The sequence below is a fragment of the Salvia splendens genome, chromosome 2, assembly GCF_004379255.2.
Source record: "Salvia splendens isolate huo1 chromosome 2, SspV2, whole genome shotgun sequence".
NCBI lineage: Eukaryota > Viridiplantae > Streptophyta > Magnoliopsida > Lamiales > Lamiaceae > Salvia > Salvia splendens.
The window spans coordinates 24,885,066-24,957,154 of NC_056033.1; the positions used below are offsets into that span (position 1 = coordinate 24,885,066).

A 72,089-nucleotide genomic window follows, 5' to 3' on the forward strand; every position below is an offset into this window, starting at 1 on the left:
TCCGGACTGCCGAATTGGACTGTCCTAAAAGGTTGTAATCCAAGAAGAGTTGAACCAGGCGTTGATTAGGATCGTTGAGATGCATAGATCGGGAGATAGTGGACTGAAATTGTCCTGCCCCGTGGTGAGTAAGTTCTTCCCAAGCTACCTGGGGCTCGAATTCCACATGCCTGCGGGGAATCCCCCGCTCCCTATCTCTCCACTCGGGCCCTATGGCCTCCTCCAAACTGCATATTCCTAGCCGAACAGTCCATTCAATCAAATTCATCCTAATCTCACCTCCAAATACTCTGTAACTGATACACTCTACATCCAAATCCGTTGTGACCTTGAATCGAAAGGTCGCGAAAAATTCTTTGGCCAAATCGACCGGAACATTCAAATTCTCATTTCTTAACAGCCATTCAAAACCCAACTCATGCACAAGGGCGAGAAATGATTCCCGAACCTTCAATTCATCTAAAGAGGGGAGATGAATTACCTTTCCACACTTAACCTTCTTGCCTTTTGCGTTCTTGGTGCGATAAATGGATTGGAGCTCCTTGGAGTCAAAAAATTTCATCCCCTCCACCACGTCATCTGTGAGCTCCACCGTCCAACGCTTATATCGGAGTGGTTCTGCAGGTGGATGCAATAATTCCCGATGATCGTTAGGGAGTTGCTGCTCCTTGTACTCCTCATCTTCCATGGTCGTATCGCTATCGGATTCAGATTCTTCACTGATCTCATATTCACTGTCACTCTGTGTTTGCCGGTTTGATGGGGTCCTCGGGTCAGCCTCCGTGATCACTATGCCTGTTTTCACGGTACGCGGTTTTTTGGTACTCGGCTTGTTCTTCACAACGGCTTTTCCTTTCCTTTTTCTTTCTATCTGGTACCTGGCTTCCTCCTCAGCTTAGAGTAAGGCCTCGTCCTTCTCAGATCCAGCAGACCTTCCTGACTCGGATGTGAGGTTCGGTTCCCCAGCCATTCCTTCCGTTGTCGTGCCCGGTTCGTTCTGTACTGGAGACACCCCTGTGTCTTCCTGATCAGTAGCTTGAACAGGTTCACCTTCAGACTTTTTCGGAGTGGCTCGCTCTTCCTCGCTTGCGATCTCTATGGGGTCCTCCGCCGTGTTCGGTTTTTCCCTGCTGGAGGCCCACTTACCCAAACAACGTTGCGACACCCTCTGCGGCTTGAGCGAGTCTGCCTTGGGGTCTGCTTTCACCACCAGTTTTCGCCTGACCGGAATCGGCTTTACAACCTGAGGTGCCACTGGGGTGGGTGCTTCTACTTCTGGCTCCGCTGTCTCTGTTCCTGTGTCCTTGACTTCCGTAGACGCAGTACCTTCCTCTCTTACTTGTATTCTATCATCCCCGGCTTTCACTTGGGGGTCTACTGGTTCTTTTTCTTTACTCGGTACTTCTCCGTCTCCTCCTACCAACTGGAAAGGTCGGCCTTCCGGTATGTTTCCTGATGTGGCTTTCTTCCTGTTTCCTACTGCCCCCAATGCGAGGTCTAGACCCTCAGCCATTGGTGCAGTGTCCTCTTCTCTCCGGTTGACCCTGTTCAGAATCGAGTCAAATTCTTCGTCTGTCATGAGGCCTTGTTTTCTGGCCGATTCATTCAAATCTATTTCCGGCCTTCTCACTTCTTGAAATACCGGTTCCGCTTCGGGCGTTTTCTCTGTTCCTTCGCTCTCCTCCGGAGTTGTCTTGCCTGGACTCGAATTTTTCTTACGCTCCTCAGAGTCGGAGTCGTAATGTGCGGCGATAGCGTCGAGTTCTGCCGAATCCGGTACTAAAACTGCTGCATGACTGACCGGTGCAGGCGGAGCTTCGCTGGATGTGGTTCCGACGCCCCCCGTTTGGCCAAAACTGGTCAGAGCCGTCGTCCAGTCCCTAGTTGGGTCCTGTTGGCGAAGAAATGCCATCATGGCATCCAAGGAAACCATGGGCGATGGCTGAGCGACGGGTGCTGGTGGGGTTAGCTGTGGTCGTGCCTCCGGGGTTTCTCGGCGGCTGGGTTTAGTTTTCTTGGTGAATGCTTTCTTACCCATGAGCGGAAATTACGATCTGGAAATTAGGGTTGGGAGTCGGCGGAGATGAAAGAGAAATTTTTCGAGAGAGAGTGTAATTGCAAAATGAGGGTTTGTGAGGGGAAAAGGTAAAGCGGTATGGTTATGTGGGAGAAAGAATGCAGTTCCAGGTGGTTGTAACCGGTTATCAGGGGTAGCCGGTCGCGACGTTTCAGACGGGAAGGGCGGTTGAGGTTTCTGGCCTCTGATTGGTCCGCGCGTCTTTTCCCTCTGCTCACGTGCCATTTTTCCTGCTGTCACCCTGCAAAAGCTGCACAAGTTTAATTCAAATTTTCGTCCTCTCCATAATTTCTCCTATACTTACCTAAAAAAGAAACTAATTCAAATGGGCACTTAAATAAAATTTTGAAATAGCACCAGATAATTAATCCCTTGGTCAATGTGCACTTCAAATTAAAATTAAGGCCCGAAAATATTTTTGGATTTTTAGGAATTATCTAGCGTGCAAAGATTAATTACGTATTTACAATATTTACAACTTCCTTAGGCAATTTGGAATTCAACTTGGCCAGTATATGCAAACTATTTTCAAAGGGAAACTGGCCGCGCGGAACTCCAAATTCCTATCTTACTGATCAGTATGAAACCGATGTAAGTGGCTGTAGTGGAATTTCATCCACCACACCCACCTCGCTATTATCCCTGAATATTTTCAACCTATGCCCATTTACTATGAAAGGTTCAGAGTTAGAGAAACTCCCTGAAATTTCTACTGCCCCATTAGATCGGAGCGCAGTTATGATGTAAGGTCCTGTCCACTTGGACTTGAGTTTCCCTGGCATAAGCTTCAATCTTGACTGGAAGAGTAGTACTTTCTGGCCAACATGGAGCTCCTTAGTTCTCAGATTTCTATCATGCCATAATTTAGTTCGTTCTTTGTACCACATGGCGGAGTCGAATGACTCCAATCTAAGTTCCTCAAGCTCCTGCAGTTGCAGCTTCCTTTCCTCTTCACAGGCTTTAGCGTCCATATTCACTTTCTGTACTACCCAGTATGCTCGATGCTCGATTCCAACTGGTAAATGGTACATCTTTCCAAAAACAATCCGGTAAGGGGACATGCCTATGGGGGTCTTGTAGGCTATTCGATATGCCCAGAGAGCATCCTCTAACCTTACACTCCAATCCTTCCTAGAAGTGTTCACCGTCTTCTCCAAAATTTTCTTTATCTCGCGGTTAGAGATTTCTGCTTGACCATTTGCTTGCGGATGGTAAGGGCTGGATAGTCTATGGTGCACACCGTATTTCTTCATCAAGGCTTCAATTGTGCGATTACAGAAGTGTGTACCTTGATCGGATATGATCGCCCTGGGTACACCGAATCGGCTGAAGATATGACACTTTAAGAACTTGGCCACTTCCTTGGCTTCACACGTGCCTATGGCCTTGGCTTCTACCCATTTGGAGACGTAGTCTACAGCAACTAGGATATACAGATTCCCATAGGATGAAGGAAAAGGCCCCATGAAATCCATTCCCCATATGTCGAATAGCTAGCAAACTATTACGGGTACCTGCGGCATTTCATCCCGGGCAGATATTCCACCGGTCCGTTGGCAACGCTCACAACTTCTGCAAAACTCGTACGCATCTTTGTTGAGGGTTGGCCAATAAAAGCCGCTATCCAAAATCTTCCTTGCCGTCTTCTTGGACCCGAAATGTCCTCCGCATGCTAATGAATGGCAGTGGGTTAAAACATCCCGCTGCTCTCAGTCAGGAATGCACCTCCTTATCACTTGATCGGATCCTACCCTCCACAAATAGGGGTCGTCCCAAAAGTAGTATTTCGCTTCACTCTTGATCTTCATTCTTTGGGCCTTGGTAACACTCGGCACTTCTGGAAGCTCTCCAGTCACTAGGTAGTTGGCCAGGTCCGCATACCATGGTTCCTGCCCTACCTTCTCTTTTCCTTTTGCTGTATCATTCTGACCAGTAAGCTTGAACACTTCTTCCCAATCAATTCTTCTGAGCGCAAAAATCACCTTACACAAATGTTCCTCTGGAAATTTATCGTGCACTTCGTCACCGTTTCCATCTTGCACTATTCTGCTCAAATGGTCTGCCACCTTGTTCTCGACTCCTCGCTTATCTTCTACCTCCCAGTCGAATTCTAGTAACAAGAGTACCCATCGGATCAAGCGTGGTTTGGATTCCTTCTTGGCAATCAGATACTTAATCGCCGCATGGTCAGTATACACTATGACTTTGGATCCCAACAAATATGGCATGAACTTCTCGAAAGAATACACCACTGCCAGCATCTCCTTTTCAGTGGTATCGTAATTCCGCTGGGCTTGATTTAAAGTCTTGGACGCATAAAAAATTACGTACCTCTTCTTGTCGATCTTCTGACCCAGCACGGCTCCTACCGCAAAATCGCTGGCGTCGCACATTACTTCGAAAGGATGGTTCCAGTCAGGAGCCCTTATGATAGGTGCGGATATCAACTTTTCCTTGAGAAGGTTGAAAGCAGCCTTCCATTGCTCATCAAAGATAAATTCCACGTCATTCTGAAGTAATCTAGTAAGGGGCTGGGCGATCTTGGAGAAATCCTTGATAAATCTTCGATAAAATCCGGCGTGCCCCAGAAAACCCCTTATTCCCTTCTGATTAGTAGGGTATGGTAATTTGGATATAACATCTACCTTGGATCGATCCACTTGGATACCTCTTTCTGAGACCACGTGTCCTAAAACTATCCCTTCGGTGACCATAAAATGGCACTTTTCAAAGTTCAAAACCAAACTCTTTGCTTGACATCTTTCCAAAACTATATCCAAATGGTGAAGGCAAGAGTCGAACGAGTCTCCGTAAACCGTGAAATCGTCCATGAATATCTCTATGCAATCCTCAATCAAATCGGAAAATATGCTCATCATACATCGTTGAAACGTACCTGGAGCGTTGCACAGGCCGAAAGGCATGCGACGGTATGCATAGGTTCCAAACGGGCAAGTGAAAGTGGTCTTGTCCTGGTCCTCAGGATCTACGTAAATTTGGAAATACCCGCTGTACCCATCTAGAAAGCAGAAAAACTTCTTCCCAGCTAATCTCTCCAACATTTGGTCGATGAACGGCAGGGGAAAATGGTCCTTCCTGGTCGCATTGTTCAGCTTACGGTAATCGATGCACATTCGCCAACCCGTGACTAGCCTCGTTGGGATCAGTTCATTCCTCTCATTCTGAACTACTTGGATGCCCGACTTCTTTAGGACCATGTGGATCGGGCTGACCCATTCACTATCCGGTACTGAATAGATAATCCCTAGCGATAACAACTTCAAGATCTCCTTCAATATCTCTTCTCGCATGTTAGGGTTTACCTTCCTTTGAGCATCTCGATGTGCCTTCACTCCTTCCTCCAACCTAATGTGGTGCATGCAGACATCGGGGCTAATTCCCACTAAATCTGTAAGACTCCAACCAATCGCCTTCTTGTTCTTGCTCAGCACGGTTAGTAGCCTAGCCTCTTGTTCCTTCGTAAGGCTGCTACTGATGATCACTGGATATGAGTTCTCCTCTCCGAGGAGGGCATACTTCAAATTTGGTGGTAACTTCTTCAGCTCAACTTAAGGTGAAAGTGTGTCTTCGGGTAGAGGTTTTTTCTCAATCTCTCCTTCTTTTTCTAAATCTCCCTCCGATAGTTCTTCTATACTGGCTGGTAGCTGAACCCCTGCGGCTCCAATGAACTCCGATTTCTGACAGAATTCCTTGATTGCTGCTTCTTTTTCCTCATCAGTTAACCCTTAGCTACTGATCAGATCGCACCATGCAGCAGCTTCGATGTCAGCCTGCTCATAAACATCTAACGCTTGGAGTTTCTCCTGCAATAGTTCGGTCTCAAGAAAATCTTGGACAAGGGGGTCAATCACATCAACATAACACAAATTTTCAGAATCAATCGGTTTCTTCATGGCTTCATTGATATCAAAAGTGAATTTCTCTCCATGAAAATCAATGCAAATTGTCCCCTCGGCCATGTCCACTATTGTCTTAGCCGTTTTAAAAAATGGCCTTCCTAACAACACTCCACTAGATTCCCTAGCTTCATGCTCACTTATTTTGATCACATAAAAATCAGCAGGATAGGTAAAATCATGCACTCTTACTAACACGTTTTCTAAAACTCCTTCAGGACTTATGCACGACCTATCAGCCAGTTGGATCAACACTCTAGTATTCGACAATCTAACTCCCTTCAATCGGTTATAGATAAACAATGGCATGACATTTATGGATGCCCCCAAATCACACATTGCATGTTTGACCTTCACATCTCCTATAGCTATAGGCAGAGTGAACATACCTGGATCGGCTCTCTTGGGTGGCAACTTCTCTTGCACTATTGCTGACGCTATCCCTTCCACCATAATCTTGCCATCCTTCTGGGCTCTCCCGGCTATGAAGTCCTTTATGAATTTTCCAAGAGGGGGTAGCTTCACGGCTTGGAGGAATGGTATGGTGACATCCAACTTCCCAAAAATCGAAAAGTAGTCAACCGGGTTCTCTTTCTTCCTCTTTGTAACAAATCGGAATGGGAATGGTTTCTCCCCTTTTTTCTCCTCTACTGGTTCCTCAGCAACCTTCTTGGAGTTTTTCTTGGGTAGTTCCTGGGTCTGAGCCTCCATTCTGGGCTCTACCTCTTGAGGAGGTTCCTTCCTGGTCAGTAGGGTGTCGGGTTCACCTCGTACACTTGGTGTATCATCCAAGAAGAATGGATCTTTCATCCGAGGCATAGTTCTCCCTAATTCTTCCGCTGAAATGGTATCACCTCCTATCTTCGTCCCATTGGATCCTCCACCAGGTTGTTTCGGTTGAGGCGCGTCATAAGTGGTTCCTGACCTCAACGTAACCTTACTCACATTTGCCTTTTCGGGCATTTGGACTGTAGATGGGAGTTTCCCTGCATTTCCCTTCAAATCACCCACCGAACTGGCCAGTTGAGCTAACTGCCTATTCATCATATCCATGTTCGCCTTATGTTCCTTCTGGGCGTTTTGCATCCCCTGCACGACCTCATTATGGGATTGCAATTCTCCTTTGATGCTCTGTTGTGACGCTAGCATTTCACCCATCATGTCCTCAACGGATCTCCTTGACCTGTTCGAGTTTTGGAAATGACTTGGCCCTTGGTGTTGATAGTTCTGGGAGTTTTGCTGGCCTTGATTAGGCGGGTATTGGTTATACTGGGCAGGAGGGGTGTACTGATCTTGAGGATATTTATTCTGGTGCTGGCCTTGGAATTGATTTTGGTTCTGATGGTTTTGGGGTCCTGGGTTTGGCTGATTTTGGAAGTTTTGGAAGTTTCTCTGGTGGGGTGGCACATAGACAGGGTTCTGGTTCTGGTTTTGTGGTTTTTGGTTTTGGGAATGTTGGTTTCTTCCTGACCAGTTGGGCTGGTAGTCTGGGTTTGCTGGTCCACGGTTAGGGTTTTGGTTCGGATGAGGGTTATACTGATTCTGACCTTGGTTCTGATTTTGGCTCCCGTCACCCCATCGAAAGTTTGGATGATCCCTCCATGGTGCATCCCGTTGCCTACCTTGAATCCAATGCCCACTAGAATTGAAGTACCCCGCAGCATTAACTTGCTCCATATTCCCGAAATCATTAGGCTGATCATAGTTCGGTCCTTGATTTCCCTGCTCTGCACCCTTGTAATTCCCAGCTGGGGGAGGTGGTGGAGTGCTCTTCTCGATCGCCCTCAGAAGTGACTTCTTCAGCTCATCCATTTTCAAATCCATTTTCTGCTCCAGTGTATTTTCCTGATCAGTAACCGAGGCAACGGCAGCCCGCTCTCGGTTGTATCCTTCCCTTGAATGGTCATACTCTTTCTTTGCATTCAATAGCTTCCTTAGGACTCTCTTTGCTTCGCTAACCCGTAATTGCATGAAGCTTCCTCCTGACGATGAATTTTCCAGGTCCTTGGTTACCGCGTTCATGCCTTCGTAGAAAGTATGATGTACTTCAATGTCCGCCATGCGATGGTTGGGACATGATTCCAAAAGACCCATGTATCTTGCCTAATAATCACTCAAGGGCTCATCATACCCTTGCTTCACATTAGTTATTTCCCTCTTCAGCGCGCTTGTCTTGGATGACGGAAAAAACTCGCCCAGAAATGTTGACTTGAAATCGGCCCAAGTCTCAATAGAGTTGGGGGTAGGCGCATGAACCAGGTGTTAGCTTCCCCCTTGAGCACAAATGGCAAAGCCTTCAGCCTATAATCATCCTCAGTTGCTCCTGCTGGTCTCCTCTGCGCCCTACAAATTTTGCAAAACTCATGAAGAAACTCATACGGCCCTTCGTAGCTCTTCCCGCAGTACGTAGGAAGGATCGCGATCACATGAGGCTTCACATCGCAGGCGGTTTGCCCTGGAGTAACGACTATGGCTTGCGGGGGTTCTCCTTCAGTATGCGCATTCAGTGTCCCGATCTCCGGGTCCTCATCTCCCTGGTTGGCCATTTCCCTTGGGTTGCCTTCCAACCGTGGTATCTCTTCTGGTATCGGTCCCTCTATGGTGCCCTTCTCTTCGTCACTACTCGTACCTAGGTCAGACAAGGTGGTCGACAGGCCAGAACGAGTGGTTACGAGTATAGATCCTCACTGAAGTATCTTCGGTCTCCCATGGTCAGGAGCCGAACTGCTTCTCATAAACTGAAATGAAAAGAAAAGAAAAAGAAGATTATGCACAATATATACGCCAAAGTATCACACACAAAAGTAACTAGTAACGCCATCCATCCCCGGCAACGGCGCCATTTGAAACGGTTAGGTGGCTCAGGGCGCTTAGGTGTCGTTCAAGTAAGGATACATCCTACTGGTCAGGATAGAGATCCTAATTAAACCTAGGGCCTGGTTTCAAAAATTCCTCAACCCACTCCTACTGATCAGTATAGTGGTGGTAAGGGTCGAATCCCACAGAGATGGTGCGTTAAAACTATTGTGGTGATATTCTGGATGGTTTGGTTAGCTACCACGCTCGGGTTGAGTCTCTACCTAGGCAAGAACTTAAAGGTAATTTCCTACTGACTAGAATGGGGAAAGTAGTGTAGAGGTGCAGCTGTGTACGTGGAAATGGGGAGACATTTTTGTAACAGAAAATATTTGGAAGGTACGGGATTCTATTTTGGGCTAGACAGAATATTCAGAGGGTAGTGGTAGTCATGGTGACTAGGCTGACAGATCTGCAGGTTATAACTAAAAGTAAAGGACAAAAAGCAAAAAGCATCTAAAAAGCAAAGTGGTCCCAAACATTAGACTTGGACATCATCTTCTTCAACAACACAAACTAAAATCAGAAAATAATTCCAGATTCAACACAGAAACACAGTTTATCAATTCGCGAACACAGATCCACAAATAAGAACACCAAATCTGAAATCAAAACACAGAAACTGCAACTCCGCGTACTGGTCAACAGGAAACGAAACGCACTCAAACTAAACTTCACATGCAGCGATTCACTCCCGATCGAACAGTTCCACGTTTAACTAAGGAAATTGCGACGGAAACAAGGAAAGAAAAGATTCAGCACTTAAAACACCAAGGAACCTTAGATCTAAGCTAACTAGGCGGAATAGGAAGGAAAAGAAATCAACACCATAACTGAACGGAAATCAACTTCTTAGCATTAACACGTTCAGATCTTCAACAAGTACTTCAAAAGCAGAAAATATCCAAAAGCAAGCAAAGAATCCAACGTAAGGAAAGCAACTAAATTAAACTACGAAAGCGAATAAAAGTGTTTTGCCACTCCGGGCGATGAAATCTCTAAGCTACGGTCTTGCTGGCTGGAACGGACGATGTGGAACTCTGGGAACATCTAGATCTTCAAGTGACCATGGCAGTGGCGAGGAACGAGATTCTGGACTGGGCTGAAAGACTAAACTCCGAGAGAACTCTCCTAAAAGTGATGATGATGAACGATCTTCTCTTTTCTCTCCAAGTGGCTTCCTTTTATAGGGAGGCTTACCCTTGATTTTTAGGGTAAGACCTTGCGGTGAAATGACTTCTTTGCCCTTAATTGTGATTGAGCAGTCCCAGCTATCCTCCTTCTCCATCTCGAGCCATTTTTGCATGTATACTGGTCAGTACGTAATCGTCCTGACGCCCTTTTCACTTGAAGTGTCTGAAACTCTGCCTACTGGCTAGAACGCTTACCCTGCATGCTTAAACAACTAGTTTTGCAGATATAATTCAATTATGCACATCATACTGACCCGTAACCTAGGCCTAGAATACGACTTATCACCCTCCCACTTCCTTTTGTCTCTAAAGTTCGATGGGGGTGCAGACGGTGCCGGATTCGTTGTCCTCTTATTCTTGCGTAGCGCTTCTTCCTCGTCTAGCACGCAACCCAACACCTCAGAATAAGGAATTCCCCTGCAGCTAGCCATAGCTACCCTTATCTTGGCCTAAGGCTGGAACGGAACTTTGCAGACATCTTCTCGTCTGTGTCCACCAATTCTGGCGCATAACGAGTCTTCTCACATAGGGCGCGGTCGTACTCCGTGACCGTCATGTTTCCTTGTTTTAAAGTGTGGAACTCCACTACCTTCGCCCGCCGATAACTCATGGGAACATATTTGTTGTAGACTTCTTCCTTGAACTCTTCCCAAGTAAGCACCTCGCGGCGAGCGGGGTCCATGGTTCTCTTCTTGGTTTCCCACCAAAAATCAGCGGGTCCTGTCAGTTGATAAGTCACGCAGGCCAGGCGTTCCCTATCCGTGCATTCCATAAAGTCAAAGATACGCTCAAGGTCGCGTACCCATGCCTCCGCCTTCGGGGGTTCTCCCAATCCATCAAACTTGGGTGGGTTCTCTTTCCGGAAGGCTTTGATGTACTCCCTTTCGTTTGGTTGGGTAGAGGTGGTGGTGGAGGCGGGGGTGGATTCCTGACACTTCCCTCTGTCTGTTCCCCCACATTGTTCTCCACTCTTGGTGGCATGGTGATCTAAAACACAGGTTAGCACCGTTGTGAATGTTCATTGTTATGAAAACACCACTGCTTTCATGCAGCGTACGATACGATAAAACACAAGAACGTAAAGTTATGCGAAAAGTGGAACTTCCATAGATAACGTGGAAAGGAAAAACATAGTACTCGCTTGGAAACAAAAAGGTACTACTGCCATCGTCATAACAACTTAAGAAAACAAAACGGCATCTAACTATCCATCGTTATACTCTTCCTCTTCCAGGTCCTCTTCCTCTTCCGGGTCATCTCCTTCTTCGGGGTCCTCTTCTACGTGATACTCGTCAACCATGCGGAGGGCCTCTTCGATATCCATGCTATCTTCCACATAATCATCCTCAAAACCCGGAACCATTCCTTCTTGTGGTACTACTTCTCTTTCTGCCGTGGGTTTAACCTCGATCACGTCTTTGTCTTCCCATACTGTTTCATCTTTCCCTTCTTCTGTCGACGGTGGTCGCTCGGAACGTGAGTCAATCAAAGCACATGTTAGGGCCTTCAGGAAACCTTTCATGTCGCCGGCCATCATCTGGTTTCTTGGTTCGTACCACGTGAATCGACTGGCTGTTGTTTCCATCCAAGATTCCCAATTTTCGGGCATCAACTTGATTAGTCTTCCTATGCCACTAGGCCGATACACGGTACCCGCAGACATCTCGCCATAGGGTTTCAAAATGAGCGACAACCTCTCTCAAGGCTTTTTCTTCTTCTATCTCATAGTGATCGTAATCGTATATTGCTTGTCGCATCCTGGCACTATATTGACTGCTCTTAAGCGCGGTTCGTTTAGTTCATGCCATCTATGCGAAAATGAAGGTTTCTTTTAAAACACACATGGCATTATCGTTTGTTTGAAACGGCTCTTAAGTTTGTCACGTGGTTTGATGTTTAATATTATTTTACGGCTTCATATCTTTTCATGCTAACGTCGTGGTATTCTCGCACATGGTGCACATCCAAAAACATTACTAAGTTCATGCTCCCACGTATTCGTACTATATCGATATCACGTTTGTACATACCATTCATGTCTTAATTATCATGTCAATCATACTCGCATTCCACGCAAACATGCTATTACAACATCATATTTACGCACTTAGTATGTACTTAAGCTGTCATAGCAATCATGCTCACACAGTCATCCCAGTACAACTCATCCTCATGCATATCGTTCATTCACATGTATAAACTTGTCAATCGTCATATCATATCGTCATCCATTTCATGCATCTATCTCACATGCCTTCAACAAATAATACATACCTCACTTTCATTGGTTGAGCGTGATGCTGTGGATGTTGAGCCTTCATGACACTTCTAGTCAATAAGGATTCACTAATCTAGACTTAAGACAAAAGAAGACTCTCGGACCAGAGCGAAACACTAAGCTCTGATACCACTCTGTCACGACCGTCCATACAAAGGGGTACCACAACCGCGGCGATCGTGACCGATATGCATGGATAACAGTTTAAAAGAAGACTTAATTAACTTAAGAAAGGAAAACAACCTAGTTTTAAGAAGTTTAAGGTTATAAAAAATTTTGAGAAGACTTAAGGTAAAATGCTTTTAAAAGAGCAACTGGAAAAATTAGACTTATGAAATAAAACAATTAATAACTAAGTTAAAACAAACATTTAACTTAAATCTCGGAGAACACCATTTTCAAAAGACAACGTAAAAACTTGTTTGAAACCTAACACCACCATAAATGTTCAAACACAAAATATAAAGAGAAGGTTAAAGTCTTGAGACATAGTTCAAATTATAGCAGCGGAAAAACAATAAGGTTAAAGGAGAGTCAAGGATAGCGCCTATGTATGAGAACACAACGCATCCGAGGTACTTAAGCCAGCTCAACATCCACCGCAACATCCCGCTCAACCTGCACATAAGAAAAATAATATGCAGGGCTGAGTACTTGTTGTACTCAATGGGCTCATGCCGAAAACATTTTAATAAGTTATGTCATCCATACCAGTGATCTCGAGTTTTATATAGTAAGAAATATCACGAGAAACACAAAAATATTCAAGTCTGGCCAGACAAATTTATCTCCTCATTTTCCACATCAATCCATCAATCACAACACAGTGCGACGAAAGTGTGGCCACACTATTCGCCCACGAGACCGGCCGACTAGCAAGGATGGCTCACGATCCCACCAGTGTACACAGCCTGATAGGGTTTGCGGCCCTACTCAGACCCGAATTCATTTCACAACACATCCATATAGCCTAACGGAGTAAACTCATACGAACTAGGCATCAGGCACACAATCTCATAATAAAAACAACATGGCATGACATAACAGTTAAACCACCCTTATAACGCAACATAGCATTTTCGAAAAAGTAAAGAGGTTTGAAAAGAAAGCCCACCTCGTTCGCCTAGCAATTCACAACTCAACTTATAGCAACTCTCGATCCTCGAGTTCACAAAAACACAACACCCTTGTCAACGACAACACAAGTCAGCCTTCCACAACAACATTTTACTATGCATGTCCTATCGCTTCTCTCTCATCGTTTTTCTCAAATTTCCCAACCCAACATACGTCACAAAGGTGTAAAGACACACGTAACACATTCCAACTTATCACAAGTGATTACACCATTTAGACACGTTCCTTGGACAGACATGCATCATACAATACTTTTAAACTTGAAACTAGGCGTCATTTTAACAAGGCAGAAAACTGGCAGAACAGAGCGACCGTTTTGTAAAAATCCCTATAAATTTACCCGACCTCAAAAGAAGCTAAATTTTGGTCACAATACAGAGGACACATTCAAGTCCATCCATGAAAATATTCACATCGAAATCACGTCATTTACTCAGTCATATCACATATTCAACTCTCTGGTCAGAACATACAATTTCTGACAGCACTGCGCAGTTCATTTGAAAAATTCACCATAAATTCATCCAATGCCCAAAAAGGCTGAAAATTTAACACGACTCAGACGACACTTCAAATTTTGCATATAGTTCAAGAATCACATCAATGGGAGGTCATTTGGTCAGTCAAACAGAAAACGAAATATTCTTGGCGAGAACACGAGTTTCTGGTAGATTTGCGCAGTCAACTTCAAAAATTTATTAAAAATTAATTTGTCGATAATAAGAGCTGAAATTCACACGAGACACAGGAAACACCTCTAAGTTTACTCAGTAAAAATTTCATATCAAAATTCGTTCGTTTGGTGGGTCAATTACAGATCATAAGTTACTGGTCGTGCACCACAGATTTCAGGTTCATAGTTCGAAAATAGGATTTTCATCTTCCATCAAACAAACACCTATTTTTCATGCTTGAAAACACATAATCATGCTTTAAGGTTTCTCATACACATATTTGCACATAAACTCACATCATTCACCAAATATTCCAATCCAACATCACATGATTTCAATCAAAAACACATAACCATCCAAGTTCTTACGACAACACACCTTCCCCCGCTAAATCTTGCGATCTATTAATCCTACACCCTCTACATGCATGTAGGACTCAAGAACATGGTTTAAACGAAAAGGATGAGGAAAAGTGAGCAAATATACCTTCTTGGACAAAAATAAATCTGTAGAAGCAAAGAACGATACGATCCGTCAGAGCCTCTTGAAAATCACTTCAACGGGTGCAAGAATAAAGCTTGAATGGAAGGTTTTTGGGGAGGAAGAGTGGGAGAGGAGGAGAAAAAGTGTGAGAGTGAGGGAGGATGGAGGGAGGCGTGTAGCATGACAATGGGGGCTAGGGTTAAGGTTTTTAATATTTATAGTCTAGGTTAAAATCCCACACTTAAATGAATTAATTAAATTGTGGGAGATATAAAAAAAATTCCCACAATTGAAATAAAAGTAGGCGTGTGGAATGGGGGTGAATTTCAAAAATTTTGCCAAATAAATTAGCAAGGAATTGACTTGGTATTTTCTTGGAGAGAAAAATACTCAAAATTTGGTAAAAGATATTGGGTATTTCATAAACAAGGAAATAAAATAATTTGAAGAATCTACAAGTAGCAAAATAAAAGGGAGGGGGCGTGTATTTTGAATAGGGGAGAAGAGGATTATTAATTCCAATAATTTTGAAGAGGCCGAAAATATCCCATTAAATTGGCTAGAATAAAATGCATGATCTCACTTAATTAATTTCCTCACATTGGAACATATAACAATTAGACAATACTTCATTCCACATCACTCAGAATAATTATTTCATATAATCAACTTAATCATATAGAAACAATTAATTTTATAAAAGGAAATTTTATTCGACACCCATATGAAAAATAAAGTCACAAAAATTTTGGGATGTTACAATAAGTTATCAAAGAGGGTCATAGGATGACGCCTATGTATGAAGACACAACGCATCCAAATTTTCTAAGCCGACTCAACATCCATCGCAACACCCCGCTCAACCTGCACGTAAAGAAAACATATGCAGGGCTGAGTATTTGATATACTCAGTGAACGCACGCCAAAATATTTGATAAAAGTTATGTCATCCATACCATAGTGAACTCGAGTTTTAACATTTTAGAAAAGAAATATCATTGAGTATCACAAAAACAGTTTCATAGCCTGGCCAGGCAAAACAATCTCCCCACTTTCTCAACAATCAATCATTCACATCCTCTTACCATAGTGCGACGAAAGTGTGGCCACACTATTCGCCCACGAGACCGGCCGACTAGGAAGGACGACTCAAGATCCCCTCTGTGTACTCAGACCCGAATTCGTTTATCATAGCCCTATAGCCTAATGGAGCGAACTCACAAACTAGGCATCAAGCACAATCTCAACATAGCCCTATAGCCTAACGGAGCAAGCTCAAACGAACTAGGCATCAGGCAACAATCTCAACATCAAAACAATCACAGCATGACATAACACTTTAAACCACCCTTATATCTCCAATATCATAATTTTCAAACGTAAAAGAGTTTTAGTAAAGAAAGCCCACCTCGATTGCTTCCAAACACGGTTCACACATTTATTGAAATCCTTGCTCTTTGTACCCACGTACGCACAACAACCCTTATCAACATCATAACCACATAATACAACACAATCAGTTTTCTATCAACACATTACTCATGCATGCCCTATCGTTCCTTTCATCGTTTTCTTAAATTACCCATCCTAAACGTTCACCAACATAAGGAAACAAACCATAGTATACCTCAACGTATAACACATAACCACGACATAAGATACGTTCCTTAATCACACATGCATCATGTAATTCATTCAAACTTGACAACATGTATTATTTTAACATGACAGAAATCTGGCAGAACTGCGCAGTTGTTTTGTAAAAATCATTAAAAGTCCATCTGACCTCCGTTGGGACTGAAATTTTACTACAACACAGTAGATACATCAAAGATCATCTAGTTAAAATTGCACATCAAAATCACATCTTTAGGTTGGTCAAATCAAAAATGAAACACACTGGACGAGAATACAAATTCTGACAGAACTGCGCAGTTAACTTCAAAAATTCATTAAATATTCATCATTCGCCAAAAGAGGCTGAAATTTATACAAAAGACATCTCAAATTTTACTCAGTTAAAAATTCGTGCCAAAATAAGATCGTTTGGTCGGTCAAACACACGTTGGAATCTACTGTCCGAACACCACAGTTTTCATGCTTCACAAATTCGAATTAGGGTTTATCTATCATTCATCCAAACACATATATTCATGCTTCCGGCACATAATCATGCTTAAAAAAGATCTCACAACCATGTTCTCATATATTCACATATCATTCACCAACGAATCATCCACAACCTCACACATACACATACATAAACGCACATACACATACTTTCTCATGCAAACATCCTTCCCAACAGATTAATTTTTAGATCTACGATTTCTACACTCGCTATATGCATGAGGGGATAAAGAAACATGGATTCAATGGTTAGAATAAGAAAGATGATTCAAGTATACCTTTATTGTTCAAAAACAATAGGTAGGAAAGATAATTGAAGCGATTCTTCGATGAATCTTGAATTTTCTACTCCAAATTGATGCAAGAACAAAAGATTTGGTGAAGGATTGGTGGAGAAGGAGAGGAAGAGAGGGAAAAACCTGTGGGAGAGAGGAGAGGGAGAGAGTGGCGTGAATAATGGGGCTAGGGTTAGGGTTCTTTTAATTTTTAGTCTAGGATAAATCCCACAATTAAATAAAACAAATTAAATTGCGGAAGAATAAAATAGAGGTCTCAAAGAAGGAAAGAGTCAAATCTTAATTAAAATAGGATATGGAGAGATTTGGCAAGATATGGTAAGATTTAATTGGATTTTAATTGAAGGAAGGAAATAAACAAAGTACCAATTAAATATACAAAATAATTCCTTATCCTAATTAATAGGAGAATTTCGAAAATCTCAAGGGATGGACAAGGGGTCGAAAATCATGTAGAATAAAATAGGGACAATTTGGTTTAGATTTAATTTGGATAAATATCCCAAAATAATTAATTAAATCCAAGAAAAAAAAATATTGTTTCCAATAAATAGGAGGGCCGAAAATTCCAATAAAATGGCTAGAATAATTATGCATGATCCCATTTAATTTAATTCACACATTGGAAATTTAATCACATTCTTTCACATAACTCACAACAATTAATTTCACATAATTAACTCAATCACATAGAGACTTAATTTTCACAAAAGAAATTCTCATTCAACATCCACATTAATTAAAATAAACTAAGCCATCAAATAAAAATAATAAAAAAAGTCACAATTTCCGGGGTGCTACATCCTTCCCCTCTTAACAGAAATTTCGTCCCAAAATTTGGTCGTCTCACAAAAACAAATCGGGTTACTTCTCTTTCATCTTATCTTCTGACTCCCATGTCATAATACTTTCACACATAACACACCTTTATGACATCACACAATTCATGCTCACGTTCTAACATAATCGTATCATCACATTAGCATATTCACACATAACTTCCATACACATGCATACTCTAGCGAATACACCCTTATCATATCATCATCAATTCCATATTCTTTCAATAACTTAAAACATACCTCACTTTCTTGTGGTTGAGCGTGATGCTTCGGATGTTGAGCCTTCGTGACACTTTTAGTCTAGGGGTACTAATCTAGACTTAATCTGAAAGAAGACTCTCAGACTAGAGCGAAAGAACGAAGCTCTGATACCACTTTGTCACGGCCGCCCTTACTAAGGATAGTGAAGACGGGGAAAACGTGACGAAGAGAGGGACTAAGGAGCGGGGAAGAAATGAGGGACAAAATAAAAGTTGACACTTAATGCAAAAATCTAATTAACTCCCAAAAGGGAAAATACTTTAGTCTACAAAAACATTTTAGTGTAACAAAATAAGCAACGGATTAAAGTCTCAAAGTATTTGACATAATAAAGTCATACGAAGTAAAGTAAACTATTGTGACATCAGTTTTCAAAAGTAGCAGCGGAAATAAGTTATCAAAGAGAGTCATAGGATGACGCCTATGTATGAAGACACAACGCATCCAAATTTCCTAAGCCGACTCAACATCCATCGCAACACCCCGCTCAACCTGCACATAAAGAAAACATATGCAGGGCTGAGTATTTGATATACTCAGTGAACACACGCCAAAATATTTGATAAAATTATGTCATCCATACCATAGTGAACTCGAGTTTTAACATTTTAGAAAAGAAATATCATCGAGTATCACAAAAACAGTTTCATAGCCTGGCCAGGCAAAACAATCTCCCCACTTTCTCAACAATCAATCATTCATATCCTCTTACCATAGTGCGATGAAAGTGTGACCACACTATTCGCCCACGAGACCGGCCGACTAGGAAGGACGGCTCAAGATCCCCTCTGTGTACACAGTCTGATAGGGTTTGCGGCACTACTCAGACGTAAATTCGTTTATCATAGCCCTATAGCCTAATGGAGCGAACTCACAAACTAGGCATCAAGCACAATCTCAACATAGCCCTATAGCCTAACGGAGCAAGCTCAAACGAACTAGGCATCAGGCAACAATCTCAACATCAAAACAATCACGGCATGACATAACACTTTAAACCACCCTTATATCTCCAATATCATAATTTTGAAACGTAAAAGAGTTTTAGTAAAGAAAGCCCACCTCGATTGCTTACAAACACGGTTCACAACTTTATTGAAATCCTTGCTCTTCGTACCCACGTACGCACAACAACCGTTATCAACATCATAACCACATAATACAACACAATCAGTTTTCTATCAACACATTACTCATGCATGCCCTATCGTTCCTTTTATCGTTTTCTTAAATTACCCATCCCAAACGTTCACCAACATAAGGAAAAAAACTATAGTATACCTCAACGTATAACACATAACCACGCCATAAGATACGATCCTTAATCACACATGCATCATGTAATTCATTCAAACTTGACAACAAGTATTATTTTAACATGAAAGAAATTTGGTAGAACTGCGCAGTTGTTTTGTAAAAATCATTAAAAATCCATCTGACCTTCGTTGGTACTGAAATTTTAGTACAACAAAGTAGACACATTAAAGATCATCCAGTTAAAATTGCACATCAAAATCACATCTTTAGGTCGGTCAAATAAAAAACGAAACTCACTGGATGAGAATACAAATTCTTACAGAACTGCGCAGTTTACTTCAAAAATTCGTTAAAAATTCATCTTTCATCAAAAGAGGCTGAAATTTATACAAAAGACATCTTAAATTTTACTCAGTTAAAAATTCGTGCCAAAATAAGATCGTTTGGTTGGTCAAACACACGTCGGAATCTACTGTCCGAACACCACAGTTTTCATGCTTCACAAATTCGAATTAGGGTTTATCCATCATTCATCCAAACACATATATTCATGCTTCCGACACATAATCATGCTTCAAAAAGATCTCACAACCATGTTCCCATATATTCACATATCATTCACCAACGAATCATCCACAACCTCACACATACACATACATAAACGCACATACACATACTTTCTCATGCAAACATCCTTCCCAACCGATTCAAGTATACCTTTATTGTTAAAAAACAATAGGTAGGAAAGATAATTGATGCTATTCTTCGATGAATCTTGAATTTCCTACTCCAAATTGATGCAAGAACAAAAGATTTGGTGAAGGATTGGTGGAGAAGGAGAGGAAGAGAGGGAAAAATTTGTGGGAGAGATGAGAGGGTGAGAGTGGCGTGAATAATGGGGCTAGGGTTAGGGTTCTTTTAATTTATAGTGTAGGATAAATCCCACAATTAAATAAAATAAATAAAATTGTGGAAGAATAAAATAGAGGTCTCAAAGAAGGAAAGAGTCAAATCTTAATTAAAATAGGATATGGAGAGATTTGGCAAGATATGGTAAGATTTAATTGGATTTTAATTGAAGGAAGGAAATAAATAAAGTACCAATTAAATCAACAAAATAATTCCTTCTCCTAATTAATAGGAGAATTTCGAAAATCTGAAGGGATGGACAAGGGGTCGAAAATCATGTATAATAAATAGGGACAATTTGGTTTGGATTTAATTTCGATAAATATCCCAAAACAATTAATTAAATCCAAGAAAGAAAATATTGTTTCCAATAAATAGGAGGGCCGAAAATTCCAATAAAATGGCTAGAATAATTATGCATGATCCCATTTAATTTAATTCACACATTAGAAATTTAATCACATTCTTTCACATAACTCACAACAACTAATTTCACATAATTAACTCAATCACATAGAGACTCAATTTTCACAAAAGAAATTCTCATTCAACATCCACATTAATTAAAATAAAATAAGCCATCAAATAAAAATAATAAAAAAAAAGTCACAATTTCCGGGGTGCTACAAGCTCGGACATGATAACTGCGTTCTAGGAAACCATACATTCCAAGATATGGTTTCTCCTGTTGTTGTAACTGCAGCTGGAGGTCATACTTTTATATTGCTCTCGATAACTTAGAACGCTGGAGGTCATACTTCATAGCATGCTATAAGTATTGTTTCTGGGTCACGTAGTCACTTTAGGCCTGTTACGCCAGATTAGATCACTTTACTAGATCGCGGGTACGATCTCTTTTAATGTAGGGATACATCTTCCGACCAGAATTGAAGGTATACTAGTTTCGTTATGACTTGGTCTTTATAAAGGCATTTGGGACTTATTGGTTCATCGTTACTATCTCATAATTCCTTAGAATTAGGGGTTCACCCCAACTGATGGGTGTTAGCTGATATCGTGGCCCTTGAAGGCGGTAATAAATTCTCGTTCTACTAGTACTTGGTCACATATGTCTCACCTAAGGTACTTTTCTAAAGCACTCTAGGTTCACATACATAGTCTCACATGACATCTATACATTTCTGTCAAGCTCTTTGAAAAAATCACAGATACATTAAGCATATCTTATGCAAAGTATCAACTATCACGTTGCATCATGCAAACATTTCAACAAACATTTTCATTCCCATATAGGACTGTGAACATCTTCTAGAGGGGGCGTCAACCCCTTTTCTGCTGCAGTTGATCGTGTCGAGCCGAGGTGTTGGGATCTTTGTACTTATCATCTTGCTCACTTCCTAGCCTAGTACTATTATTCTGGACTGACGCTTTAAGGAAGGTTCTTGGGTCAGAGCGAAAGAACGGTGCTCTGATACGACTAAACGTACTAAATGGTCTAAAACTCATCATAGATAATGCTTAATTCAAAGGGAATCTTGTCTGAATGTGAAAAATGATACAACCATAGAGAATTAGAGTAATCTCTGGGCATTTGTCTTCACTAAAACATATTTTATATTCTTGCAGCGGAAGAGTACCAAGACGATGTAATATGTATGAAGACATACTACATCAGCTACCTTACTTCTTAATTTATTTTCTTTCCCAACACCTCCTCCGCTTCGACAACAATCAACCTGGACATTAAGAAAAATAATATGCAGGGCTGAGTACTTGGTATACTCAGTGGGCTCATGCCGAAAACATTTCTCTTTTAGTTGTCAGCCAAACTTAACTGAACACGGGGTTTTTCTGAAACAATTCCCGGTCACTAAAACTGTTTATTTCTTTCTGAAAGTAGACTGCAGTCGTAAAGTTTCTCATGAAATACCATATCTGATCTGTGTGAACCGGGAATGTGGCCACATTCCACGACGGTCACTGGACCGGCCAACGCTTGCGCTAGCACACAGTCCCTATGTGTACACTAGTCCGAGTAGGATTTTCAGCCCTACTGGGACCCGAATTCGATTTAACTTGTTTGGCATAGCCAACAGATAGGCAATCATGAATAAAACAAGGCATGAAAACTCATCTCAAAATATGCACGTTTTCACGTAAAATCACGTTCTGAAAGAAAAGCCGACCTCGTTTGCTCAACTCTTTCAAACGGGCACTTCCTGACTTGAGGTTACTCGTCGTGCGGCGACGTTCCTTTATAAAAAATTATATACTTAAATTGGGCTTTAAGTAATTATTTATCTTGCATGTATGCATGCCTAAGCGTGTGCTTATTATTTCACTTTCTTCTTTCTAAAATCTTTAATTAAATCAACGATTTAATTTATTCGGAGTCTTGCCGAACTACTCAGGTATGCTATAAATTCTCAGATCGCTTTCCATAGGTATTTTGAAATACTTTCTGTGACTAATAAAATTCTCATCTATTTATTTACTGGGCACTATTTCAACACGGCTTAATAATTTCTTTTCTTCCCTGGCTTGGGGAATTTCTCTTCTGAAAATCCCGGATCCATTTAGAGCGGTGGCTCAAAATTTTAATTATTAAACACAAGGCCCGGTTTCACTGCAGTGGCCCAACTCTATATCTCCCTTCCTTATATGGCCCACTTTATTTTATTCTTCTGGCCCAATTACTTAATGGAGAAAAACTCTTTTATTTCTTGAACCTCCTGGCCCAAAGATCAGGGAGGCACAAATTCTAATCCTTTAAGAATCTACACCAAAGCCCAAAAGAAATGGCCCAATCTCGAGTTATACTCATCATCTGCCAGCTCTCTCCCTTCCTCTCTTATTTTTCCCCAAATTGAGGGAGTCAAATCCCTAATCAGAAATCTGCCGCTCCACTCGACTCGCCGGAACGTCGCCGACGGAACCTCTCGACGTCTCCTTATCGGCGTATCACTACTCCGGTCGGCGCTCCCTCCGCGCCGTCGAAGCTCGCCTCTTCTTGAATGATAGGGACCTCAATTGGGAAACCCTAGGCAGGTGGAGGACTGGTCGCCATCTAGTCAGCACCGCGCAGCTGTGGCCTCGGAGTCGTCCCGACACGGTGAAGCAGCCGCCTCGCCGGCTATCTGGTTGGGCACTGTAGTTTGCTACCACTGCCTCTCGCCCGCCGGGTCAGATCTGTCTAGCGGCGGCGCTGCTACGAGGCCTCGTCGTCGTCCACGCTCGACAGAACAGAACATCGCATCTCCGAGTTTTGGTTTCGGTCGAGAGCTCCATCACTCGCCGCCGTAGCTAAGTCTCCTATCTAAATTGCCACTTACTTTTTAAAGCTTGAGTCTTATGTTGAAGGGGTTATTGTTCTGTAAGTTTTAGGACGCTTCGTTTGTGCTAAGTTTCTGTTCAGGGAAATCCCTCGATTTGTTGATGATTTGATTTTCTTTTCGATCTATGCTCAGCCCTTGTACTAGTTAAACTTGGCATCGTATGATTGTGTCGGAAGTGTTGTGAATTCGTGGTTGTTTCTACTTATGTGAACTCGTTCTATTGCTATAGATGGTGTTCTGTGGTGAGCCTCGGCTCTCAGCTATCTAGTGCTTTATGCTACATGATGAGTTGATGGAATTAACATTGCTTGAGCCTGCCTGAGAGGGAACGAAATCTTACCTCTCTCCCTTAGCTCAACTTCAGTCCTTCTCACTGCCTCGGTTCCTCTCACTGCCTCGGTCCTTCCCTCTCTTCGCCTCACTATAGTGCGATTGCTTGCGATAATGAGGGAGGAAGAGGCTGAGGCCTATTTATACTTGTTGCCTAACTGAAAGCCTGAGAAAAGGCTGGTGTACTTGGCCTAAAAAGGAGCCTCAGGCTGTGCCAAAATGTCTGGCTTCTCTGCAGCTCCGCAGGGCATGTACCCTGGGTCCTTAGGCACATTTTCTAACTGATATTGGTGGCATATGGGGGTGTACTCGTGAGTTATGTGAGCTGCTGGGTTTCTATCATAATCTGTCGTACTTTAACCGTTTTTGGCTTCATGTGTGGGTCTAGTACTAGGTTCATTTATGAATTTTCCTGTGTGCACACAACAGGTGCACACAGGAGCAGGTATTGGGTGGCTGATTTCTGGACCATGGCAGGCTTATCTGGCAGAGGTACGAGCTGCTCACTAATGGAGTGAAAGGCTGGATGGAATTGCCTGTTCAGCTCAAGCAAATTCTCCATCTTTCAAAAGGTATTGTCTCCCTTTTCCCCTTTGGAGAGAGTTTACAACGCCCTTTCTCTTATGAACATGTTGTATAATTGAATTGCATCTTGGGCAGGACCCAGAGGCTGGCTACACATGGTTCATCACCCAACCTTCCAGCCCGTCGAGCCACTCCTGTTCTGGGCCGAGACGGCTCGCGCTGAAGGCCGAGGAAGTTCTCTAGGAACTCTCGGTTGTATTAGTTCAATCTGAACTCTCACTCATTCTTTCCTCTTCTCTTTTTCTTTGTTTCAACACATGTATTTTTTCTATAGTTGTCGGATTTCATTTCCTTTATTTTCACTGTATGTTCAACGTTTGTAATTTTAGACTTAGCTCGATACCAAACGTTGTGTTTTCGTTTACTCAAGAGATAATATATACTCTTTCATTCTCATTCTTTAAATATCTAGTGTTTATTTCATACACTCTCGAGAAATTAGATCTCGGCTATTACAAAGAAGTATCCAGAACTTTTACTAATTCAGTACCACTAATGATATTCATCAATTTATCTGACTAATCATAACATAAACTTAATCAATTCTACCTTGCAATCCCTCGTACAACCACGTCTCTATATGAGAGCTTGTGGTCCTTCATATTAGCTGGATTCTTTCAGCCTATGCATCCAAGTGATATAGATCTAGTACATCTGGTCTTGTGTGGATCTTGAGCACCAACGGAATGCACCGAGTCATTACTTTTAGTACTAGCTTTTTGTTCCTCCATCACTGCAACTTTAGCTTGAGGTTGTGCCTCTTCACGTCCTTCAACAGGCACCGCGCACCGGCCACGCTAGGGCTGACCACGAATGGAAGAAGAAGAGGTTGGAGACGGTGGATTTCCTCCGAAGAAGAAACGAAATAGAGAAGAGATGATAAGGTATTTAGCCTTATCAGAGATCAACATCAAGGAAGTGCTTGTCGGTGATCTATTCTCTCCTTCATCGCGGTTTGTTCCCCGTCGATCAAGAGGATCAGAATTGGAAGTTGGTGGAGTTTCTGAAATTAAAGAAGAATGTGATAGATAAAAGGATTCTTATTATGACTTAATGGAATTAATATAACAAGATTTCTATTTATAATAACTAAAGACCCTAGGGTGGGTTGGACTCTCTTTTGCATATCGGGAAAGAACCAACAAAGGAATCCCGACATGGAGCTTATAAGTACGCTCGACTCTCTAATCCTATTAAATTAGATAACTGCTGAATAACTGAATAAATAACTAACGACTGACATGGATGTGGAGGCGTGTTGGAGGACATCTTGTGCGCTTTGGCCTGATTGTGTTTTGCATCTCTTGAATGACGATATCTTGCAATTGATCATGCAGATCATCCACCTGGATGATGGACCAACTACATAGTGCGTATCAACTCCCCCCGGTTACAGTCTCCTTGTCCTCAAGGAGAAGTGAAGGAAAATGGTTTGCTAGGGAGGTGATTGGTTTCCAGGTAGGGAATGACTGATAGTGGTTGGACCACTGAACTAAGCCTTATTCGATGGCCTTCTGGTATAGTATCACAACCCGCTGGCTAAGAAACTTCTCAGGTTTGCTAGTTGGGCGTGACATGAAGAATTCTTCAGTACAACAGGTTCTGAAACATAATCTTCGGCGACAAATGGACGAGGTTGGCTAACATGAAAGATATAATGAACTCGGCAGCCCGATGGTAATTCAAAGCGATATGCCACTGGACCAATCTTATCAATCACAAATGCCTGTAGTAACGGTGAGAAAGCTTGGTGAACAAAGCACATGCCACCGAATGTTGCTGATATTGCTGCAACTTCAGGAGAACCATATCGCCCGTTTCAATATGAACATCACGGCTGTGCCGGTTGCCCACATTACGCATGCCCTGTTGCGCACACTCCAAATTTGAACGCAATTTGACAAGCAATTCACCTCGTTGACGAATATAATTTGCCACTGCCGGAGGAGTTGACAACGAAGGTGGGGCTACGACTTGTGAAGGTGCCTCACGGCCATGCAAGGCATGAAATGGAGACGTTCCTAAACCAAAGTGATGAAAACAATTGAGCACCAACTCTGCCCAAGGGAGAAAGTTTGTCCACTTAGAGGGCTTGTCCGCCGTGAAGGCGCGCATATGATGCTCTAGGTCCATGTTCCTTACCTCGGTTTGGCCACCAGATTGAAGATGGTAAGCTGTGGTGAAGTATAGTCTCGTGTTACTCAAATGAAGCATGTGCTACCAAGCTGTAATAAGAAAAATCAGATCACGATTGGAGACAAGAGTTTTTGAAAACCCATGATGTTGTGTCGATGAACAATTTGGCTACTCCGGAAGCATCAAACTTGGCTGGTAACGGCACATAATGCGCGTATTTTGACAATCTATCGACCACGACCATAATAACGGTGTACCCACGAGAAAGAGGAAGACCCGCAATGAAGTCTATGGAGACATCCTCCCACACTTATGATGGAATAGGTAAAGGTTGAAGGACCCCAGCCAGTCCCTGAGTAGAATATTTGGTAGTCTGACATTCAACACACGAGGCAACATGTTTCTTTACCTCCAGTCGCATCCTCAGCCAAAAGAAGGCGGCATCAAGACTTTTGAAGGTTCAGTCCACACCCGGGTGACCTACTGCTGGAGTGTTTGATGTTCAAATAACAACCGCGCTCTCGCTAGAGAGGTTGGATCAACATAAATGAGTCTGTTAAAATAGACCAAACCATCATAATATGTCAAATGAGAAGTAGCTGACCCGTTTTGTATTGACTGTTTCGGTTGAGGCAGTTTCATGCCTAAATTCGGCCAGTAGGTCAGGCAGCGAATGGGCGATAGTCATGAAGAGTTTGGCTACACTCTTGGCATCTGGGTCACGACGTGAATGAGCATCCGCCACTTTACTGGAAGCACTTATTTTGTACTCTATACGAAACTTATAACTCATATGTTTGCGAACATAGAGTTGTTAATCAGATGTTTGGATTACTTGTTGAAGCAAGTCCTTACGACTTTTCTAATCAGATCGAATAGAGAATTCTCTTCCCAACAAATATTCCGTAGCTTCCCAAAAATTTCTGCGACTTTTGTTTTAATATCGATGTCGAGTGGAAATTTTTTTTTTATGGAATTTATTTGTTCTTATGTGATTGAGTTGATTATGTGAAATAAATTATCGTGAGTGATGTGGAATGAAGTGTCATATTTTTTTTCCAAAGTGGGGAAATAATTAAATGAGATCATGCATATTGTCCTAGCTATTTTAGTGGTAATTTTCGGCCCCTTCAATTATTGGAAATTATATTCTCTTTCATGGATTTAATTAGTTGTTTTGGGATATTTATCCAAATTAGATCCAAATCAAATTATCCCTAATTTGTGCTACATGGAATTCGAACCCTAATACTATTCTTGAGAGATTTTGAAAAATCCCCTATTTAATTAGGAGGATGAAATATTTTTGATTGAATTGGTGCCTTGTTGATTCCTTTCATTTAATTTAAATCCAATTAAATCTTGCCACGTTTTGTTTCCTCACCCTAATTAAATTAAGATTGGAATTATTTCCTTGTGGGAAAATAACCCAAATTTTCGGCCCTCCCTTGTTGTAGAGGAATTTATATTTGTTTCCTATTTTGTGGAATCCCTTCTATTCAAATAAATACCAAATTAATTCCTATGCCAAATTCATTGGGCATGTTAATATTTCCCTTTTAATTCTCTCCCTATCACACGCCCCACATGCCTTCTTATTTTTCCTTATGGAATAAATTTATTTGTTACTATTTTGTGGGAGTCTTTTTGTAACGCCACACTTTTTGAACCCTAATTTTCGAACCCTAAAATTTTGCATTAAATATTTTAATGCCGTGAAGTATGTGGATTTAATGATGAGTGAATTAATTGCGTGATTTCTTTGTGACCTAATTGTGTTTTGGGGTTGAGTGTTGGTTTGAATGGTCAATATCGTTGAATATTGTTGAAATTTATCGTGGTGAAATATTCTTAAGGGTGAGTGAGATTGAGTAGGTTCATTGATAATTATTTTTACCCATATTTTTGGAAATTTCGACCATGACTACTTATTGGAGAGGAATCCTATTTTCTTGGATTTAATTAATTGCTAGGGATATTTATCCAAATTAAATCCAAAACCCAATTATTCTTTCTTCATGAGAAAATCGACCCCATGCTTGTTCCTAGGGAGATCTCGAAAATCTCCTATTTATGGGGAGAAGGAATTATTGATTAAATTATTTGATCCCTTATTTATTCCCTCCCATGAATAAATTCAAATATCCTAGCAAATCTTGCCTTATCTTATTCAAATTAAAGATTTGAAATTTATTCCTTGTGGAAGAAGCATAATTCACGCCACTTCCCGATTTTATTGAGGGAATTATTATTTTTATTCTGCTCCGTATTATTCTACTCCGTGAAATACCAAATTAAATCGTAGGCTAATTAAATACCCTAGATTTCGAATTCCTCCTTATTCCTCTCCAAAAATCACGCCAACTACACTCTACCATATCTTTCAAATCTTTAATTTATTTAATTAAAGATATTATATTTTTCACTCTACAAATACATGAGAAACCCTAAACCTAGGAATAAAAAAAACACGCCTCCCACTCCCTTGAAATTCACGTCCCACTTCTCCCTCTCCCTCTCTATTTTTCTTCTATTTTTCTCCAAGAATTCTTCATTTTTTGAGAAGAATTTAAGGTGAAGCCTCAAGAATTGTTGAAGACTCAAGATTATACCTTGTTTCTACTGAACGTTTCCATTAAGAAGAGGTACTTTGATCTATCTTTTCTCATCTAACCGATTAATCGGTGTTCTCGAGCCCTCATGCATATAGATCGAGTGAAAAGGGGAAACCAATTTACGAATGGGATGCACGTGTGTATATCGACGTGCGTGTTTGTGTGGGTGTGTGAGTGGTGTGTTGAAGAACACTCATGCGTGACCATGATTTGATGATAGATCTGGAGTTGTGTACGAATACATTGATGTGAAGAGCATGTCTTGATTATGAATGTTAATATAAAACGAATTGATGGGCAAAAGGGAAACGTCGGGGGACATGTATGTTTTTGAGTCAATGATTGAGACTGATTTGTGTTACACATATATTAAAGGTGATAACTCGCGCTCTCAGCGTGATAGCCAGGGGAAGAAAGTACTTGAGATCTAAGCAGACGAGGTGGACTTTCTTTTAAAATAAGGACAACGTCCTAAATCTTTATCGTTGAGAATGAAATATGTGTTTATCATGTCGTGATTTGTTTTGTCGTGCCTATCCCTTGTGGCTCTGCCACTATTATTTAAATCGAATTCGGATCCTCGTAGAGCCGCAAACTCTACTTGGATTAGTGTACACCAATGGTAGACCGTGTGTCAGCGTACGGGTTGGCCGGTCTAGAGACCTGGTTTGCGGCCGCATTCCTTGTCATGTTGAGGATATGGTAAACGTCTATGGGAAAATGACTGATCAATCGACTTTTGATGATGAAATATTTTGGTACCTCGGGCCTTTCTAAAGATAAAACCCTGACGGATACTTGAAAAAGGCATGATAGATAAATAATTTTTCTTTGATAAACTGTTTTCGGCAATAAGTCCACTGAGTATATTATGGTACTCAGCCCTGCATATGTTTCTCCTATGTGTAGGTTGAGCGGCGAAGAGTGGTTGGCGGTGTTGAGTAAATTAATTAAATTGATATGATTGTCTTGAAACTCCGAGTGTCGTCGTGTCTTCACACATGACTTCACTCTTCTCTTGGATGCTTCCGCTAAAACATGATTACTCTTATCGTTGGCTTGATACTTAAACTATTGGATTCTTGTTTTGGATATTGAGACATGTTACGTTTCGGATTATTTTGAACCATGCCATTTTGACCTAAATTATGATAGTCATTCTTCATTGGATTTCTTTGCTAAAGCGTCACCTTTTTTTTTCTTATACTTAATTGTTCATTAAATACTTTGGTCAAACCTCTTTGTTGAAACCCTAGCCTAGTTTCCTTGTTGCAATTAAGTCCGTTTAAGTCGCGATCGCCGCATTTATTCTATCATAGAAGGGCGGTCATGACAGTTTGGTATTAGAGCCCCAGTTCTTTCCGCTCTGGACCCAAGAGCCTTGTTGAGTCAAAGTCTATTCATGTGTAAATTTACTAATTGATAATCGTCGAAGGCTCAACACCACGACTCGTCCCCGCCCAACCACGAAGAAAGAGGTAAAAATATTTTTGTGAGTTTTTGGATTGAATTACAGAAGTTTGGAAATTTCGACGGGAAACATTACCCTTGTTAAAAAATGAATTTTATTTGGGATTACATAATTCTCTTGAGATTGTGAAACGCGAAGTATGATTGCAATTATTTGACTATACTATGTGAAGGGAGAGAGGGTGATGTGTGTATGTGTGTAAAAATGCGATACCAAGTCCTATGAACCCACTAGATCACTTGGTCTAGGAACTCAATGGAACACGGAATACTCTGTCGTTGTACACACAAAACTCCCCTTCAAAGATCTCTCAACCCGAATACTATGGATTAGTATAGAGAAGCAGGGGTCGATCCCATGAAGATGGACACGTAAGAAAGCATTTAGAGACTCTTGACAAAGGCGGCTGTTGCCACGCAAACTGGGTTGAGGTATAACTACAACTAGACCTAGGCAAGAAATGTAACACTAAACCTAGAAAATTGTAAACATGCTGAGATCAAACGTCCTCATGAATGCTAGATATTAAATTCACTTCCTAGACCGTGTAAACGACTACCTAATTTAGCTAGACAGAAAACGAATAATAGTGGGGACCATCATTCCAGAAATAGCAAGTATGGCAGAAAAGCTGCAAATAACGAACTGGGAATTTAACTAACAACGACATGCATTTCTCTAGCTGAATCAGACACGAAGATGAAGGAAACAAAGCACATACCCTGATTCGAACAGAATATAAAAGTTTGGTCGTCGAAAACTTGCAACAAATCGAAAATAACACAGATCTACATAAACTAGACGGAGCGAAATAAAAACACGAAGGCTAGGCATAAAAACACGAAGGCTAGTCATCAAATTAAACCAACTCTTTCAGATCTCTCGTCGGATGCTTAATCCACTCCGGATCAAAGCGATCCGAGTCCTACAACAACCAGAATCATCCCCATAACTTCCGATTCTAAAGATCTACTCCGATCAACAACCAATTCAAACAATTCTACACAGATTCAGTGAGCAAATGCGAAAAGCATCCAAAGCAAGTACTAGCACGAACTCTAGAAAAACACAGTAACTGAAGCAGAAACAAACACCATCAACATTATGGAAAATAGCTTGCATAAACCCACAGAATAAAGGGTAAACAGAGCGTCGAGCTTCGAACATTGAAGCTTGGTGAAATCCACAAAATAACGAGAAATAAATTGGAAATTATTTCTTCGCCCTCGACAGGACAGTGTTACACCCAAATGAAACTACTGTAAACAGGAAGTGAACCCAGACGTGAACCCCAGAATTTCCCAAAAAGAACCCAAGTGTGTAAGAGAAAAGTGAGCTCCTAGCTACAATCCGTAACGAGGCCTCCACCGAGAAGGTCCCTCTAGAATGCATGCTTCCTTCTTTATATAGATGAGGACATAATCTTCTAGAAGCCTTTGTAGAAATCTCCATTCTACCCTTTAGCTCCGAGATTTCCTTCGTCTTGCAATTTCCTCCACAATGCTCACTTTTTCGCCAGTTTCCTCGGACCATGTGATTTTCCTCTCTCTTTCCTGGACCTGGCAAAATTCTTCTACACACCTGGCTTAAGACGTGTGTTAGACCCCGTAATTTCATGAATTTATCCCCTAGACCTATGCATGAAATTAGCCTTATCAAACTGCTCATACTTAAACCATGCTTGTCCTCAAGCATGAAAGACAAGAAAAAGAATAAGGCGAATTTCAATGCACGGTTCCTATGAACGACTCTACAAACAAGACGCGAACAAAGTACATACTCCTAGATCTAGACATACTACAGACTCACAAAAAGGGAACAAACACAAAGGAAAACAAAACACATAAGCATGAACCAATTTCAACTTTTAGGCGATCGTCCCCACAAGCTTAAGTTCTATCCGATCGTCTACAATCTTCAAATCCTCCCCTTTCCCTCTTCTGCCTAAACGGTCTGTCAGTTCGTCAAGATAGCCTATCGATTTCCCAGCTGTCACTCATTGTTCACTAGGGATGTTAGGATTGAAGCGCTCTAAAATAAAAGTTACACCACTGATGCGTCGGGTTATGAGAGTTTCTCCTTCTTACTACTCCTTTTCTCTATTAATTTCCTGGGTCAGGGTACTATTGCTTCCTGGCTTTAAGGAATTTTTCCCTTTATGTATAACAGATTTTTTCTATATATATATATATATATATATATATAGGGTAGTGATCAAGATATAACTAATCTTAAGTGTATAACTAGAGAACAAATCTCAGCCACACATCTTAATGGAACAAATATTATTTATTTTAATTATATAAAATAGGTCAAGGGTATTTTTGGAAATTACATTATGAGATTTAAATCAATTAAGCGGTTTCCTTTCCTTCTCCTTCCAAATCTGTGACGCGAGGGAGGTGAGGAACACGGCGGCGGCGGCACGGTTTCCTTTCCTTCTCGGCGAGGGGGTGAGGAACACGGCGGCAGTGAGTTCTCGATTCTGAAGAATGAATTCGGTGACCTACCAATTAGTGAAGCATGTTAGATGCTATGATTGTTGGATAATTCTCGATTTTCTTATATTTATCTGCCTCTATCGGTGAAAAAGAACGGTTTCAAGGCCAATCATTTAGGAATTTCAGTCTCTGGTATCATAGAATTTTTTATTTTCTAACACGTAATTAGGATTATTTCCTTTCATTTTTTTTGTAATATTGCTTGTATATATTCTCAACAAAATTATTATGATTACTGTTCTGTCCTTTTTTTGCAGTTAAAGTGTTTGTAATGTGAAATTGTCCAATTGCAGCATTAGTTGTGATGAATATTTTCAAATTAACTTACAGTGTTAATTTTGTTTGACATGTAATGATAATGTGTTTATTTATTCTCAATTTTACTTCACTCTCGTTTACAAAATACATCATTCTTATTATGATTTTATTCACTGTTGTTTACAAAACACATCACTCTTAGTTTGATTTTACTTCACTCTTGTTTACAAAACATATCACTCTTATTATGATTTTACTTCACTCTTGTTTACAAAACACATCACTCTTACTGTGATTTTACTTCACTCTTGTTCACAAAACACATCACTCTTATTATGATTTTACTTCACTTTTGTTTACCAAACACATCACTCTTAGCATGATTTTACTTTACTCTTGTTTACAAAACACATCACTCTTATTATGATTTTACTTCACACGCATCACTCTTAGCATTATTTTACTTCACTGTTGTTCACAAAACACATCACTCTTATTCTGATTTTACTTCACTCTTATTCACAAAACACATCACTCTTATTCTGATTTTACTTCACTCTTGTTTACAAAACACATCACTCTTACTTTGATTTTACTTCACTCTTGTTCACAAAACACATCACTCTTATTCTGATTTTACTTCACTCTTGTTCACAAAACACATCACTCTTAGCATGATTTACTTCACTCTTATTTGCAAAACACATCACTCTTATTATGCATGATACACCACAAACCCTCTAGAACAACAATTAGTAGCACTTAATAAAATGAACACCAATCCCCTTAACTTGGCTCCACCACTGAATCTCGAGTTCTTCACCCTGTTTATTGATTGTTTGATACCATAGAAATCATTCAATTTATGGAATCCAAAACAAATATAAGAGAATTCGAAAGTAAGTTATTTGATAAGTACTAATCAAACAATTTACTCTCACTATACATGAAAGATTTGCATCACTCTCTTATGCTTGAAAGACATCAGAAAAACATGAAGATGATATCAGAAAAAAAATTTCAGTAGTAGCATGTTTATTAAGAAGACTCTAAAGCATGGTATATACCATGAAGTCAAGAAAGAGAGTTACATTATGTCACCAAATTTATGTCTAGCAAGAAAACTGGGTGACTCAGTTTTTGTTAATCCCTCAGCAAAATAGAATGCTTCTGTGTTTCATAAATAAGGACAAGAGGAACTCAAAAGTAGCAATATGGTTCTCTCAAGATATGAAATTGAAAGGCATAACATTTATAATTTCACGAAAGAGAAAAACGTCGGATTGAATTCGGATCGCGTGCGGCGGTGTGAGGAGCCATCGGCGAGCAGAAGGTGGTAGCTTCTGCCGGTGGAATACTCTGAGACTGAGAGGCACCGGTAGGCGTGCTTAGGCTTTTGTTTTTTCACGGCACGGATGAGCAGCGAGATCAGACCAGCGTGCTCCCCTCCTCCTCCTCATCCGGCGAGTGGGCTGAGATCTCCTCCTACCTGCACCTACCTAATTTTGGCTATGTAATGACCATTATACCCCCGCCTTATTATTGTAGAGTAAATTTGTGATTGAGGGAACTAATATCTCATTAAATTCGAAAATTAATACTAGCCCTTGATTTTTTTGATCTTGTGGCTATGATTTGTTCTCTAGTTATTTGGTTAAGGGGTGTTTGCCATAGATCACTACCCTATATATATATATTTTTCTTTTTTTCTTTTTGGACTTCGTCCAGCTTATACCTCCAAATTCTTTCAGTTTACTCCTCCCCTGGACTTCGTCCAGCTTATACCTCCAAATTTTTTCAATTTACTCCTCCCCTGGACTTCGTCCAGCTTATACCTCCATTTCTGGACTTCGTCTAGCTTATACCTCAAAAACCCATTCTTCCCTTTATACTCTACTCCCTAAGCATCAAGTGGCTGCCCATTTTTTTACAAGTCAGCTCAAAGTGTTTAGGCTTATAACTCGCTCTTATAGTAGGGCTGCACAACTAGGTTATCTAAGGCATCTTCTATCGTCCTTACTTCATTCAGGCCGCATTCAGCTTATTAAGGAAAAAGGCATTAAAGTTGATATGCATTCTATCTTCAATCGCTCTCACTAAGGGGATCTTTCCTTATTATATCACTAGCCCATGCGATACACAAACACAAAAACCTAGACAAAAAATAAATAAATAAAAAGAAACTGCACTTACTCCCTCCCCCTCCCACTTCACTCCGGCTTGTCCCCAAGCTATCCTAGTGAAGGGGGAAACAGGGAAGGAAAACAGTACAAACCAAAACAAAACAAACAACCAATAAGCAAAAAAAAAAAACACAAACTTCTCACACTTAGACCGAATATCGGGCTAAGTGGGAGAAGGTACAACACACTTAAGTAAAACATGCTTGAAAACAAAACAACCTCTTCTCACACTAAGACCAAACATTGGGCTAAGTGTGTGAAGGCACAACAAATACAACCAAGTTAAAGCATGCTGAGCACAGAACACATAGCTGAAAAGAAAGAAGAAAAAAAAACAAAACAGAAATTGAAATGTTACTTGATCTTGGGGGGGAATCAATTCAGGGTCTACCCCCCGCGGGAGCCAGACTGGGGTGGCACGTGCGGTCTGGTCACTTTCATTTTTTTCCTTGCCGGTGAGTCCGGCACCTCTTTCACTTCCTCACTTGGTCTGGGGATTGTTCTCTTCAGACTTATTGGCTTTGAGGCAGATGGAGCAAGCAGGGGTCTTGACGCAGGCGGAGAAAACTGGGGAGGGACACTTCCTTGACCAGGCTGGGTGGACATCGAGCTGGGTCCAGTAGGTGGATCCGCTTGGGGAACGAAAAAGTGCTCATTCATCCACTTAGTCATCATCATCATCAGTTCGACGGCTTCTGCCATCCGATCACAGTGGGCTGCCGATCGTTCCACTACCTTTGTCACACTACCCCGAAGGGCCACAATCTCCTCCCTGACTTCCCTGACTTCTGCCCTCATCTTCTCCACCTCTGTCCTCACTCATTTCACTTCTTTCCTTACCTCTTCAACCTCAACACTGGGCGCTACCTCGATGACTTGCGATTCCTGCTTGACCTGGGCTTCAGACCTACCTACTGCATAAAAGCACACCTCCTTCCCATGCATGTATAAAAGCCCCTTGTTGAAAAAATAATCGACATTAAAAACTTCCGGTGGCAAGCACATCTCCACATCACGACAAGGTTTGGCGATCTTTAGTAGTATGTTGCGTCGAAGATAGGCCCCTAGGAGATGGCATGTATACTCGTGACTGGAAGGGTTGGCGGTCATCTGATGGCATGCCTGGGCTAACCAGTAGCCCAGGTGTACTCTGACTCCCTTGGTCATGCACCAAGTGAAGTAGAGATCTGCCGTAGTCAAGGCAGCATTTGCCATTCCCATCAGATTGTAACTGATGAAGGTCTGAGCGAATCGCATGATCCGGTTCTCTATGTGAGAGGCTTTCGAACAACTCATTTTAAACTGACCCACCTTTGGGTGGGTTATGAACTCCCAAGCTGCTTGTGGTTAGAATCCCGGGGTAAACTTGGGCGGGCCAACCATCCTATCATGCCATAGGCCCTCATCATCCTTTGTGCGTGTAAACAGTCCCATGTGGAGCGACCACTCCCGGATGCTCATTTCCTGCTCCTCGTTGAAGATGCGGAACGTGATAGAATCAGCATCCAGATCGGTAGTTGACTTCAGGCGGAAGGTCGAGAAGAACTCTCGCGCTAACGCCGTTGGAACTTCAAAAGAGCTATGCTTAAGTAACCAGTCAAAACCGATGGCATCTATGTACTCCCGGAATTCACCGTCGGAAGCTATTTCCCTCAATTCCTCGGGATCATATCGTTTTCCCTACTTTGCATATTTACCTTGGGTACTCTTTTCTTTATAAGTTGCTGCACGTTTGGGGTCATCAAACTTTCTCATTGCATCAAGCAACTCCTTGGTCAACCAGATTTCAGTGGGTTCGAAATTGAGCTCCTCCTCAGGTTCCTCTTCGGATTCGCTAGGTCGAGCAGGGCTGTCGGACTTAGCAGCATAAGGGACCTTAGCGGGTGGAGGAAGAGAGGCTTCAACAGATTTGCCATTTGGTTTCTAGGTCAAGGAAGGAGCGGCCTGCTTTCCCTTCCTTTTTCTCTCAGCCGCTTGGCGGCGTGCCTCCTTGTCACTCTCCCCATCACTGGGTCTAGAAGAGTTGTCCTGCTCTGCTGCTGCGGTCTCTGGACCCAGCGATCCTTGTTTCGTCTGTTGGACGGAGTCATCAATTTCATCTAATAAGCTCCGGCTAGCTTGTCTTCGGGCTTCTCTGGTATTTACCGGTGAAACTATCTCCTCCTGGACATTGGTCAAATCCACAATCAAATTCGCCCCGTCCCTAACGGGTTCCAGTATGTTTTCAGTAATGGGGGTTTCTGCATCCCCTGACAAATTGGGGGTTGTCCCCTCGATATAAATTGGGGGTGCTCCCCTCAGCAACGTCCTCAGTTGAGGTTAGGGCATCGCCACCCTCGACACTTTCTAGGGTTTCTTCCCGAACAAACTCTTCAAGAATACCAGGGATCGCCCCCTCCAACTCTCCAACTGGGGTTTCCCCCTCTACATCAACACTAGGGGTTGCCCTCTCTTCAGTACCAGTAACAGACAAATTGGGGGTTTCCCCCGTACCAACAGTAGCATCAGAAATACCCGGGGCTTCTCCCTCAACAACCTCTACGCCAGCAGGGGTTTCCCCCGCATAAAATCCAACAGAAATAACAGGGGTTTCCCCCTCAAACACAGATGCTAACCTCTGGTCGTCGACCGTCAACTGTTCCAACCCAACCGTCAGATCTGCCTCACCCCTTGCTCCTTCATCATTCAGGGCGTCTTGCTCAACTGCAGCGGTGGTCGATTCTGTAATTGCAGGTATAATGTCACCTGGAGTCGCTGAAACTTCGGGAAGGATGGGCGGTGGTACGGAGGTTGTTGCAGCGGGTGTCCTAGTCTTCCCCATCATCGCTGTAAACATGGCGAAGGCCTTCATTGCCTCTTCTGGGCTGCCAAATATTTCCATTAAATCTGCCTTGAACGAGGCCGCACAGAATCAGCGGATGTGGAAGAGTTTCCTGTGTTTGTTGCGTTGGCCATAGTCAGGTACTGGACAATTTCTCAAGAACTAAGAAGAAAAATACTCCGATTAGGGTTAGAAAAAAATGGAAATTGCGAGAGAGAGTGTTTTTTAGATAGAGAGTGATTTTGGGAATTTTTAGATAGAGAGTGAATATGAAATGGAAAATAAAAGTGAAAGCACGGAAATAGCCGGTAGGTATGGACTGGGACGGTTTTGCAGGCATGACGCGAGCAACCGTACGTCTCCCCATAAAGTCATCATTTGAAATTCGAACTGGCGCCACCTCCCTCCAATATTTTTTGTTCCTCAATTCCCTGCCCCATGTAAATGCTCTATGCAATTCCACACTTAGAAGAAAAGAAAAAAAAATGAAATTGAAACGCCAGACTCTCAGGTCAAGGGTTTAACAAATGATAACTCAAGTTGCCTACGGAGTCTGGTATTTCGAAAATATTTTTGGAAGATTATTATTTTTTACTTTGTTTGGGATTTTCTTGTTTAAAGAAAAGCGATTAAATATTTACAGTTTCTTTCAAGTATTCTTGAGATTCCCTGGGTCAGGGTATGGATAAAAAAACTTCTCAATTTACTTGACCCAGGATTTCTTCAAGAACACTTCCTTCATAGAGTGGTTAGGCGATATCAGGGAGTGCACGTAGAGGCACTTCGTCCACTACACACAGCTTCGAGTTATCCCTAAATACCTTCACGTGATGACCATTAACGAGGAAAGGCACAAAATTCGAGGCACCTCCTTGGATCTCTACTGCTCCATTTGCGCGAAGGCCAACGATAGTATATGGTCCTATCCACGTAGACTTTAGCTTTCCAGGCATCAGCTTAAGCCTGGACTGGAATAGGAGAACTTTCTGCCCATCTTGTAGTTCCTTGGTCCGGAGATTCTTATCATGCCAGAGCTTAGTCTTTTCCTTGTACCACATCGCGGACTCGTAAGACTCAAGCCTCAATTTTTCCAGCTGCTGGAGCTGCAGTTTCCTTTATTCCTCACAAGCTTGAGGGTTCATGTTAGTCTCCTTGACCGCCCAGTATGCCATGTGCTCCAGTCCAACCAGCAAGTGGCACATCTTGCCGAACACTAACCTGTAAGGAGACATCCCAATGGGCGTTTTATATGCTGTTCTGTAAGCCCATTGTGCGTCGTCAAGCCTCTTACTCCAGTCTTTCCTTGACGGGTTCACCGTCTTCTCTAGTATTGCTTTGATCTCCCTATTTGATATTTCCGCCTGGCCGTTAGACTGAGGATGATATGGTGTGGACAACCTGTGGTGGACTCCATATTTTTTCATTAGAGCTTCAATCGTTCGGTTCCGGAAGTGAGTTCCTTGATCCGAAACAACAGCCCTAGGCACTCCATACCTACTAAAAATATTTGACATGAGAAATTTGGCCACCTCACCGGCTTCACAAGAGGTAGTAGCCTTGGCCTCTATCCATTTCGACACATAATCCACCGCCACAAGGATATATGTGTTTCCGTATGAAGAAGGAAATGGCCCCATGAAATCCATTCCCCATACATCGAAGATCTCACAAACAATCACAGGGACCTGCGGTATTTCGTCCCTCTTGGAAATTCCCCCTGTCTGTTGACATCTTTCACAATTTTGACAAAATTCGAAAGCATCTTTATGCAATGTAGGCCAGTAAAAACCACTGTCTAACACTTTCCTCGCGGTCTTCCTTGGTCCAAAGTGACCTCCACACGCTAGGGCATGGCAGTGATTTAGCACATCTCTCTGTTCCCATTATGGAATACACCTTCTAATTACCTGGTCGGCTCCCATTCTCCATAGATACGGGTCGTCCCAAAAGTAGTACTTGGCTTCACTTTTCAGTTTCATCTTCTGAGCCCGGGAGATTTCTTGTGAACTAGGCACCTCTCTAGTGACCAAGTAATTTGCTAGGTCCGCGAACCACGGTTCAGCATTTATCCGGCAGTTCCATTTCTCGGCATCCCCTGGACCTATTAACGCCATACTCTCTTCCCAACTGATAGGACTAGGAAATCCTTTCAAATATTACAAATGTTCCTCGGGGAATGCATCTGGTATTGCTTCTTCGGTCTCTCCTTGGAAAATACGACTCAGGTGGTCAGCCACCTTGTTCTCTGTTCCTTTCTTGTCTCTAACCTTCCAATCAAATTCTTGTAGAAGTAACACCCAACGGATCGACCTCGGTTTGGATTCTCTCTTTGCCAGTAAGTACTTGATAGCTGCGTGGTCCGTGAAAACTATCACCTTTGACCCCAATAAATATGGTCGGAACTTCTCAAAGGAATACACGACTGCCAGCATTTCCTTCTCCGTGGTGTCATAATTTTTTTGGGCCTGGTTGAGCGTTTTAGAAGCATAAAAAATCACATAGTTTTTCCCATCAACTCTTTGACCTAGCACTGCTCCCACTGCATAATCTCTTGCGTCACACATGATTTCAAAGGGTAGATTCCAGTCGGGCGCTCTAATGATGGGAGCACAAACCAGTTTATCCTTCAGTAGCTGAAAGGCTTTCTTGCACTCTTCATCAAAAATGAATTTCACTTCATTATGCAGCAAATGTGTAAGCGGCTGAGCAATCTTCGCGAAATCCTTAATGAATCTTCTATAGAAACCCGCATGCCCTAGAAATCCTCTCACTTCTTTCTGATTCGTCGGGTATGGCAATTTTGAGATCACATCAACCTTTGCTCGATTTACCTATATCCCCCTTTCCGAGACTACGTGCCCTAGGATAATTCCCTCAGGGACCATAAAGTGGCATTTCTCAAAATTAAGGAACAAATGCTTTTCCTAGCACCTTCTTAATACTACATCCAAACTTGCTAAACAGGAGTCAAAAGAATTTCCATACACCGTGAAGTCATCCATGAATATCTCGATGCAGTCCTTCAGTAGATCCGAGAAGATACTCATCATGCACCGTTGAAAAGTGCCTGGAGCATTGCATAGGCCAAACGACATTCTTCTGTAAGCATACGTGTCAAACGGACACGTAAATGTAGTCTTCTCCTGATCTTCTGGATCTACATAGATCTGGAAGTGTCCACTGTATCCGTCTAGGAAACAGAAGTATTATTTTCCTGCCAGCCTCTCCAGCATCTGATCAATGAATGGAAGCGGGAAATGATCTTTACTAGTCGCTTCGTTCAGCTTTCTATAATCAATACACATCCTCCACCCAGTACCAAGTCGAGTGGGAACCAATTCATTCTTATCATTCTTGACTACCTGAATCCCTGATTTTTTCGGTACCATGTGAACTGGGCTGACCCATTCATTGTCCGGAATAGAGTAGATAATTCCCAGGGAGAGTAACTTCAAGACTTCTTTTAGGACTTCCTCTCTCATATTCGGATTAAGCTTACGTTGTGGGTCCCTGCAGGCTTTTGCTTCTTCCTCCAAGCGGATGTGATGCATGCACAAATCTGGACTAATTCCTACCAGGTCAGAGAGAGTCCATCCAATAGCCTTCTTGTTTCTCCGGATCACCTCTAGCAGTTCCTCTTCTTGTCCTCCGGTCAAACTGCTATTAATGATCACAAGGAAAGTTTCATTCTCCTCTAGATAAGCATACTTGAGACCTGGTGGGAGCACTTTCAGTTCTTTCTTCAGTGTGCTAGCCTCCTGGGGCAAGGGATTTTTCTCTGTTCCTTCAGGTATCATGTCTTTCCTTGACTTAGAAGAAGCCTCCATGCTCGCCACATGGGGTGTCTTCCCTGACCTGGCTACTCCTGGATTTTTATAGAATTCCACGATTGCCTCAGCTAGCTCTTCATCTGATAATTCACTTGTGTTCATTGCTTCACACCATCCAGCCACTTCTCTGTCTATAGAGCAACTCATTGCTGAATTTTCAATCTGTTCCTGCATTAATTTTGTCTCAAGATATTCTTGGACTAAGGGGTTAATGACATCAATAGCATGCAAATTCTCTACATTAAGAGGTTTCTTCATTGCTCCATCGATGCTAAAGGTGTATTTTTCCCCATTGTAGTCAAGGCATATAGTTCCATCAAAAACATCAATTATGGTCTTGGCTGTACGAAGAAAAGGACTTCCTAGAAGTACGCCACTAGACTCAGCAGATTCATTGTCACTCATCTTTATCACATGAAAATCAGCTGGGTACAAGAAATCATGTATTCTGACTATCACATTCTCAAGCACTCCTTTAGGGCAAATGCATGACCTATCCGCTAGCTGGATCACCACTTTCGTATCTACCATACTTACTCCTACCAATTTCTTGCATATGGAAAGTGGTAACACATTTATCAACGCGCGTAGGTCACACATAGCATGCTCGATTTTTACATCACCAATAGAGATGGGCAAGGTAAACATATCTGGGTCATTGCATTTTGAAGGCATCCTCCTCTTCTGAATCACAGCGGAGACGTTCTCGCCTATCAAAAATTTTTCACTAGGTCTAGCCTTCCCAACTATAAATTCCTTGATGAATTTGCTAAACATTGGCAATTTCATGGCCTGTAAGAATGGTAGATTGATTTCCAACTTCCCAAAAATATCCATGAAGTCTACCGACTCTTCCTTCTTCTTCTTGGCTTCCCCCCGGCTTGGGAAGAGTTTCAGTCGCTTCCCCGCTCCTGTAGAACTTTCAGCTGAGAACTCTCCAGTTTCCTTTCCTGCTGCCTCACTTCCCAACTCCGGCTCTGGATCGAGGAAGAATGGTTCAATTGGTCTTGGTAATGGTCTCTCCAAATCTCCTGCCTTAAGGTCATCTTTAACCAAGGGACTATCTCCCTTCAAGTGTCTGGGTCTAGGAATTGTATCCTCTCCCTCCATGCCTTCCTTGGGATCTGTCACCTCCTTCGTTCTTACCACCGGCCCCTCATATCCTTTCCCAGATCTCAAGGTAATTTGACTTATATTAGCTCTATCAGGTGGCCTTACTGAGGCGGGAATCTTTCCTTAATTTTCCCTCATCTCTCTCAAGGAAGTGGCTATCTGTGAAAATTGCTTTGCCAGCATATCCATCGCCGCCTTTTGCTCCTGCTGAGCGTCCTGAAGCTTGTGGACTACGTCATTATTTGACTGCAAGTTGTTCTGCATATGCTGCTGAGAACTTACGAGATCATGCACCATCTCATCCAGATTTCTCGATGTTTTAGAATTGGGCTGACTTGGCCCGGGGCCTGCACTCGGATTCGATCCACTCGCTTGATTCTGGCGAATGTTTCCTTAACCACGTGAATTATTGTTGTACTGATTTCCTGGCCCTTGGTAGGTGGTTTGAAAGTTCCTTTGGTGCGGTGGTACATAAGAGTTCCCTTGATTATTCTGATTTCTGTTTCCCCAACTCGAGTGGTCTCCTTGGTTCCGATTGATCCAGTTTCTCTGCCCTTCTTGGTTCCTTCCTAACCAGTTACCTTATCTCTCGGGCTGAGGTGCAAACTACAAATTCTGTTGTGGTGCTGGCTGGTTCTGTTCGTTATCAGTCCATCTGAAATTTGGGTGGTTCCTCCAGGGTGCATCTCTCTGTCTCCCTGTATTCCAGCTCCCATCGGAATTCCAACTCCCCATTGCATTGACTTGGGTCTGATAATCTCCTTCCTGGGTCCCGTAATATTGCTGAACTTGATTATCTGCTGGACCAGGAGATTTCTCCTTCCCTTGTGAAGCTTGTGGATTTGTCTTTTCAATAGCGTTCAAAAGAGCTTTCTCTAGCTTGTCGATCCTTGCTGCTACTTTATCATCTTCTTGCTTTCTCATAGCATTCACCGATCCTCTCCTTACTATATTCCTAGGGTTATCATATGCCTTCTTAGCGTCTATCAACTTCCCCAGAATTTGTCTTGCTTCACTTCCCTTCTTTCTTGTGAAATTTCCCCCACTCGAGGAATTCATTAAGTCCTTAAACTCAGGGGTCGCCCCTTCGTAAAACAGAGAGTAGGTCTCTGCCTCTATCATTCGGTGATTCGGGCATGCATCCAACAACCCCTTGAATATCGACCAATACTGACTCAAAGATTCATCGCAATCATGCTTACACTCTAATATTTCCTTTTTCAGCGCATTCGTCTTGTTGGACGGAAAGAAATAATCTAAGAATTCCAACTTGAAGTCCCTCCATGTGCGGATAGAGTCCGGGGGCAACCTCAATAACCATGTGTTGGCTTCTCCCTTCAAGGCAAACGGAATTGCACGCAGGCGATAATCCTCCTCAGTCGCCTCATTCGTCCTTTTCTGTATGCCACACAATTTGTTGAATTCATTCAAAAACTTATACGGGCACTCATTCCTTCGCCCAGAGAATGTGGGTAGGATGCCGAGCATGTTTTTCTTTATCTCAATGGACCTCTGTCACAGATTCATTACTATAGCTTGAGCTGGCTCTCCATCTAGATGAGCAGTAAGCGAACCGATCTCTGGATCTGGATTGATTATGTTCGCCATGTCCCCTGTTTCTTCCTCCTCTGTACTTGTTTCCGAAGATGATTTAGGATCATCCCTTCCAGACGAGTTCCAATCCTCTTCACTTCCCGAATCAAATGGAAATGGATCTCCCGTAGATAATCCCGATCTGGTGGTGACCATAGATGCTGTGTTCTTGACTTGCCAAATAAACTGATAGTTCCTCCACTCAGATGAGTTACCACAGTGTCCAAACCGTGAGTCCCTGCTCATAAACTGAAAACAAAAGGAAAAGAAAAATTAAGAACTATGTATGCCAAAATCCACTAAACACAATCACAAATTACGCCATCCAGTCCCCGGCAACGGCGCCATTTGAAGGGAGAGAGGGTGATGTGTGTATGTGTGTGAAAATGTGATACCAAGTCCTATGAACCCACTAGATCACTTGGTCTAGGAACTCAATGGAACACGGAATACTCTGTCGTTGTACACACAAAACACCCCTTCAAAGATCCCTCAACCTGAGTACTATGGATTAGTATAGAGAAGCAGTGGTCGATCCCACGAAGACGGACACGTAAGAAAGCATTTAGAGACTCTTGTCTTGACAAAGGCGGCTGCTGCCACGCAAACTGGGTTGAGGTTTAACTACAACTAGACCTAGGCAAGAAATGTAACACTAGACCTAGAAAACTGTAAACATACTGAGATCAAACGTCCTCATGACTGCTAGATATTAAATTCACTTCCTAGACCGTGTAAACGACTACCTAATTTAGCTAGACAGAAAACGAATAACAGTGGGGACCATCATTCCAGAAATAGCAGGTATGGCATAAAAGCTGCAAATAACGAACTGGGAATTTAACTAACAACGACATGCATTTCTCTAGCTGAATCAGACACAGATGAAGGAAACAGAGCACATACCCTGATTCGAACAGAATATAAAAGTTTGGTTGTCGAAAACTTGCAACAAACCGGAAATAACACAGATCTACATAAACTAGACGGAGCGAAATAAAAACACGAAGGCTAGGCATCAAATTAAACCAACTCTTTCAGATCTCTCGTCGGATGCTTAATCTACTCTGGATCTGAGCGATCCGAGTCCTACAACAACCAGAATTATCCCCATAACTTCCGATTCTAAAGATCTACTCCGATCAACAACCAATTCAAACAATTCTACACAGATTCAGTGAGCAAATGCGAAAAGCATCCAAAGCAAGTACTAGCACGAACTCCAGAAAAACACAGTAACTTAAGCAGAAACAAACACCATCAACATTATGGAAAATAGCTTGCATAAACCCACAGAATAAAGGGTAAACAGAGTGTCGAGCTTCGAACAGCGAAGCTCGGTGAAATCCACAAAATAATGAGAAATAAATTGGAAATTATTTCTGCGCCCTCGACAGGACGGTGTTACACTAAAATGAAACTACTGTAAACAGGAAGTGACCCCAGACGTGAACCCCCAAATTTCCCAAAAAGAACCCAAGTGTGTAAGAGAAAAGTGAGCTCCTAGCTACAATCCGTAACGAGGCCTCCACCGAGAAGGTCCCTCTAGAATGCATGTTTCCTTCCTTATATAGGCACGAACATAATCTTCTAGAAGCCTTCGTAGAAATCTCCATTCTACCCTTCAGCTCCGAGATTTCCTCCGTCTTGCAATTTCCTCCACAATGCTTACTTTTTCGCTAGTTTCCTCGGACCATGTGATTGTCCTCTCTCTTTCCTGGACCTGGCAAAATTCTTCTACACACCTGGCTTAAGACGTGTGTTAGACCCCGTAATTTCATTAATTTATCCCCTAGACATATGCATGAAATTAGCCTTATCACTATGAAACAACTCATATTAGAAACGCGTTTTTTTTCTCTTTCATTGCAACCTTACATGATTACAAATTGTGCGATGAATGTGAAACTTTATGATAATAATGAACGTAGAGGTACGAAATGCCTAGTGCGAGGCGAGTAGCCTATGGGGAAGTCAGTATACTACGATTCGGCGAAGCACGAAAATGCACGAACTAATAACCTTGGAATATAAATTCTTGACATGATGCTACTTACATACCTCAATCTTTTGATATATAGCCATCTTCATATGCGTCATGTTCTCAGTATTTTTTTTGAAACTTAAACCCCATTGTTTCCTTCTATCCTTGGGATGATGCTGAGTTTTTTTTTAGATGGTCCAACAATATTATGCTCCGATTCATAATCGTTACGCCAGCAATAGGAACCTCCCAGTTGAGAGCTACCGAGAATACTAGTGGGATGGGGAGATCTTCCTTATGTCCTACGTCACCGAGTTTTACAATCGATGGATGAACGCCTACGCGTATGGGGGAGCCACCCATCACGCAGGAATCGTAAGGCTCATCCACACTCTACCATCTCCTTGGAGCGAGTGGGTCGCCCAGGCGGCGGAATCGTTCACATGGTATAGACCGCCCGAATACACACCGCGGGGGGGGGGGGACATGATCGGCCTTTTAAAGATACTACTTCCGGCCTTGACAGCTGCCTCAGACGGACCGCCACGTGATCCACCTTCAGATATCTATCCACCGGGTCAAGCCCGCCTGCGGAAGTATCGCTACGACGAGGAGCCGCACGTCTCTCGTGTTCCTAAGAGAATACGACTCGGGATCACACTTCGGCCCCTCTAAGAATAGACTGAGAGGTCGATAGGATGCTCAAGATGACCCCTCCACTCTTAAGCGCCGAAGAGGAAAATGAGGATGAGAAACCACTCGAGGAGGGGGAGGACCCAAATGGAGAGAGTGTTGGAGAGACCGAAGAGAAGGAAGATGAGGGTGGAGATAATTAGAAATGATAATTCTGGAATATCTTGTGACACTTTCCCCATGTTTTGATACTCTATTGATTTGCTTGACCTTACCATTATCTTTCCACGTTTGTTTTACTCTTTTTGTCTTCATTGCGATGGATACTAAGACCTCTTAGAGGCAACATTTTAATATTTCTATGGGAATTCTTGTCTTTTGCCATCTTATTGTGCACTGATTGGTACCATCATTTATTATCTTATTGTGCGATTATCTTTTGTTAGCCTATGGCGCAATTACCTTTTGCTATACTATATTGTAATTGTCCTTTTCGATCCTATTGCACAATTACCTTTGATGTACCATTGCGCAACTAACTTTTGCTATTCGTTCGTACAATTGCTTTTTGCCATAATTTGAAATTATCCTTGCTATTCCATTATGCAATTGTCTTTTGTTATCTCATTGTACAATTGTATTCTGTCATACTATCTTGCAGTTGTCCCTTACCGTTCTATTGAAATCTGGTGATTTGTCATTCTATTGTACAAATTGTCTTCTACCACACTAATGAACAATTAGCTTTTACTATCCTGTTGAGCAATCGCCCTTTTGCTCTCTTATGGTACAATTGCCTCATGCTATGCTATTTTTGCAATTGCTCTCTTCTATCATTTTGTGCAGTTGTATTTTTATACCCTGTCTTGCAAAAGCCTTTTATTATTCTATGATGCAATTGTCCCTTGATTCCCACTTTTCAACTATACCACATGACTATTCTTGGATTTTGAATAAAGGCGATAATAACTCGTGTGATAATGAATCAGAATGCCGCCAAGACGTAACGTAAGGCGTGAGAACCCTGAACCTACCCCTCAGACGATGGAGGAAAGTGTGACACAACCCATCCCTCCACCACCACCTCCTCCACCTCCGGTTGACCATGAAATTGTGAAGCTATTCCTAGAGCAAAAACCTCTCATCTTTGATGGAATGAGAGAACCAGCCAAGGCCGAATCATGGATACGCGCATTGGAGCGCATTTTGGCAATCCTAGGGTGCAATGATATAGAACGGTTGAGTTGTGTGACCTACCAACTAACCGAGTCTGCTGACTTCTGGTGGGACACCAGGATGAAGACAATGCCCCGAGATCAAGCAGTGGGGATGACTTGGGAAGGCTTCAAGAGAGAAATATATAATAAGTACATGCCAAAGAGCTATCAGAAGGCAAAGGCGTCTGAATTTTACAATTTGACCCAAGGGCGCATGACTGTGACCGAATACGACCGTGCGCTCAACAGCATGACCCGGTACGCACCTGATCAAGTCAATACCGATGAAAAGCTGGCTGAAAAGTTCCGTGAGGGACTAAGGAATGAGATAAGGATGTCGTTGGCTAGTCGTGGGAGACTCCCCTACACGGAAGCATTAGCCCTTGCACGAGATATTGAGGCAGCTATGCCCAAGGAGAGGATGAAGGATAACACTACTTTGGCACTACCTCCACCACACCACTCTCGAGAGAAGAGGAAGTGGGAGGGGAATAGGACCCCATACGACAACAAGAGGTACCAGCCCACCCAGAACCAACCACAGTATAGGGGAGGGCAATACTCATCTAGCCAGAGAGGTGACTTCCGACCCAAGCCACCCCAATGCAATGTGTGCTCCAAGTACCATTTTGGAGAGTGTAGAATTCAGGACACCACTAAGTGCTTTAACTGTGGGGGGAACGACCACTTCTCTAGAGAGTGTCCGAGCAAGAATGTGGCATTGGGGTCGAGGCAGAACACTCAAGGATCCCTCCAGCAGCCAAGGGCACCGCAAATGGAATCAAGGGGAAATCGCAATCAACCTCCGCGACAACAACAACCTTACCGCCCAAGACTTCTCCTCCAGGCTAGAGCATATGCCTTGAGTCAGAAACAACCCAAGATTGAACAAGGGAGTCACGATAACGGAAACCTGGGAAAATCCTCGACACACCTATTGTTGTATTGTTTGATACGGGCGCATTGCATTCTTTCATATCTGAATTATGTGTGGACACTTTAAGTTTGTCTGCTTACAAATCTGAACATAAGATGATGGTGTCCTCACCCGTGGGAGGGGTAATAGAGGTTTCTCGAACATGCTCGAACGTAGAAATTGTTATGGGAGAACTTAAGTTAGTCGCTCATAACCTACAAGTCATGGCAATGGGGGATTTTGACATAATTTTGGGAATGGATTGGTTAGCTGCGAATTTTGCTACTATTCGTTGCAAGGAGAGACAAATATATCTGCAAGCCTCGGGGGAGGAACCCACCATATACTATGGAATCTCGATGAATCGGTGAACATCTATCATCTCCGCGCTTCAAGCTAGTACGATGGTGAGAAAAGGGCGTCCTGCTTATCTTGTCTACCTACAAGGAGAGGAGAAAGCAGAAAGGAAAGTGGAAGATGTTGCCGTTGTACGAGAATTTCCAGACGTTTTCCCCGAAGCTTTGCCTGGACCACCGCCAGATCGACAATTGGAGTTCACAATCGACCTAGAGCCAGGGTCGGCGCCTGTGTCCAAGGCACCATACCGAATGGCGCCTAAAGAGTTAGGGGAACTCAAGATACAACTTCAGGAGCTTATGGACCTGGGTTTCATTAGACCCAGTGTCTCACCGTGGGGCGCTCTTGTGCTTTTTGTCAAGAAGAAGGATGGGTCGATGAGGATGTGTATCGACTATAGAGAGTTGAACAAAATGACCCTCAAAATTAAATATCCACTACCAAGGATAGATGACCTATTCGATCAACTCCGAGGAGCCGGTGTGTTCTCAAATATGGACTTGAGGTTCGGGTACCACAAATTGAAGGTCCGAAGGGAAGGCATACCGAAGACCGCTTTCTGCACAAGATATAGTCACTATGAGTTCGTTGTAATGCCGTTCGGATTGACAAATGCACCCGCAGTATTCATGGATTTGATGAACCGAGTATTCCACCCATACTTGGATAAATTCATCTTGGTCTTCATAGATGACTCACTTGTCTACTCGAAGAATGAGAAAGAACACGAGGAGCATCTGCGAATCACCTTGGAGACGTTGAGGACCTAGAAGCTATACGCCAAATTCAGCAAGTGTGAGTTTTGGCGGAAAGAAGTCAACTTTCTTGGTCACATTGTGTCGGCAGAAGGAATCCAAGTGGATCCTGCCAAGGTTGAGGCGGTACAACAATGGAAGGCACCTTCGACACCAAACGAGATTCGAAGTTTCCTGGGTTTGGCAGGATATTACCGAAGGTTCATAGAGGAATTCTCCAAGATAGCGAGACCAATGACCCAACAACTCAAGAAGGGGGTAAAAGTCAATTGGATCCCGGAGTGTGAGGCCAGTTTTCAACTTTTGAAGGAGAAACTGACCACTGCACCAATCTTAGATGTGCCAAAGCATGGAATGGGCTACATGGTCTACACTGACGCTTCGAAAATGGGACTTAGGTATGTTTTGATGCAAAACAACAAAGTGATTGCCTACGCATCATGATAATTGAGGCCACAAGAGTCAAACTATCCAACCCACGACCTGGAGCTAGCAGCGGTTGTACACGCCCTACAGATTTGGAGGCATCATCTCTACGGGGTACGATGTGAAATCTTTACGGACCACAAAAGCCTGGAATACTTTTTCGAGCAAAAGGATTTAAACATGCGACAACGAAGATGGCTCGAATTGGTGAAGGACTATGACTGTGGCATCAATTACCACCCTGACAAGGCAAATGTAGTGGCAGATGCCTTGAGCCGGAAGGGCCATCCCCAACTGGCCTCTTTTCTCACCAAAGAAGAAAGCTTGATACGCGAATATAGCAAGATGCGTTTGGAAGTGGTAAGGGCACCTGAAACAGTGGAAGGCCGGATTACCACCTTGGTGGTTGCACCTGGTCTAAGAACAAAAATTGCTGAAGCCCAACGAATAGATGCGAAATTGGAAGAAATTCGAGTCGAAGTAAGAACTGGCTAATCTGGGTATTTCCGTGAGGAATCCGACAAAGCTCTCACCTTCAAAGGGAGACTTTGCATACCGAGTGACGAAGGACTCAAAAATGAAATCATGAGTGAAGCACATGAGACTCCTTACACCGCTCACCCGGGGAGTACGAAGATGTATCAAGACTTGAAGAAGTCCTTTTGGTGGAATGGTATGAAGAGGGATATAGCGGCATTTGTGGAGCGCTGCTTAGCCTGCCACAGGTGAAGGCCTACATCAACGACCGTATGGAAAGCTACAACCACTAGAGATTCCCGAGTGGAAATGGGAGCAAAATGCCATAGATTTCGTGACGGGATTGCCAAGGACTCTTAAAGGGAACACCGCCATTTGGGTAATTATAGACCGACTCACCAAGAGTGCACACTTCATACCGATTCCCATAACCTACGGATCAAACAAACTAGCCCAGATTTATATAAGGGAAATAGTGCGGCTGCATGGAGTCCCAGTGACGATCATGTTTGACCGTGACCCGAAGTTCACTTCAAGATTTTGGATCAGCCTACAACGTGAGCTAGGAACTCGATTAAATTTTAGCACATCGTTTCACCCGCAGACAGATGGGTAGTCCGAAAGAACGATCCAAACCCTCGAGGATATGTTGAGAGCTGTGGTGCTAGACCGAGGAGAAATTTAGGACTCCGCACTACCACTGATTGAGTTCGCCTACAACAACAGTTTCTAGGCAACAATAAACATGGCGTCGTATGAGGCCTTGTATGAGAGAAAGTGTAGATCCCCGCTCTACTAGGACGAAGTTGGTGAGAGAAGAGTACTTGGACCCGATGCAGTTGGAGAGATGGTTGGAATTATTCGACAAATTCGTGAAAGGATAAAAGAAGCTCAAGACAGACAGAAGTCCTACGCGGATGCCCGGCGAACCGACTTACAATTTCAAGCTGGAGACAAGGTTTTCCTCAAAGTCTCCCCGTCGAAAGGGATAACGCGTTTTGGTGTCAAGGGAAAATTAAAACCGAGATTTATTGGGCCTTATGAAATCCTTGAAGGAGTGGGTCCTGTTGCATACCGTTTGGCGCTACCCCCAAACCTTGGAAATGTGCACAACGTCTTTCATGTGTGACAGTTGCGAAAATACGTGTTCAACCCAAAGCACGTAATTCACAACAAAGAAGTCCCTTTGAACCCGGACTTAAGCTACAAAGAGAGACCCCAAATGATTTTGGACCGAAAGATCCAGACCGTGAGAAATAAATCGGTTGCTTTCGTGAAAGTACTTTGGAGAAATCATGGGCACGAAGAAGCCACGTGGGAGAATGAGGATAAGATGATAGAATTGTACCCTGAACTCTTTTCTTGAGGATACCAAATTTCAGGACGAAATTTTATTATGGTTGGTAGGATGTAACGCCCCACGTTTTGAACCCTAATTTACGAACCCTAAAATTTTGCATTAAATGTTTTAATGCCGTGAAGTATGTTGATTTAATGACGAGTGAATTAATTGTGTGATTTCTTTGTGACCTAATTGTGTTTTGGGGTTGAGTGTTGGTTTTAATGGTCAATATCGTTGAATATGTGACGTGGAGGTGGAATTGTCAATCTGGTTAAGATTTATGATGTGGCTCTGCGAATAATTGATGCGGGGTGAAATTTATTGTGGTGAAATATTCTTAAGGGTGAGTGAGATTGAGTAGGTTCATCGATAATTATTTTTACCCTTATTTTTGGAAATTTCGACCATGACTACTTATTGGAGAGGAATCCTATTTTCTTGGATTTAATTAATTGCTAGGGATATTTATCCAAACTAAACCCAAAACCCAATTATTCTTTATTTTCTTCATGAGAAAATCGACCCCATGCTTGTTGCTAGGGAGATCTCGAAAATCTCCTATTTATGGGGAGAAGGAATTATTGATTATATTATTTGATCCCTTATTTATTCCCTCCCATGAATAAATTCAAATATCCTAGCAAATCTTGCCTTATCTTATTCAAATTAAAGATTTGAAATTTATTCCTTGTGGAAGAAGAATAATTCACGCCACTTCCCTATTTTATTGAGGGAATTATTATTTTTATTCTGCTCCGTATTATTCTACTCCGTGAAATACCAAATTAAATCGTAGGCTAATTAAATACCCTAGATTTCGAATTCCTCCTTATTCCTCTCCAAAAATCACGCCAACTACACTCTACCATATCTTTCAAATCGAATTCCTCCTTATTCCTCTCCAAAAATCACGCCAACTACACTCTACCATATCTTTCAAATCTTTAATTTATTTAATTAAAGATATTATGTTTTGCACTCTACAAATACATGAGAAACCCTAAACTTAGGAATCAAAAAAAAAACACGCCTCCCACTCCCTTGAAATTCACGTCCCACTTCTCCCTCTCCATCTCTATTTTTCTTCTATTTTTCTCCAAGAATTCTTCATCTTTTGAGAAGAATTTAAAGTGAAGCCTCAAGAATTGTTGAAGACTCAAGATTATACCTTGTTTCTACCGAACATTTCCATTAAGAAGAGGTACTTTGATCTTTCTTTTCTCATCTAACCGATTAATCAGTGTTCTCGAACCCTCATGCATATAGATCGAGTGAAAAGGGGGAAACCAATTTACGAATGGGATGCACGCGTGCGTGTTTGTGTGGGTGTGTGCGTGGTTTGTTGAAAAACACTCATGCGTGACCATGATTTGATGATAGATCTGGAGTTGTGTATGAACAAATTGATGTGAAGAGCATGTCTTTATTATGAATGTTAATATAAAATGAATCGATGGGCAAAAGGGAAACATTGGTTGACATGCATGTTTTTGAGTCAATGATTGAGACTGATTTGTGTTACACGCGCTCTCAGCGTGATAGCCAGGGGACGAAAGTACTTGAGATCTAAGCAGACGAGGTGGGCTTTCTTTTAAAATAAGGACAATGTCCTATATCTTTATCGTTGAGAATAAAATCTGTGTTTATCATGCCGTGATTTGTTTTATCGTGCCTATCCCTTGTGGCTCTGCCACTATTATTTAAATCGAATTCGGATCCTCGTAGAGCCGAAAACTCTACTTGGATTAGTGTACACCAATGGTAGACCGTGTGTCAGTGTACGGGTTGGCCGGTCTAGTGACCTGGTTTGCAACCGCATTCCTTGTCATGTAGAATGAGGATATGGTAAACGTCTATGGGAAAATGACTGATCAATCGACTTTTGACGATGAAATATTTTGGTACCTGGGGCCTTTCTAAAGATAAAACCCCGACGGATACTTGAAAATGGCATGATAGATAAATAATTTTTCTTTGATAAACTGTTTTCGGCAATAAGTCCTTTGAGTATATTATGGTACTCAGCCCTGCATATGTTTCCCCTATGTGTAGGTTGAGCGGCGAAGAGTGGTTGGCGGTGTTGAGCAAATTAATTAAATTGTTGTGATTGTCGAGTGTTGTCGTGTCTTCACACATAACTTCACTCTTCTCTTGGATGTTTCCGCTAAAACATGATTACTCTTATCGTTGGGTTGATACTGAAACTATTGGATTCTTGTTTTGGATATTGAGACATGTTACGTTTTGGATTATTTTGAACCATGCCATTTTGACCTAAATTATGGTAGCCATTCTTCATTGGATTTCATTGCTGAAGCGTCACCTTTTTTATCTTATACTTAATTGTTCATTAAATACTTTGGTCAAACCTCTTTGATGAAACCCTAGCCTATTTTTCTTGTTGCAATTAAGTCCGTTTAAGTCGCGATCGCCGCATTTATTCAACCCTAGAAGGGCGGTCGTGACACTTTTCCTACAAAAAAATTACCAAATTTAAATTTCATTCCCATTTAATTGAGGATTTAAATATTGTTCCCTTCCATGCTTCCATAGTACACGCCCCCCCTCCCCTCCCTTGTGCTATACTTGGAGATTTTAAATTATCTTGTTACATTGTTTATGAAATACTCATTATCTTGTTGCCTAATTTGTGAATATATTTCACTCCAAGTAAATACCAAATCAATTCCTTGCTAATTAACTAGCAATTTTCGAAAATCCTATCCCTCCATTATACGCCTACTTTATGTTTTTAATTGTGGGAATTTACCTCTATTTTATTCTCCCACAATTTAACTATTCTAATTTAGTGTGGGAATTTAACCTAAACCTTAAATAACTAAAACCCTAACCCTAGCGACCAAATCACACGCCTCCCTCCCTCATTTTCTCTCCCTCACACGCCTCCATCCCTTTCTTAATCCTCTCCAAAAATTCTTCACCAATACTTTGTTCTTGCATCAATTTGGAGTTGGAAATTCAAGATTCATCGAAGAATCGCATCAATTATCATTCCTACCGATTGTTTTTAAAAAAGAAAGGTATATTTGAATTCTCTTTCTCATCCTTTCCACTGAATCCATGTTTCTTGATTCCCTCGTGCATATAGTGAGTGTAGAAATCATAGATCTAAAAATTAATCGGTTGGGATTGATGTTTTGCATGAGAAAGTATGTGGATATGCGTTTATGTATGTGTATGTATGAGGTTGTGGATGATTCGTTGGTGAATGATATGAGAATATATGAGAACATGGTTGTGAGATCTTTTTGAAGCATGATTATGTGTTGGAAGCATGAATATATGTGTTTCGGACAGTAGATTCCGACGTGTTTTTGACCGATCAAACGATCTTATTTTGGCACGAATTTTTAACTGAGTAATATTTGAGATGTCTTCTGTGTTGTGTATAAAGTTAAGCCTCTTTTGATGAAAGATGAATATTTTAATGAATTTGTGAAGTTAACTGCGCAGTTCTGTCAGAATTTGTATTCTCGTCCAGTGAGTTTCGTTTTTTATTTGACCGATTTAAAGATGTGATTTTGATGTGAATCTTTAACTGGATGATCTTTGATGTGTCTACTGTGTTTTGGTAAAATTTCAGCCCCAACGGAGGTCGGATGGATTTACAATGATTTTTACAAAATGACTGCGCAGTTCTGCCAGATTTCTGTCATGTTAAAATAATACTTGTTGTCAAGTTTGAATGAATTACAAGATGCATGTGTGATTAAGGAACATATCTTATGTCGTGGTTATGTGTTATACGTTGAGGTATACTTTGGTGTGTTTCCTTATGTTGGTGAACGTTTGGGATGAGTAATTTAAAAAAACGATGAAAGGAACGATAGGACATGCATGATAAATTGTATTGATGGAAGGCTGATTGTGTTGTAGTGTTGACGAGGTTGTTGTGCGTATATGAGCACAAGGAACGAGGGTTGCTTTTGAGTTTTGTATTGTGTTGTCTAAACAAGCGAGGTGGGCTTTCTTTAACTAAACTATTTTATTTTTTTCCAAAGTATGATTGTGGTGCTATAAGGGTGGTTTAAAGTGTTATGTCATGCCATGGATTGTTTTGATTGAGATTGTGTGCCTGATGCCTAGTTCGTTTGAGTTTACTCCGTTAGGCTATATGGCTATGTGTGAAACGAATTCGGGTCTGAGTAGGGCCGCAAACCCTATCAGGTTGTGTACACTGGTGGGATCGAGAGCCGTCCTTGCTAGTCGGCTGGTCTCATGGGCGAATAGTGTGGCCACACTTTCTTCGCACTGTGGAATGATGATGTGATTGTTGGATTGTTGAGAAAATGGGGAGATTGATTGTCTGGCAAGACTATGAAACTGTTTTTGTGATACTCGTGATATTTTCTTAACTACATGTAAAACTCGAGTTCACTGTGGTATGGATTACATAACTTTTATCAAATATTTTGGCACGTGTTCACTTAGTATATCAAATACTTAGCCCTGCATATGTTTTCTTTATGTGCAGGTTGAGCGGGATGTTGCGATGGATGTTAAGTCGGCTTAGGAAGTTTGGATGCGTTGTGTCCCCATACATAGGCGTCATCCTATGATTCTCTTTGATAACTTATTTTTGCTGCTACTTTTGAAACTGATGTCACAAGAGTTTACTTTACTTCATACGGTTTTTATTATGTCAAATACTTTGAGACTTTAATCCGCTGCTTATTTCGGTAAACTAAAATGTTTTTGTAGACAAAAACAAATGTTCTTTTGGGAATTAATTAGATTTTTGCATTAAGTGTCAACTTTTATTGTGTCCCACATTTCTTCCCCGCTTCTTAGTCCTTCCCCTTGGTCGCGATTTCCCCATCCTTGCTATCCTTAATAAGCGCGGCCGTGATTGAGTGGTATCAGAGCTTCGTCCTTTGGCTCTGGTCCGAGAGTCTTCTTTTACCTTAAGTCTAGATTAGTGAACCTTAGACTAGAAGTGTCATGAAGGCTTAACATCCAAAGCATCACGCTCAACCAAAGAAAGTGATGTATGTTTTAAGTTGTTGAAAGAATGTGAGATCGATGTATAAAATTTATGATGATAAAATGATGATGTGTTGGCAAGTCTACGCATGTGAATAAACGTTATGTGTGAAAATGATACTGTGAGGATTTGATTATGTGGAACATGAGCATGATTGGCATGATGATCTAAACACGTGTTATATATGTAAAAATGATACTGTGATGATATGATTATGTGGAACATGAGCCTGATTGGCATGATGATCTAAACACGTGTTATATTTATGAAAAGATATTGTGATAGTGTGATTATGTGGAATATGAGCATGATTGGCATGATGATCTAAGCATATATTATATGTGTGAATATGATATTGTGATAGTGTGATTATGTGTAATATGAGCATGATTTGCAAGATGATCTAAGCACGTGTTGTATGTGCGAATATGATATTGTTATGGTATGATTATGTGGGACATGAGCAAGATTGGTATGATGACCTAAGTATGTGTTATGTCACGCCCGCATTTTCTAAGGATAGAAAACACGGTTGATCGCGACTAGGGGAGGATTAAAGAAGCGGGAAAGAAAGGGGAAAATAACAGAACTCGACCATAGCTCGAAACCAAACAGGAACAGCTTGAATAAAAATCAGAGTATCATCTCAACAATTGAGAACTCAAAGGGATTATATCTCAACAATACATAAACTCAAAGAAACAACATTCAGTGGAAGCATTCGAGAGAAGAATAATATTATGTATGAAGACACAATATATTCGGAACATTTAAAACAAACACAAATCTTCACCAGCTCTGCTCAACACCCACCGCGCTCGTCACAGCTCAACCTGTACATTTTTAAAAGAAATGCAGGGCTGAGTACTTGATGCACTCAGTGGACTCATGCCGAAAACATTTTCAATAAAAATATTTATCATGCCATTAACGAGTGACCTCGGGGTTTTAACTTTGAAAGAGCCTGAGTCACAAAACATTTCACCAACATCATCATCGCCATCAACCTCAACATCATCAACATCACCATACCATAACTGAACATACATGACAAGGAATGTGGCCACATTCCAAGCCACTAGACCGGCCAACTCGAAGAGATAGCACACGATCTACGGGGTGTACACTAGCCTGAGTAGGGACTCACTCCCTAGTCAGACCCGAATTCGATTAACCATACATGGCAAAAGCCACTTCAGATAGGTCTCATGGCAACACAAAAATATTGCATGTCAAACATATTTCACAAAAATAAATATACTTAGGACATAGTCCATATTTAAAAAGAAAGCCCACCTCATTCAGTTATCTCCTCAAATCAACTTCCTGTTCCGACCTCAAAAGACGTGCACAAATTTCACCCTTTTCAAAAGAACATGATATGCTAAAAATTAGACTTTACAAAAAGAAAACATATTTAAAATTATACTATATGGTGTTCATTTTATCCTCGCTCTTCCTTAGCATAAATTTGCAAAGCTCTCGTATCTTAACTAAAATGGAAAATTTGATTAATTTCGTTAAGCAGCCCAACAATCAACAACCTGCCCAATTCACTTCAAGAACAAAGCTCGCTGCCCCAAAAGCTAAACTAGATCATCAAAATATATTAAATCCTTAGCCCAACAAAACTATACCATCTCAACACTTTAATTAGAAATTTGGCCCAAGACTAACAAAATAGATATTCTCCTCAAACATGCTCAAAATCTAAAAGAGAACTCACGTACAACTTGTTGCTTCTTTCTCCTCCGTCTCGGCACTCCTTCCATCGCTCTCCCTCTCCACTCTAATTCTCTCTCAAAAACTCCTCTCCGGCGAAACTCGGCACCGCTGCTGCCACCCGTTCTTCGCTAATTCCCAACGTGAACTGATGTCCGATCTCTCCATCTTTCTTCTCAAATTGAAACCCCAACATGAAACAGTCTAGCAAAAATTCTTCCATTTCTCTTCTCTTTTTCACGGCGGAGATTCAACGCTCTCTACAAATTCTCGAACTCATCTCTGCCTTCATTCTCTCTGCAGATTGCAGCGCCACCGTGAGTCATGGCTGTTGTTGCCGACAGCCCGTCGCCACTGCCAGGATTGCCGCCGCTGCACGGTCGGAGTTTCATCAGCCCGCTGCTGTTGTCCGTCATGAGCAGCCGCCGCTGCTGCTGCTGTACATCTCCTGAGCTGCCATTGCTCGGCTTCTCCATCCTCAGCTGTTCACGTCAAGCGCCGCTGCTATTCGGATTGCGAGACTCCGCCATGGCTGTCCCCGATTCGCTGTCTCTGTAGTCTCTCAATTTGTTCCCAATTAACACCAGGTAGGTTCGCATCTCCATTAGTAAGAATATATGTAGCATCTAGCTTAGAAGCATCAATTAAATCTTCATCATCTGAGCCTTCTACACTTTCAAATGCACTTGCGCTAACTATGGGTGATTTAGGAGAAGTAGGCCGAATAAGATGACGTGAAGTCGTCTCTCTCCCTCTCTATCGACTTGGCGAAGTCCAGCGGCTGGTTTAGGGTTTTCCTGTGCATCTAGTAGGCGGAGACGGCGATGAAGGAGGCGCCGAAGAGTGCCGCCATTACGAGGTGCAGCGAATAAGAGTCCATTCCTCCGTTTCGGTAAGGAGAAACTCTGTATAGCGTAGGGATTTGACTGTGTGTACACAGAATCAGTGTGTGTAACAGAGAGAGAATCGAAGAAACCCAATGAACTGAAAATAGTTGGGGAATTATTTTCGTTAGGAGCGGAGAGAGATCATGTGATAGCAAGATTGTTGGGAGCGAATGAACGTGGGATCATGGGGAACCGATTTCATGGAATGGGGGAGTAGAGACCGATTTGTTCTCTTCTTCCGGATTTTGTGGAACAGATTTGTGAAACAAACACACGACAAAAATTAGGGAATTAATTGGGCTGATTTGCAGAAAATAATGAAGTTGAATTAGGGCTCAAAAGAATAAGTGGGCCCTCAATAAAATCAGTTGGACTTGTAAAAGAATTAATTCAATAGGCCAAAATATGTATTTTTTTTTCCAAAAGGAAACAAAGGCGAAAATTTTTCAGGTGTACAAACGACGTCCTTTCAAGAATAAATAAAACGTTAGAAAAAGTTGGAGTATTACATGTTATATGTGTGAAAGTGATATGATGTAAGCATGTGAACATAGAGAGCCTTTAGATGATATCACATTAGTGATGCGTGACAAGCCTTAGACCTAGCACGAATAACGAGTTAAAATGTAGTATAAGGAATCTTCATTTGCTAAGAAAATAAAATTCGTCTTCACGAAGATGATACGAATGAAACGAACCGTACTTAAGAGCGATCAATATAGTGCCAGAATGCGATAAGCAATAAACGATTACCGCCGCTAAGAGAGAGAAGAAGGAAAAGCTCTAAGAGAGGTCGTCGCCCATTTCGAAACCCTGTGGCAAGAGGTCCGCAGGTACCATGCGTCGTCCTATAGTGGCATAAGGAGACTAGTTGAGTTGATGCCCGAGAGTTGGAAAGATTGGATGGAAGCAACGGCCAGTCGGTTCACGTGGTACAAACCACGAAGTAATGGGATGGATGGCGACATGAAAGGCTTCCTGAAGGCCTTAAAGTGTGCTCTAGTCGACTCTCGTTTTGAGCTACCACAGTCGGCAGATGTGGAGGAAGATGAAATAGTATGGGAGGACAAACACATGATCGAGATTGAACCCGTTACAGGGGGTGAAGCCGGACCAAGAGTAGGAATGGTTTCGGGCTTCGAAGGCGAGTATGTTATCGATGTCACGGATGATGACGAGGACCTTCGTATGATTGACGAGTATCTCAGAGGGGATAACCCGAAAGGAGAAGAGGACCCGAGAGAAGAAGAGGACTCGGAGGAGGAAGAGAACCAAGAGGAAGAAGAAAATAACGATACCTAGTTCGATGTCGTCTTCCTTTTAAGTTGTTAGAAACAAATAGAAGTAGTACGTTTCTTGTTTTAAGTTGAACGAATGTTTTGTTTCCCTTTCCGAGCTTCTATAAAAGATCCACGGTTTGTTTGGCTTTGCGTATTTATGGTTTATCGTTTCGTATACGTGATTGACTGCAAGGAAGTTATGTTTTGGTTTTGATCAGAACGAATACTATCAACGCCGCTAACTTGTGTTTTGGATCAGAATGCCATCGAGACGTGGACGTGGGGTAGGGCGTGGCCCACGAGTGGAGAGCAATGAGGAAGAGCGATCTGAGGGAAGTATTGGGAACCAACCCCCGCCTCCACCACCACCTCTACCGCAACCTTAAGATAAAGAATACATCAAGACATTCCGAAAAGAGAAACCCACAAAGTTTGATGTGTTGGGAGAGCCATAGAAGGCAGAGGCTTGGATACGCGAGATCGAGCGTATTTTTGAGTTTATGGTGTGCACTGACAGGGAGCGTCTAGCATGCTTAACTTATCAATTGACTGGGCCGACAGATCATGTGTGGGAAACTAGACGAAGGACAATGGACCCCGCCCGCCGAGAGACGTTAACATGGGACGAGTTCAAGGAAGAATTGTATAATAAGTACGTCCCCATGAGCTACAGATGAGCTAAGACAGCAGAGTTCCACACTTTGAAACAAGGAAATATGACAGTGTCAGAATACGACAGTGTTCTTTGCGAGATGACTCGATATGCACCTGAGTTGGTAGACACAGATGAGAAGATGGTCGCGAAGTTCCACTCTGGCCTTAGAACCGAGATAAGAGTAGCGGTGGCCAGCTGCCAAGGAGTTTCTTACTCCGAGCTTTTGAGTTGCGCCTTAGATGTGGAAGAGGCACTGGCTAAGAACAAGAGAGAGGCAAACCCTACACCACCTACACAACAACTGAATTACCGGGACAAGAGGATGTGGGAAGGCAACCGAGCCCCGTATGACAACAAGCGACACCATCCCACTTTCCGCCAGCCTCATAACTATGGCCGACAGGTTGTGCCACAACCGAGAGGAAATCAGCCGAGGACACCTTACTGCAATCGGTGCTCCAAGTTCCACGTTGGGGAGTGCAGAGTCAGAGGCATCCGATGCTTCGCATGTGGTGGGAATAGACACATGTCTTGAGAGTGTCCGAACAATAAAGGAATGATGACGAACGGACAAGGACAGAGGCAGCCGCAACAACCTCAACCGATGCGACAAGTGGCCCGACAGCAGCCAAGGGCATATGCTTTGAGAGGGAAGAAAGGACAGGAGCAGCAAGCCATCAAGGGCAAAGAGAACTTGGCAGGTATGGGAAAGATCCAATAACTACCTATTATTGTGCTGTTTGATACGGATGCGTCACACTCTTTTATTTCGATGTCATGTGTGAATGCCTTAGAACTCCCTACTGCTAAACTTGAATCGGGTTTGAATGTGTCTTCACCTATTGGAGGTCTGACTGATATTCCATGAACTTGCTTGAACGTAGAGTTTGTGTTAGGAGTAGTATCTCGACTTTTGCACGTTATGCCTTTGGAGAACGTGGACATAATTTTGGGAATGGATTGGCTTACCGAGAACCACGCAACGATTCACTGTAAAGAGAGACAAATTTCTTTCCAAGCCCCTGGCGACGAGCCGACCATCTTTCACGGGATCTCTTTGAAATGAAGAACCTCCATAATCTCTTATTTACAAGCAACCACGATGCTAAGAAAAGGGCATCTGGCGTATGTTGTGTACTTGAACGGAGAGGAAAAGAAGGATTTGAGGGTGGAAGACGTGGCAGTAGTACGAGATTTTCCCGATGTGTTCTCTGAAATTTTGCCTGGACCGCCGCCCGACAGACAAGTGGAGTTTACCATCGACTTGGAACCCAGATCTGCGCCAGTATCGAAAGCACCGTACCGAATGGCTCCTAAAGAGTTGGCTGAATTGAAGATTCAGTTGCAAGAACCGCTAGATTTGGGATTTATCCGACCTAGTGTATCACCGTGGGGAGCGCCTGTGTTGTTCGTAAAGAAAAAGGATGGAACGATGAGGATGTGCATCGACTATCGTGAGCTCAACAAGTTGACCTTGAAGAATAAGTACCCACTTCCAAGGATTGATGATTTGTTAGACCAACTTCGAGGAGCGGGCGTATTTTCGAAAATGGACTTGAGGTCGGGGAAAACTACTTTTCGCACTCGTTATGGCCATTATGAATTCGTTGTGATGCCATTTAGACTTACCAACGCCCCGGCAGTTTTCATGGACTTGATGAACCGATTTTTCCACGAGTATCTCGATAAGTTTGTGTTATTCTTCATCGACGATGTGTTGGTATACTCGAAGAACGAGGAGGAGCAGGGATGGCACCTGCAAACTGTGTTGGAAACGTTACGAAAAGAGAAGCTTTATGCCAAGTTTAGTAAGTCTGTGTTTTGGTTGACTCGAGTGAACTTTCTTGGTCATATCGTGACAGCAAATGGAATTCAAGTGGACCCAGCGAAGGTCGAGGCTGTGCAAAATTGGAAGTCGCCGAAAACACCGAGTGAAATCTGTAGTTTCTTGGGATTGGCGGGATACTACCGACGTTTCATCAAGGGATTCTCTAAGATTATGAGACAGATGACGCAACTATTAGAGAAAGGAATCAAGGTGGTTTGGACGCCGGAATGCGAGGCAAGTTTTCAACTATTGAAGAAGAAATTGACTACAGCACCTGTCCTAGCGGTACCAGAACCCGACAAGGACTTTGCCGTCTATACTGACGCGTCGAAAGTAGGACTAGGATGTGTGTTGATGCAGGATGGGAAAGTGATAGCATATGCTTCCCGACAAATGAGACCGAATGAACTGAATTTTCCGACTCATGATTAGGAGCTAGCAGCAGTAGTGCATGCACTAAAGATTTGGAGACACCATCTCTATGGAGTGAGATGTGAGATTTATACGGATAATAAGAGTCTCAAGTACTTCTTCAAGCAGAAGGAGCTAAACATGCGACAACGACGTTGGTTAGAGATCGAGAAAGATTATGACTGTGGTATTCACTATCATCCGGGCAAGGCGAACGTAGTGGCAGATGCTTTGAGTAGGAAGAACCAGCCTCAATTGGCTTCGTTGCTAACTCGGGAGGAAACATTGATCCGTGAGTTCGATAGGATGCAGTTGGAGGTAGTAAAAGCGCCCGAGACAGTAGGAGGAAGAATAGCGACACTAGTGATTGAGCCAGACTTAAGAACCAAGATCATAGAAGCTCAGCGACGTGATGATAAATTAGAAGAGACACGTGTGAAAGTGAGAATTGAGAAACATGACCATTTTCGTGAAGAGGCGGACAATGCTTTGACGTTCGATGGACGATTATGTGTACCGAACGACGATGCACTGAAAGATGAGATTTTGAGTGAAGCACACGACACTCCTTACACTGCTCACTCTGGAAGCACGAAGATGTATCGAGATTTGAAGCAACGCTTTTGGTGGAACGGAATGAAAGGAGACGTAGCATCGTTCGTGGACCGATGTCTAGCTTGTCAACAAGTGAAGGCCTTACACCAAAGGCCATATGAGAAATTGCAACCCCTTGAAATTCCCGAATGAAAGTGGGAGCATATAGCCAAGGATTTCGTGACAGGTTTGCCAAAGTCACAAAATGGCAACACTGCGATTTGGGTGATTAACGATCGTCTGACTAAAAGCGTGCACTTCTTACCGATTAAGATTACCTATGGATCGGACACGTTAGCTAAGATCTACGTGAGCGAGATTGTGCGTTTGCATGGAGTGCCAAAGACCATTGTATCTGATCACGATACAAAGTTCATGTCAAAATTTTCAATGAGTTTGCAACGAGAGTTAGGCACGAAATTGAACTTTAGCACTTCTTACCACCCGCAGTCCGACGGACAGTCAGAGAGGACGATTCAAACACTTGAGGATATGCTACGAGTCGTTGTCCTAGATCAAGGGGAAAGTTGGGAGACTGTTCTACCATTGGTTGAATTCGCCTACAACAATAGCTATCAAGCGACGATCGATATGGCGCCATATGAAGCCTTGTATGGCAGGAAGTGTCGATCCCCACTCTTTTGGGATGAAGTTGGTGAGAGTAAGATGTTAGCACCCGACGCTATCAAGGAGATGACCGAAATCATGCATCAAATCCGTGCCGATGTGCGCCGAACGGAGATCAAAGAAGCTCAAGATAGGCAGAAGTCGTATGCCGATGTGCGCCGAACGGAGATCAAATTCGACGTTGGTGACAAAGTGTTCATGAAGGTATCCCCAACGAGAGGAGTTGTAAGGTTTGGAGTAAAGGGCAAACTGAAACCGCATTTTGTAGGGCCGTACGAGATTATCTATGAAGTAGGTCCTGTAGCGTACCGCTTGGCGTTACCTCCTAGTTTTAGGAATGTGCACAACGTGTTCCATGTGTCGCAGTTGCGCAAGTACGTGTTCGACCCCAAGCATGTGATTCATGAAGAGGAAGTGATCCTGACCCCCGACATGAGCTACGAGGAGAGACCCGAAGCATTCCTAGATCGAAAGGTGCAAGGGTAGCGAAACAAGTCGATAGCATCCGTGAAGGTGTTGGGGAATGAAGTGTCATATTTTTTTTCCAAAGTGGGGAAATAATTAAATGAGATCATGCATATTGTCCTAGCTATTTTAGTGGTAATTTTCGGCCCCTTCAATTATTGGAAATTATATTCTCTTTCTTGGATTTAACTAATTATTTTGGGATATTTATCCAAATTAAATCCAAATCAAATTATCCCTAATTTGTGCTACATGGAATTTAAACCCTAAGCCTATTCTTGAGAGATTTCAAAAAATCCCCTATTTAATTAGGAGGATGAATTATTTTTGATTTAATTGATGCCTTGTTGATTCATTTCATTTAATTTAAATACAATTAAATCTTGCCACATTTTGTTTCCTCACCATAATTAAATTAAGATTGGAATTATTTCCTTGTGGGAATATAACCAAAATTTTCGGCCCTCCCTTGTTGTAGAGGAATTTATATTTGTTTCCTATTTTGTGGAATCCCTTCTATTCAAATAAATACCAAATTAATTCTCATGTCAAATTCATTGGGGATGTGAATATTTTCCTTTTAATTCTCTCCGTATCACACGCCCCATATTCCTTCTTTTTTCCTTGTGGAATAAATTTATTTGTTACCTATTTTGTGGGAGTCTTTTCCTACAAAAAATTACCAAATTTAAATCCTATTCCCATTTAATTGAGGATTTAAATATTGTTCCCTTCCATGCATCCATAGTACACCCCCCTCCCTTGTGCTATACTTGGAGATTTTAAATTATTTTGTTACCTTGTTTATGAAATACTCATTATCTTGTTGTCTAATTTGTGAATATATTTCTCTCCAAGTAAATACCAAATCAATTCCTTGCTAATTAAATAGCAATTTTCGAAAATCCTCTCCCTCCATTACACGCCTACTTTATTTTTTTAATTGTGGGAATTTACCTCTATTTTATTCTCCCACAATTTAATTATTCTAATTTAGTGTGGGAATTTAACCTAAACCTTAAATAACTAAAACCCTAACCCTAGCCACCAAATCATGCGCCTCCCTCCCTCATTTTCTCTCCCTCACACGCCTCCCTCCCTCTATTCATCCTCTCCTAAAATCCTTCACCAATCCTTTGTTCTTGCATCAATTTGGAGTTGGAAATTCAAGATTCATCGAAGAATCGCATCAATTATCATTCCTACCGATTATTTTTGAACATGAAAGGTATATTTGAATTCTCTTTCTCATCCTTTCCATTGAATCCATGTTTCTTGATTCCCTCATGCATATAGTGAGTATAGAAATCATAGATCTAAAAATTAATCGGTTGAGATTGATGTTTTGCATGAGAAAGTATGTGGATATGCGTTTATGTATGTGTATGTGTGAGGTTGCGGATGATTCGTTGGTGAATGATATGTGAATATATGAGAACATGGTTGTGAGATCTTTTTGATTTGACCGACCTAAAGAAGTGATTTTGATGTGTCTACTGTGTTGTGGTAAAATTTCAGCCCCAACGAAGGTCGGATGGATTTTAAATGATTTTTACAAAACGACTGCGCAGTTCTGCCAGATTTCTGTCATGTTAAAATAATACTTGTTGTCAAGTTAGAATGAATTACATGATGCCTGTGTGATTAAGGAACGTATCTTATGGCGTGATAATGTGTTATACGTTGAGGTATACTATGGTGAGTTTCCTTATGTTGGTGAACGTTTGGGATGGGTAATTTAAGAAAACGATGAATGGAACGATAGGACATGCATGATAAATTGTATTGATGGAAGGATGATTGTGTTGTAGTGTTGACAAGGGTTGTTGTGCGTACGTGAGCACAAGGAACGAGGGCTGCTTTTGAGTTGTGTATTGTGTTGTCTAAGTAAGCGAGGTGGGCTTTCTTTAACTAAACTCTTTTATTTTTTTTCCAAAGTATGACTGTGGAGCTATAAGGGTGGTTTAAAGTGTTATGTCTTGCCATAGATTGTTTTGATTGAGATTATGTGCCTGATGCCTAGTTCGTCTGAGTTTACTCCGTTAGGCTATATGGCTATGTGTGAAATGAATTCGGGTCTGAGTAGGGCCGCAAACCCTATCAGGCTGTGTACACTGGTGGGATCGGGAGCCGTCCTTGCTAGTCGGCCGGTCTCGTGGGCGTATAGTGTGGCCACACTTTCGTCGCACTGTGGAATGATGATGTGATTGTTGGATTGTTGAGAAAGTGGGGAGATTGATTGTCTGGCCAGAATATGAAACTATTTTTGTGATACTCGTGATATTTTCTTCACTACATGCAAAACTCGAGTTCACTGTGGTATGGATGACAGAACTTTTATCAAATATTTTGGCATGTGTTCACTGAGTATATCAAATACGCAGCCCTGCATATGTTTTCTTTATGTGCAGGTTGAGCGGGATGTTGCGATGGATGTTGAGTCGGCTTAGGAACTTTGGATGTGTTGTGTCCCCATACATAGGTGTCATCCTATGACTCTCTTTGATAACTTAATTCCGTTGCTACTTTTGAAACTGGTGTCACAAGAGTTTACTTTACTTCGTACGGTTTTTATTATGTCAAATACCTTGAGATTTTAATCCGCTGCTTATTTCGTTAAACTAAAATGTTTTTGTAGACTAAAACAAATGTTCTTTTGGGATTTAATTAGATTTTTGCATTAAGTGTCAACTTTTATTGTGTCCTCCATTTCTTCCCTGCTTCTTAGTCCCTCCCATTGGTCGCGATTTCCCCATCCTTGCTATCCTTAGTAAGGGCGGCCGTGACATATTGTCTCGATTTCTGGACAACCTCCAATATAGGATACAATTATTTATGATAAGTGAAAGTTGTGCGTCCCCTAGGTCCCAACCAATGGATGTCCATCCTGCAACAACACTGCACCAATACCAAACTCCGAAGCGTCGGTTTCAACACAAAAACTGCTATAAAAAATTACTAAACCCTATTAAAATCAGGCAATTGATCTACTGGGGCCGAAATCATGGTAGTCTTAAGTGCTGCGAAGTTGTCGTCAGCATTAGATGACCAAGTAAAAGAGTCTTTTTTAAGTAGGTCGGTAAGTGGGGAAGCAATCATCGCATAGTGAGCAATGAAACGGCTATAATAGCCCATCAAGCCAAGAAATCCCTACAACTGTTTGACGTTTGAGGGAGTCGGCCAAGCGACCATCGCTTCTTGTTTTGTCGGATCTGCATGTAGTCGCCCATTAGTGATTATATGATCCAAATAGTCCACCAACTCGCTACAGAAAATGCACTTTGAAAGTTTGATGAAAAATTGGTTTGCCACCAAGGTGGAGAGGAACTCCACCAGATTATAGACTTACGCAATAACGGACGAAAAATAGAGTTCATGGCTGCTTGAAATATCGAAGGAGCATTGGTAAGACCAAACAACATGATAAGGAACTCAAAATAACCTCCATGCATTCGGGAAGCCGTCTTATGCATACAAATCTAGTGATAGCACGAACGAAGGTCAAGCTTTATAAAGAACTTCACCGCGCTCAACTCATCGAAAAGATCATCTGCTATCGGAATAGGAAAATGGTCCGGAATTGTCGCTTTGCATGGTAATCGATGCAAAAACGAAATGTGTCGTCCTTCTTCCGAACTAGCAAGACTGACGATAAAAAATGGCTTTTACTAGGTTAAATGATACCTTGTATAGCACGAACTTGACTTTCAATCTCCTGTTTCAGAAAATAAGGATATCGACAAGGCCTGATGTTGACTAGTTTGGAATTTGGAAGGAGGTGAATCTGATTATCAAAATTGACGGACTGGAGGTATTCCCTCCGGTTGACCACACACAAGCATAAAATTAGTCAGAAGGTCAAACGTAAATTTAGTTGCTGGTCAGTAATTGCCGAAGAAGAGCTCTGGGTATAGCCACAATTTCGAATAGGTCTTTGTCGCCTGTTTGTGCCTGTAGGGTGGTCAAAATATTGACGGAAATCTGAAGCAGACAGGAGGAGCCACCTTGGAGAACTACCAATGAATCATCTAGATAAAATATCATGGTTCGTGCCACATAATCATGTGTAACACATCCTAGTGATTCCAACCACTCCATCCCAAAATAATGTCCAGACCATGAAATGCCAGAATATGTAGATCAATTCGGAAAAATATTGCTGATAAGGCTCGTTTCATGCATGTGTTATGTTATAAAACTACACCCAATTTTGTGATCTAAGGTGAAAATGTGAGCCAAGTGTGTGTGAAATTCCACCATATTTAGAGAATGAACTGATCAGGTGGGCGGACGAACGAATCAAGGAGAATGAGTTAAATTTGTTGCGCAAATGGCTCAAGTCAGATCACATGGTATGCAGCAGGAGCACCTGACTATGAGATTGAGCATCACACAAGAAAGATCCCCAAGGGCGAAGGGTAGGAAAGACTTTTCGAAGGACAGTTACCCTGGGATCAAGACCTCACGGCTTCCTATAAATGGAAATAGAGAAGGAGGAAACAGGCGGCATCCAACTCTTGGAACTCAATAGACTTCAATTATCTCCTAAGGCTGAAATGGGAGCTTCCAACACTCAAAACTCCCGAATTCCTTCACATACACACTTGGTTCCTGCTTTAGTTTAGTTTAGTAGTGGTTTGGTGTTGGTTTTGTTACTTCTATCTTTTGGTTTTGTAATTCCGCTTCGAGAATGGGCGATGAAATAATTTCTGTTTTTGGTTTTGTTCACTTTAAGTTTACGATTTGATGTTGCAGACTATGGATATTTTTGATTCAGTAATTTTAGTTTAACGACCTTGGTTCACGTTGAAAGCTTGTTTACCATGCATGAACTTTCTGATCTATGTTTGATTTCTGATTTACGACGCGTATTCCAACTTAAGAGTTTTACCGTTGCTAAATCTGTTGGATCTGAGTTTTAACATATGAATCCTGTTTGTTGTGAGAGAATCATGGACGGAATGTGTTTATGATGTTTAGATCTGGTTATTGGCACCATAGTAGTGTAGATCTGAGTATGTTTACGTTGGTTGAAGATGCGATCATGTTTGCTTTGTTTCGGTAGGCGTAGATCTGAAGTTTAGTTTTGATTCTGCATGAGTATGAGTAGGTCAGTTTGTCTACGCGTTTACAGTCTTCGTTTTCTGCTCTAATTTAGGGTTATGTGGTAGTGTTGTAATTCTGTTCCTTCCTGTTACGTTTGTTATGATGAAATTCTCTACAGATCTGATTTACACTGTTCCTTGATTTGGTTGTTTGAGGAAGATAAGTTTGTTAGTAAAGTTTTGCTTTATCGTACACTTTGCAGCTTTCTAACAGCAGTTTACTTTATTCTGTTTGGCTATTTGAGGAAATCGTCGTACAAGTTCACATATTAGAATAAGTTGACCAGTTTAGCTTAGTTAATCTCTCAGTTTGTCACACCCTTAGTGATCTCAACTTAACCCACCTTAGTGAAGCGTGGCA

The 72,089-nt window shown here is 42.0% G+C and overlaps 1 protein-coding gene and 1 long non-coding RNA gene across 2 annotated transcripts; one reads left to right on the forward strand and one right to left on the reverse strand.

The window, feature by feature from the left end:
* Window positions 1–10,482: 10,482 nt before the first annotated feature.
* LOC121776860 lies at window positions 10,483–11,211 on the reverse strand. The gene is made up of 2 exons (XM_042174017.1): window positions 11,181–11,211; window positions 10,483–11,030 (listed from the first exon to the last, which is right to left on the reverse strand). Exons 1-2 carry the CDS (start codon window positions 11,209–11,211, stop codon window positions 10,483–10,485), a joined length of 579 nt encoding a protein of 192 aa, XP_042029951.1.
* Window positions 11,212–23,093: 11,882 nt separating this feature from the next.
* LOC121763213 lies at window positions 23,094–24,926 on the forward strand. The gene is made up of 2 exons (XR_006042411.1): window positions 23,094–24,508; window positions 24,597–24,926. It is a non-coding gene; the product is annotated as an uncharacterized LOC121763213 (long non-coding RNA).
* Window positions 24,927–72,089: the final 47,163 nt, after the last annotated feature.

Excerpts from the sequence above, each read along its gene's own strand:
- LOC121776860 (XM_042174017.1), bottom strand. The coding sequence starts at position 11,211 with ATGGCAGTAGTACCTTTTTGTTTCCAAGCGA. Across the intron at positions 11,031-11,180 it reads ACCTTTTTGTTTCCAAGCGA|ATCACCATGCCACCAAGAGT; the intron begins GTACTATGTTTT and ends CCTGTGTTTTAG.